The 66,799-nt window shown below is 40.0% G+C and overlaps 2 protein-coding genes across 2 annotated transcripts; both read right to left on the bottom strand.

Moving 5' to 3' along the window:
* Positions 1–2,896: 2,896 nt before the first annotated feature.
* On the bottom strand, positions 2,897–8,156 carry LOC311152204 (nuclear receptor subfamily 0 group B member 2-like; the record flags this gene model as incomplete). The annotated part of the gene is made up of 2 exons (XM_084203063.1): positions 2,897–3,150; positions 7,550–8,156. The coding sequence occupies 2 exons, from the start codon at positions 8,154–8,156 to the stop codon at positions 2,897–2,899; spliced, it is 861 nt and encodes a 286-aa protein (XP_084059189.1).
* Positions 8,157–35,850: 27,694 nt separating this feature from the next.
* TTK (TTK protein kinase) lies at positions 35,851–59,970 on the bottom strand. The gene is made up of 22 exons (XM_084203042.1): positions 59,959–59,970; positions 58,612–58,756; positions 58,117–58,342; positions 55,484–55,590; positions 51,969–52,112; positions 48,908–49,016; positions 48,717–48,792; positions 48,538–48,635; positions 47,904–48,003; positions 47,053–47,176; positions 45,546–45,727; positions 45,291–45,427; positions 43,721–43,847; positions 42,999–43,091; positions 41,137–41,294; positions 40,900–41,051; positions 39,595–39,719; positions 39,212–39,292; positions 37,796–37,972; positions 37,379–37,469; positions 37,047–37,144; positions 35,851–35,955 (listed from the first exon to the last, which is right to left on the bottom strand). The coding sequence occupies exons 2-22, from the start codon at positions 58,754–58,756 to the stop codon at positions 35,866–35,868; spliced, it is 2,640 nt and encodes an 879-aa protein (XP_084059168.1). The 5' UTR covers positions 59,959–59,970; the 3' UTR covers positions 35,851–35,865.
* Between the last annotated feature and the right edge of the window lie 6,829 nt (positions 59,971–66,799).

Genomic DNA, 66,799 nt, shown 5'->3' with positions numbered 1-66,799 from the left:
CTCCTGTTCCTGCCAGTTTCTTGTACCTGTAGCCTCCAACTTCATGTGACACTTAAACACTGTAAATGCAGGTTCTTACCCTGTCCTCAGCAAGACAAGTGGTATGTCAGCCCCTTTGAACAGGATGCCAAGATCAGATGTGTTGATCTTCTGAAGAATCTTGTGTTCGAGCACAGTGAGGTGAGATCCATGAGTATCAGATCTTGTGGGAGTTCCATTTGAAGTCTGGTATTTGCCCACATGGTAGAAGGCAAAGTCATCTTGAAAATCCAAGACCTTGACCACAATCTTCCCCGTGGAGCACTAGGCCCTCTTTTCAGACATGGCTACATAGACTCACACCAGGCTAAAAGAATCATCAGCAAGTACAGAATTGTCTTCCAGGCAAGCCAAGCCATGGGACTTGTTGGCATCATGCCCTCCAACTCAAGGAGATCTGATTGAAGCTGTTGTATATGTAGATGAAGTCAAAGACCTTGAACAGATTTTGATAATAAAGTTGTGAGCAGAGACTGCCTGGTGTGCTCTCATTAGCCTGAAATTCAGCCTACAGAACCATGAACCATGAACCATGTCCTGGGTTCAGGTTGTTGGTGAGTCATTAAGCAGGCCTTTGACTTATGAAGGTAAACTGGATTCTACATAGAAATGGGCTCTATTAATAAGCTGCTTCTGTCCCTCTCTTCCCCCTCCCCCTTTTTTTTTTTTTTGTTTGGCCTTTTTGCTCCTTTCTGTAAGCCCCCATGACTTTTTCATTATGCATATTTTCTGTACATTTTACCTCTTTCTAAAATTCCTCACTCTTCCCACTGAGCTGAGGTTATTCCCCTCTCTAACAGCAGTAGAAGCACTGAGATGAGAGCATAGCCCTTCTTCCCTTTTCCATTGCAGAAGCTGCTGCATGTGCAAGGCCAGCTGAGCCCTGCTTCTTCCAGCCCAGCCTGTGCTGCACGGTCTGGGTGCAAGTAGAGCATCTGTAGTAGAGGTAGAAGCTTATAGGACTTGGGAGGTGTTTGAGCTCATATGTCTTCTACCAAATGATGTTGTAGATCCCAAATGCACAAATGCCACTTTTGGATGTATTCTGCTTGCTTAAATCTTGAGAAGAACAGACAAAAAGCAAATGTCTGGAACTAATGTTTTCATTCAGCATTACAAACAACTCACCATGGAATGTCCTGTCACCCCGCACTGCAGCAGATCTGTGGCAGTGCTATTGAACCATTTTAATGAAAGAAAAGCTACTGAAAACTTCTACTCTGAGGGCTTTCCATGGAAAATATCAGTCCAAAAATCCACAGTTCTGAAAGGTTTAGTTAACTCAGGGACATAGGAAGGTGAGTTGTGTTTACTGTAGACAAAGTTACTTCTGTGATCACTACTACCTGGAGGCTTAATTGGTTTGTCTTGGTTGGGGTTTGCTTCTTCCCCTTCATTTTTGCAATTTACTCCTTGATTAACCAAGTGGGAGCAAAATGTGTGTTCTTTTGTCAAAACTGAGAGGTACTAAACTCTTGTTATTGTTTAAACTTCTTTTTTCTGTAGTTGTTTGACTTCTAGAAGTCCTTTCAACATCCATCTCTGTTGATGTGCATTTTTACATATATATTTACAAGTTCTCTTTCCTTTGACTTTAGCTTGACATTCTAAGGAATTCTAAGCTGTCATACTCTTTGTTGTGCTGTCTGTCTACGTGTCTGTCAGCCCCTATTTGGTGAGTAGGAGCCCTCTTGCCAAGCAAAACTAGGCTGGATCCGCTACTGAAAAAACTCAGGAATTAATTCCCTTAAGTTTCATGGAAACCATTGCGAAAGGAGTGGGGCAGGAAATGGACACAAATAGCTTCCCCTGTTGCAGCTGAAGTATAAGCTCAATGTTTTTTTCATCCTGACAGATGGGCAGTCAGCACACACATCTTTTGGCACCCACCCCAACACGTGCTGCCTCTTCTCCAACCAGATGGGTAGGAGACAGAGACATTTTTGGGGCATGCCATAGTGCATTTGGAGGTGGAAACATGGAACTCTTGCAGTGAGAGATGGAGGAACAGATTGTACACATCTGTAGGAAACCATATTTTAGTATTTCTGCTGTCCAAGGAATATCTGACATTTATTTGGAAGGAAGCGAGGGTAATTATAGAAGGGTGCAGGCAGGGCTAAAGGGAAAAGGTCTTAAATGTGTAGGAAACTGGGCTACATTAGTTCTGCTGCTTATGGCATGACACAGTAACTTTCAGCCTCTGTTATTCCCATTCTGGAAACAATCCTGAACAACGGCTTTTGTCCAGTCAACAAATTTTTGATTCATGTTGTTTGGTTCCTCAGTTAGGGAAGGACTTTGTAAATAATGGGAGAGGGATTTAATGCCCAAAGTTTGTTGCAAGACTTAGGAAAGAACCTATAAGAAAGCAGTTAGTAAGGGGGAGCCCCATCCAGCAATTACAGCCAAGGACTAGATTTCTCAGTGGAACACAAAAAGGACTGGGGTCAGGGACTGACAAGGAAAAGAAAGGATTTATACTGATTTTACCATTGACCAGCGTTTTATGTATCTATCTTCAACTGAATAAAATTTACCATTGCCCCTGTTGCTTAAAGCCAAAAGCATTAACAGCTGGAAAAATGCTCACTAGAAATAATACAGTTGAACCTAGCACAACTGGAAAGTATGCTGGTGCTCCTAGACAATCTTTAAATACTTAGACTAAGGTTTTTTTAAAGCACACAGTGTCATGAAATGCTTCATTTTCAAAATTACAAAATTACTCCATTGTTGAAATATATATGGCTTACAAATATGCATTAATTATTTGCCTGAAATGCATTTAATTAGCTCATAATATTCTCTTGTGTCTTCAAAATGAAATATTTTATTGCTCAGATGTAATTCGTTTTCAAAGCCAGTCTGGCTTGATATATAGGGTTTCTAGAAGTAGTACATTTAAAGTGGCCTCTCCTAGGATGGGCCTGAGGAAGAGCTCTTCAATAGCACCTGCATCAATATCTCGAAGAGACGCAATTAGCTGAAGAATCGAAGAAAACCTGCTGAGGCTTCCATGGAACATTGTTGAGATAAACTCCATCAGGGCTTTCTGAGCTTCCTGCTGCAGTAATTGTACATAAGGGAGACATTTCAGGGCACGACATTCTGTCAAAACAAAAAGTAAAATAACAAATCCTGAGTAAACATTTCTATTCTGTGCCTTTTGTAATGATGGGTTTCTGGATTTCTGGCTTATAACAGTACTTTCTCCATAGAAAAAAATTAACACTTCCTAAACATACTTTTTGGAAAAAGAAGCTATGTGTAGCTCAATAATTTGAATGAGCATTGGGCAGCGTTGTAATCACATTGGAACCTAGCCCATTACCTTAAAATCCAGCTTTGAAATGGTAACAGCAGGTAATTTTGACTCAGTACAGATGGAGAAGAAGTTTTGTAGTCGTGTCTACCCACCAAATGATGGTAGTCTGGGCAGGTTAAAATATTCCAGCTCTAATCCACCCTACCTAGGTAACACCAGGAGATGGAGATGATGGTTTGGAGCAGCAAGCAGGCTCACAGCCTGAAGATGTAGGTTTCCAGTACACCCCAGCCCCATCTCCATCCTATTGTTGCCTCTGATTACTAGACTAAGCTGGGGCACTGTGGTTTACCATGCTATCTAAGCATTTCCATTTACAGTCTAAACAGAGCACCAGGAGTGCCTCAGCAAGAGGAGTGCCTGAAGGAGAGGCCTTTGCCCTATGCAGTCATGGTCTTGAGCCTCAATCACATGCCTCCCATAGCATGTGACCTGCTGGCTCACTGAGGGTGTTTGTGGGTGCCACAGCTCAGTGCTAAGGACACCCTGCGTTCATCCTTTCCCTCTGGAGGGATTGCCTTGTCATGTAGCTCTCAGCAACCTGTCCTCAGTCTCTAAGGATATCTTTTCTCTCCTAGAATTGTTGCAGTCTGGGCAGAAGGCAGAACACACAATTTGGCAACTTTTACAGTGACTGACCCCGTACCTCCCTGGAATAGAATCTGAATAGCTCATACCAGGTGTGTTTCACACAGGATCATTCATTTCAGTGTGGGAAGTTCAGCATTCTTGCCTAGTGCTCTGTACCAGGGCAAAACCGACCTGGCTGAGTTTCCTTCAGTCTATAACAGGCTGACTGTTGTCAGCCTTCAGCACTCTCTTCTTCCTAGACATCACTGCCAGAGAAGAAGAAGCCTCAGCCAAACCTGCAACCAGGCTAGCCAGAAATTAAGTGTTTGCAAAAGTCATCATCTCCCCCAGGATTACCAGCAGCTGCAAGCTATGAGGATGATTCCAAATGTTAGATTTTTCATGGAAAGGAAATTGTCAGGATTTTGTGGATTCAGGATGAAGTTGCAATTGTTTATATCTCTTCAAATATACTTAATTTCCCCATTTGGTCTTCTTTTCTATGTAACCAAATACTGGTTTTAATTTACATATTATGAGACACTTCTTGTTCTGAGATATGTTGTACTAATATGCAGTCAAACACATGTTTCCAGCTGAACTGTAAACCTCTTAAGAGCATCCTTTTTTTTTTTTTTTTTTTTAACAGAAGCCCTGTCACAGCCTTGATGGAATTTTTGAATATATATGTGTACATAAATATGTATATGTATGGCACTGATATAATAACAGCACTGGTTTTCACTGTTCCCAGCTCTTCACTGTGCAGTCCCAATTGCTCTTCAGACAACTGTCAAAACCACAAAAATGTTTTCATCTCACTCTGTGCTGTTCCTGTGTGGCAGAACAGTCCTACCTGCTCCTTCCTTTGACCTATTGCCTGGGTCCAAGTAGAGAAGGCCTTGCAGCTGGACCCTTCACCCACAAATACTGAGACAGCTCCAGAGCTCCCCTGGGAAGAGTGGGGATGCCAGTATGTTCTGGAGAGTCTGGATTCTGTTGATGCAAGGTGCTGGTTTCCCCTCAGGGGCTGCTGCACAATTTCTTCTTTGCAGGTTCTTGCTGTCCCAGATGTGGTCAGTCAGTAACCCAGCCAGAGCCTCCCACACAGAGGTGCTGCACAGATTCTCTTGTTATTCCCAGCTCTGGGGCCCTCAGCATAGGAAGGACATGGATGTGCTGGAATGACTCCAGAGGTGGGCCCTGAAGATGATCACAGGGCTGGAGCACCTCTCCTATGAACGCAGGCTGACAGAGTTTGGGTTGTTCAGCCTGGAGAAGAAAAGGCTTTGGAAAGACCTTAGAGCAGCCTCCCAGTACCTAAAGGGGCTTTACAAGAACGCTGGACAGGGACTTTTCACAGGGGCCTGTAATGAGAGGAGAAGTGGAAATGGCCTTGAACTGAAAGAAGGCAGCTAGGCTTAGGTCAGATGTGTAGGCAGAAATCCCTTACTGTCAGAGTGGTGAGGTTTTGGAGCAGCTTGCCCAGAGATGTTGTGAATGCCATATCCCCAGAAGCTGGCCAGAAGGCCAGGCTGGATGGGCCTTGGAGGAACCTGGTCTAGTGGAAGGCTTCTCTCCCAATGGCAGGGGGGCTGGATTAGATGATCTTTAGGGTCCCTTCCAACCCAAAGCATTCTATGCTTCTTGTAGGAGAACCTACACTCCGTCGTGCTGCCTGCCACCCTCTTGCCAAAGGGATTTTTCTAATCATGGTAAGCACAATGTCTGTGCCACAAGAGATCACTCAGGGTACAAGAAAAAAGCTTTGCATAGTTGTCATGCTTCTTATCCAAGTGATGGCTGCTACAGCTGCATGCCCGGATGTCCTGTGGAACTCCAGCTCATCACCCAGCTCTGGACTGCTCTGGTCCTGGCCCTTCCCCATTGCTTCAGTCAGTTTTGGTGGTCCCAACAGAAGTAAAGCATTAAAGGTAGTAATGAGGTATTCCATAATCCAAAAGAGAGTTAGTTTACCATTGTCACTGCTGGTGACTTCCTGAAAGCCTTTTAGAACTGAGGCCTGCAAAAATAGTAGCATTTTGCCAAACATCAAGCCAAAACTTGAAAAGTCTGAAAATGTTTTGCAAATATGTAGAAAACATTTTCTGAGTTTGATGGAAAGTGTTCAAAAACTATTAAAAGTAGTAGTTGTGAAGCAACAGCTGTACAGATTTGTTTGCAGCAAAGGGTGGTTTGGGCTGTGTATGAGCCCTGAGTATCTGTTTCAGCCCAGACCTGGATGGTGACTCTGTTTCTTATAGAGCCTTAACTGAATCTAAGCTTAACTGATGTTCTCCAGGATGCCTTCTGCAGCTCTTGGAGAAATATTCCAGGGAATAGGGTCATCCCAGCTAAGAGCTGAGTGCCATTCCTGAAACTGTGGAATGTGTCTGCAGACAGCATTGAGGGCTGCTGGTTCTCTCATACTGCACCCTGGGGAAGCAGCAGGCCTTTAGGAGGCACAAATCCAGAACATAACCCTGCTACTGCTGTTTCTCCTTAAGTGAATATTGCATTTTACCCACAGAGACAATAAAAATGCCAGCTAGTTAAACTGTGTAAGCTGCTGCAGATGAGGTCTTTCTCCTGTTATCATCCCCCTGGATATAAACAGTGGTTTCTTTTAGCCTGATTTTATTGTGAAAAAAGCTTGCACTGAAATGAACTCTTCTGGTTTGATGCTGTGGCATAGACACTCAAGGCAATACCAAGCATCTGGATGACATTACACCTCAAGAATCAAAATTTGAATCCCATTGGAAACAAATATAAAGTCACACAGCCTTTGAGCAGCCTATAAACCATCCACCACAAGAAATAGAATGGAATAACTGAAGCATTCAAGTATCCTTTTGGTGCAGTCCCAAGTACAGCGCACTGCTGACAGTGCAGCCAGCAGCAGCGATTGCTGTGGAAGGAGCTGGGCATCTGAGCCAGAGCAGGCTGGAGTCAATAAGTCTTTCCATTTATTTAGTGGGCTTAGAGCTCAGCTTTTAGTTACTCATGCACTCCATGGTGCTGACTGAGGCAACCTTCCTTCCTAAGGAGACTGAACTTGGCATCAGAAGTGAGAGGATGCAATCAGAAGTCTTAGTTTGCTGTCCCAGGCTTTGAAAGTAGAGACACTAAATTAAATAAATATACATAAAAGCTGTGTGATCTCAACACAGCATCCTTTTGCCTCACTGATGAAAATCAGATGGTTATTTTCTCCAGTGTTCTTGTTACTGAAGAAGCCTTTGTAAAAATACTTCTAAAGCTCATATCATGTGCCCATGCACCCTCTCTCCCTTGCTGTGACATGAGGGTGAGGCTGCTGTATAACCTTTGAACTGGAAGTCAGTTTGAAGTTACACAATTCTTTATGACTTAAAATTTGTCAGATAGAGGTTGTTTTGGCTTACAGTGGGTGATGTACTGCACATATCCAAGGAACCAAAATAAACCACATCAGGCAGAAAAATGTTAAATCATGGAATACGGGTTTTTGAGAACATTTAACTATATTCATAGAATATAGTTAAAACAAAACATTTCTATTCGTAAATAAAAAATGTCAAATCTCTTTCTAGGCACATAATCATTTGTGTAATTTCTGGGAGGACTTACCAGAATTAAAAAGAATAATTCCTTTAAGATAGGCATATTCTTTTGCACTTATGTCCAGGTCCCAGAATTTCCACAATAAATTCTTCATCTTCTGAACTTCTGTGAAAGATGCTCCTGCTGTTGTGCTGCCCAGTTCATTCACAGCTGTTGAAGACTGATTGAGGAGGATTTTTTTCAATAAACTGGTGGCTGGAATCTCTCTCAGGTCAAAATCCACTCCTTCTTGTGCCATGCCCAGGACAAAAAGAGGGGCCCAGTTCTGTTGTATGAGGACAAACTGATCCTCCCAAGGCATGTGATAAAAAGAAGGTAGGTTTCTAATAAAAGTTGAAGTTTTCAACAGGACTTCAGAAGCTCTTCTGCATGTGGCTTCTGGTGTTCTCAGGACAACTCTTCTCCTGTCCAAACAAGGGCAGCCTTTGCTTCTTGCGGAGCAGTGGGGACTGCGGTGCTGCTGGTGCCACTTTGTCTCGCTTCCATGCTCTTTGTTAAGGATCTGGTACAGGATGCTTTTAGAATGGTGCGTCTCACACTGACATTTCCCAGATTTCTCAGCTGGGATCTTGGTGGCCATGGAGGCAGAGTTCCCTGCGGCAGGAAACAGCATGTCTGGAGCTGTGCGTCAGCAGCTGGGCAGGGCCTTTCTGCCACACAGGGAGGCATTGTGTGCTTATATGGACCTGGGCAGGTGTTGGAAAGTAATATGACCCTGGTCCATAAGGTTACCTTGAACTTTATTTGCCCCGGTGTGTTTTGAATGGGGTGTGGCTGCAGGCTGCCGGCGTCCCTGGGCTGCTGCAGCCCCAGGGGAGCGGGTGGCGTGGGCCAGTCCCAGGGACAGTCCTGGGGATGGAAATCCTGTGTTTCAGAATTACCTCATGTTTCTGTGAGATTTGAGAGAAACTTCAGAGAACGTCAGCTGTTGGAGTTCATGACAGTGTTCTCTCTTGCATTTCACAAATGATAATTTCAAACACAGAATGTGAAGGCTTAAGTCATAGAATTGATTAGAGTGGGAAAGACCTTTTAGATCAAGTCCAGCCATTAACCCAACACTGCCAAGTCCACCACTAATCCATGTCCTCATTTGTGCTACATTTGCATGCTTTTCTCAAGTGCCTCCAGGAATGGTGACTCTGCCACTTCCCTGAGCGGTCTGGGCACCTGGGCATTGATATAGAACAAGGCAACACAAAACATCCAGTACAGCTTCCTCCTTCAGAATATTTCTCCCAGACAGGCTGTGTAATTAAATTTTCCTCATAGAAATTGATGAAGAAAAAATGGCAATTCATACTAGTGTAGGTGGGAACTTTTGTAGCAGCTCAAGAGCTGAATGATTGAATTGTCAGGACTCTTCAGTCAACATCAGGGAACACTAGGTAACAGGAATGAAAGGAACTCAGCCTTAATAAGGAGACATTGATACTTCAAGTTTTTGTTACTTCACACTCTACTCTTGCTTGCTCTTATGCAAGGGAAAAGGTACTAAGTTTTTTTCGCCAAGCAAAATGTTTCTGCATGCCTATGGGCTCTTAGCATGTCTCAGCAAGAACTGGGTTTTAAAAACAACAGCTTGAAGGTCAGATCTCCAAGCCTTTGGTGTATAAAGGCTTCCCCCCCCCCCCCATCAGATGCATAAATTTGTGGTTTGCTACACCAGGTTTGAGGTTTTTTTTATGCTGGGCTATTTTAAGAAGTGCATTCTTTACCTCTTCATGATATTTATGCTGCAAAATTTTCCCCTTCTGAGGAGACCAAAAGTGGAGGAAGAGACGACTGCTCCAAAGTTGAGAACTTCAGGAGCGTAGAGCTGCTGAGGTGCAGTGACTACTAACTGCTGTGGAGGTTCAAGGCACACACAGCACTAAATACCAGGTGGCATTTGATTGTCCACCTCTCCATTCATTCAACAGGCCCCTGTTGCTGTCCATTGCTGGGTTATCAAAGAGCTTTGTAAGTCAAGTGGCACAGCAATAGAAAAATCGCCAGGATGTCCCCAGAAAGGCCCCTCCCTCTTATTCATGGTGTAAAATTCAAGCTGGGCTGAGGCTGAGTGGAATGAACTCCAGTAACAGGGCCATTGCCACCTGAGGTTCCCCATGAATTACATTGATTGGCTAATGACTGTACTAGAAAGACAGACTGGGCTTGCAAAAACCATTCTTGCAAAGTGTTTGCTTGTGAAGAGAAGTTCTGTCTCCTAACTGCTGGTGAGCGTGGTGGTGTTTCAGTAATCTAGGCAGCAGAGTTCTGAGCATCCCAGCTCCTCTGCTCCAAGAGCAACATCTTGTGGTTAACCATTTCACTCTCTTGGTTCATGTCATTATTTCACAGCTCCTATTAACTGTGCTTATGAAAACTCTCCTTCAGGTTAAATTGGTTCTTTTCCTACTTTTTTCCTTCTGAGGTCTCCATCAGTTGATATGCAGTCCTGATGCCAGCATTATATGGTATTGGGTACCATTTCTATTTGTCATCATTTATTTCCTTTGGTTGTGTATAGATCTAAGAGGCAGAAGCAAATTATATTTCTTTCTATCAGAAATTGCCAGTATTTTTATATATATATATATATAATTATACAATAACTTTATGACTATTTACCAAAAATAAGAGTAAAGGTCACTGCACCAGTATGACTGCCTAGGACACATTATGCATTATCAGCTGAGAAAATGATTACTTAGACTTATGCGTCAACACTGAATTGCAGGTAAAACTGATCCTGGTCATCCTGATTCAAAATTGACTCCCTGTGTGACCCAATTTTCTCAAAGGTAGAAGACCAGCAGCCAAATTTAGCTCTATACTCAATAAATTAGGCAACAGTTAATTTTTCTAAATCTTACCTATAGAATGGTTGCAGCCACATGCACCTAGATATAAAGCATCTGCCTCGATGCAATACTTTGTACTTTCAAATGTTAAGGAAGCACACAATACAAAACCCAATTTTGTGATATGAAAAATCCCCATGGATTTCTATCTATTTTATCTGTCTCTAGCACACTGGCTTGAGAACAATAAGACACAATCACATCAGTGTTATTTTTTCTGGTTTGCATTTATATATTTTTTCAACCCAGGAGACACCCACGCCCACAAATACTCACTGCCACGACATTCTCTCTGAAACCGTCAGAACTGCTTCTCCAGCACAAGTGTTGCCATTTGGACAACAGTACAATATGTCCTAAAAGTTCACACACAAAATAAAAGAACTGAGAGAGAGTTGGTTTAGGTTAGACATACAAAAGGAATTCTTTACACTGAGGAACTTGTGAGGCACTGGCGCAGGCTGCTCAGAGAAGCTGTGGATGCTCCATCACTGGGAGTCTTCAAGGACAGGTTAGAAAGTCTTTGAGCAACCTGGTCAGTGGAAGGTGTCCCCTGCACATGGCAGAGGAGTTGGAGCTAGATATCTTTAAGGTCCTTTCCAACCCAAGTGACTCTATGACTCTATGATTGGTGCAGACAGCTCTTTTATATTCTCACCATTGCTGGGAATTAAAATAATAAATATCTCATTGAGTCCAAACATATAAGACATGTACTATTTTTGGCTCATAGTACATGGCATGTAATCACTTAATGGAATACTTGGAAGTCTGAAGAGACTTGTCAGATAGTAGAGGAGCTTACATGCCAAACTTACCCTTACCTTGGCAGTAGCCAAACATGAATCTTTCAGGAAGAGTGCATGATATATACCACTCTTCTCATGATTATTTTTCTTGCCTTCAATAATTTGCATCTTTGGGAAATCCTGAACCAGAAGGATTTAACATTTAACAACTTTCAATTAATTTCTAACCTATGTTCTTATGCAGTCTGCTCCTAAAGCCACAAGGACATCCACGTCAGCCTATGCCAAGGAGCTCTCTGTGCATGCTTGTAAGCAAGACAAAACTCGATCAAACATTACATTTAGGGGACTGGGTGCCTTCCTGCTCTTTTGCTGTGGAGGAAAAAAGGAAATCAATCAATCAATCAATCAATCAATCAATCAATCCCTATTCATCCTATCTATTGCTTGGCCTACTTTATAAATCTCAGTAAGACTCCCTTTGTCCAAACTAAAGAGATGTATCTTCTTTCTTTAGAGTGACACAAGGCCTTTGTTCATCTTGTTAACCTTATTTGAATCTTTCCTAGCCCTACAGCTTTTCTAATATATTCTTTAGACGGATGTGCATGAAGTATCAGGATAGGACACAGTACCCAGGACTTAGGAAATCGTGGATTTATACAGAGACAGGATGAAGTTCTCTGTTTTGTCTTTTTCAGAAGTCACTTCTGAACAATCAGCTGTTGTTGCTGTGGAACGGTCACAGCCCCCAGGTTTTATTCCTGAATGATGGCCATCAGTTCAGAGGTTCTGAACTTCATCAGGAGTAGAGTCAGGAGTGGTTTATGTGCATCTTTTGCCATATATCCATACACACATATACTTAATCATCATTTGACACGTAGTTGATGATTTTCACAAAGCCTTTCTGCAATTCTTCTGACAGTCCTGTCTTCCTCCAAATAATTTTGTACCATCAGCACACATTGATATTCTCAAACTTTGAAGGCACTGCTCTTCAGAATAGTTCACTCAATGCTGTGAGTTGTTTAAAAGACTATAATAATTTAACTATGGGGCAGAAAATCTGACACTGTCCTTATAGGAGAGCGTCCATAAATACAAGGAAATAACTGTTGGACTGTGCATATGTACACCATGTATATAGTATATAGTAACTGTGTTATTACCAAGCATTGATGTGAGCTCTCCTACTTTCCTAAAAGGTGAGATTGGAGGCAGATGCATTTCTGGAGGAGAAGAATCTTCTGCTGTTATTTCATGCGGGCTTTAGGAAGGAAATGCCTTCCTAGGAAACTGACAGCAGCCTTTCTGGCGTCACACCAGCTTGATATATGCACATATTCCTTGATTCAGTGACCTCTTATCGCTCTGGTCTCACTTGCAAACATTTAATTGGCCTATAAACACCCATATGACTTCAGAACAGGAATCTCTAGGAGTTTTATACAATGTGTTTTCTGGGAGAGGTTGGGTGCATTCCGTGTCATTGGCACTTTTGAGGATAGCTGACCTCTCTAACAGCCTTAAGAAAAGGAAACAGTAATAAAACCATTATCTTTCTAGGAGAGTTCCATTTCCTCCATCTTTCTTGAGCTATAAAGGCATTCATTTCTCAGCTAGAGAAACTAAAAGCTACCATTCAGACTGCCAGCTTTGGCTAGGCAGATACTGGGAAATACCAGGTCCACGTCAAATCCTGCTCAGCTTTTAAACAAGTTCTGAAACAGTGTCTTCAGCTTATGAGAATGGCATGGTAAAGCAGGATTTGACCCTAATATCGGAAGCAAGTCTACATGGATAACGAATCCAGTCATTTTAAACATGCTAGGCCTACCTTGAAGTGATTGAGGGGTAAGCATGTGCTTAAAATGCTTTAGTTGGTTATGTCTGATAAACTCAGCATCTTTTTGATGATAACCATTTGAATAAATTAGCAAACTAATAGAGAGGCAGCTGCCCTGCCATGAAATGTTTCCTAACACTGAAACTGTTTTAAATTTGCCTCTGGTGACTGAGCTAGATAGAAGGCAAGTGTCTCTGAACTTCTGCCTCAAATCTTGATGCAAAACAGGACTTCTGAGAAGCCCCCTCCCTAAAACATATCCAAGGCATCATATTTAACCCTGTTCTTTGTTTCAAGAAACCTTGGAGTAGCATTTCAAGTGACTTTTTGGCAGGTGATGCTCACTAGCTGAAGTAGGGGCAGAGTTTATTTTCATTTTAAACCAAGGACATTTTGTTAGAGATATTATGCCGCCTGCCTATATCTCAGCTGTGGCAAATGTGAATGCAAACATGTGCCATCTGGAGCTATAACAAATATGAGACTAAAATATTAACACAGAAAGTAAATAACAGCTCAGCAGTTCTCCTCAGGCAGAAGATGGGATGACACAGGAACATATTTCTTAACTCTTCAGCTTCTTATAAATCTAAAGAAGCAATAGATTTCTTTGCATACATATGCATAAATAAACCCAAAAGGGCTCTTCATGTTGTTTAAGAAAGCAAAGAAACAAATAAACAAAACAACAAACAAATATTAAAAAAACAAACAAACCCAGCTGGAGAAGTAAGCTCTTTCCACGATTTTTTCATAGCTCTAACCTGCCTCACAATAACATGGGGTCAGAGCCTTCTTCACCACTTTGCCCACCATATCAGGTCTGCTGCTGCTGGCACAGGTGACAGGTAAGGGATTGGTTTAAGTCATATTTGGAAATGGACATGAATCTGGAAACATGAATAACTTTTAAGCTGCCCAACACCAATTGTTTGCTTTCTTCATACAAAAATTTTTACAAAGGTAAATTGTGAATTTTTTATAAGGGCACACCTTGGGATGTAGAGATGCTAAAATAAACCAGAAATGATCTTGTACAAGTTTGTGCCATTTTTCTCCAGCTCCCCCACTGAGGAGATGGTGTTTATACAGTCATCCCTATCAGCACTGGGACAGGCACCATCTGTCATTTTAAATACAGATAGATGTACCACTTATTATTGCTCAGCAAGTGAAAATGCTGCACAGCACAGTTAGAAACTGTTCCTGGCTAGAAATGCCATCTCCAGAGTGGCACTGAAAAGGAGCTCCTCCTTCAGCCCCCTTCCCTGCTGAGAAGAGTGGTTTAGATGATAAACTTTTTAATGTAATATGGAGCCCACTATCATATCAAAGTTTAGTCTGTCTTGTGTCATTGAAGATAAATGCCCAATTTAGTGATTAGCACTCTGTAAATACCATGGATTGGCAAGTGGAGGTTAGATGGCAGATTAGATATGTGGTTGTATCTTCAGACTTGGCTTTATACATTTCACATATGATCACATTAGCAAGGCCCAAGAAACTGAATGCCAAACTCTTTCATTTTATTTTGAAATATACAGGGGACAAAAAGATCAGAAGATGTCTTCTGGGAGAAACATAGGACTAATGTATTGAATTTGCCCTGTTAACGTGCCCAAGTTTCCCTTGCTGTTTGCCGTAGGATAACTTCTCTACTAATAATTCTTGATTTAAATATCTGTCTATTCAGCCTGGGGAGAAGGAATAAAGCAGTTCTATCTCAAAATCTGCATTTTCTAAGAGCTCAGAGTACTTAAAACCAGAAAATTCTCTGGTATTACATACAATGGAAACTCAATCTGTTAAGCCTTTACCTGACTGGCAGCACTGAGGGGCACAAGTCTGCTTGCCTTTAGGCAATTATTTCTTTAGGAACAGGTTGGTCTGACAAAACTGGGGAGAAAGAAAAGATGTTGAGTTGTACTGTAAATTGTAAATTTTTTTTTCTATCTCCATGTTAGAGGCTCAGTTGTCAAGTTACCTTGGGGAAAGAGACAGCTTTCTGAGAACCATGGAGCCCAGCAAGGGTGAAGAAGTAAGACTGAAAACTTTTCCAGAGAGCATGTATGGTTTTGAGCAAACAGGCATGTGAAATTAAGGCTAAGGAAATGGATTTCAAATGCTCAAACCCAGAGAAGGACAGCCACAGTATCTCTGTAGAAAGAACTAGGATGCTGAGAGAGTAGAAGATTCTGAAACCTGAAAATGTTAAATAATACAGGTTAAAAATAGAAGGGACAGAAAGGAGGGAAGGATCAATCTGAGCACATTTAATAGAAACAGTGTATGACAAGATAAATGCAAATAGCTGTATGGAGGTGTGAGTTGCTGAGTCAAAGGTGGCCACAAGACACAGGCACTTCCACGCTGTTCAGTGGCAGTTTGAAAGACACTCAGACCTTCTTCTGGACCTGTTTCTGTACACACTTAATGACTTAGTACTGAAACTTCAGTGTTTCAAGATCAATTGCTGCTTACTCTGGCATTTATGTTATTTCTGTCACTCTGAAAAACAGCTCTGAGATTTTTAGAACCATGCACATTTGCAAAAATCATATTTTTGAAAGAGAAGTCTGGCTCCATTTGTCTCATAAAAGTCTGCACTTTACCACTTCTTTAAAAAACACTATTATTCTAAGGTCAGTGGAAACTCCATTAAAAGGTTTCAGGAAATCATCAGATCATTAGAGCAATGGAAACTGAAATGTATGCAATGTACTGATTTCAAACACATTATAAAACTGGGCAAGAAATCAAGTGTGCAACATTCTCCTTTGGGACTCACACACTTCCAGTGTGATTTTATCATGCCAGTGACTGCTCCTAGCTCACAGTGGCTACTGGAAGGCATTTTTCCTTCAGAGGAGCATCCATTGTCACCTCTCAAACCAGCCTTTGAAACTAAGCAGACATACCTTTTTCTCCCTTAGCTACCTGGGGAAATATATGTAGGAGGAGTTTTGTCCTCAGGAGTGTGTCTGATACCTAAATCTCCCACCTTGAAGGTGGGACCTTAGAGTTTTGCCATTGTGCATTGAAATTGTGCTCAGAAAGGCAGAGTTTGAAAACCACAAATCAGATCAGTTTAACTGTGTGAACGCATTAAAAGAAACAAAAGACCAAGAGAAGCACGTGTCTGCAGTGTGCTCAACAGTGCTTTCACCCTCCCCAGTTCCTGTGACAGGATGGTGAGATCTCTGTGATAATCTTGTGAGAGGTCACATCCAAACTCAGATGGACTGAAGCATTTATACCCCCAGGACTTGTTTCCCTTTATAGCTCAGATCCAACAGCGCAGGTCCTTCTGAGCCAAACCTCTCCCCTTTTTCCTCTCTCCTCCTGCCTCATATGCTTCTGGTTCATTAGGTCAAGCAGGAAAGGCCCTAGAATTTCCTTCCACTAAGTCAGTACTTGATGCCATCTGTTGAGATGAAATTCTCTTTTGGACAGGGCAGAAGGATTTCTCCCTGCCCAGCTTACAGCTATTCCCATAGTGGGCCAGGATTTACCAAGTTCTCAGCTCAGCGTGAAGTAGAACTGATCTGGGAAATGCCCAAATCCCATTATATAAATGTTTCATGCTAGAACTCCCACACCAAGTACCCTGCCCATCATGTGTTATTGGATTTCCTAAGTGTGAACAAATGACACAGCTCATCATTGATCTCATTTGAGACTGGAGCTGGCAGCAACCACACATGTGGTGACAGGACTTAGGAGGGTACCTCAGCCCAGTTCCCAGCCCAGAGTTTAGAGAGGCTTTTGGGACAAGCTGTACTGAGCTGGCCCAAGGAGGCCACCCCTTCAGAGCCCTGTGCTCCTGCCCAGTGCCCCACACTTCTGCACACAGAGTTTGGAGAGGGCAGCACCCATCTTTGCCCTGCTGTCATGCTAACACCCACTAATAAACTATAAACTGTGACCAAGAAGAGATTTGTTTTTCAGAACAAATGTTGGAATGGAACACCCCGTAGAAAACAAACCTGTGAAAATTTTAATTTCACACTTTTTCTCTTGAGTAACTATCCACATGGGATGTCTGGTTTATTGTGACTACAACAGAATGACTACAAGTGCCACCTTTAAATCCCAAAAACCTGGGGCAAAAACGAAGTCAAAACACATAGAGGAAAAATTAATTCTGCTTTTATTTGTAATGTCAAAACATGACATCACTTGAAAATTTTCTAAAGTAAAAAAAGATAATATAGAATGTATTTAAAAACAGCATAGTGAACAGCTAAAAAGATTTAATTTTAACCACTCCCAGGCCCAGTTCACATGTCCACAGCAAGCAATATGGTTTAAAAAAAAAGCAAGCAGAGTTTTATTACCTGGCCTTCCTCACCTTGTATTTGACTTTGTGTTTCAGTGTGACCAGAGGATTAGCAGATTGTTAATACAGCCTCAGAAAACACATATCTGACCCAAAATGTCATTTCAGGCAGGAAGAGAACAGAGAAAAAAATCAGTAGGTGATAGAAAGTCCCATTAGATAATTATAGCAGGAGAGGAAGAGGTCTCTGGAATATCAAACCTTCTGAAATATGAACATTTTGATAAGGATAAGGGTGAGAATAAGTGTGAGGTCTTGGTGCATTTTGTTACATATTAAATCATGACACAGAAATCTCAACAGATGAAGGCATTTAGAAGAAGTGAACAACTAAGGAAGAAAACTGTCAAGCAAATAAAATTGTCAGGAAAAATTATTACTACTGGTTGTTTTCACCAGTTATTGATTATTAATAAAATAGCACTTCACTGCCTGAACCAAGAGCTTACTATGGAAGTGTTAATCTCAAATAAGAAAAAAATAGAGGAAGGTGGGAAGATTTTTTCCCCCTTTAATTTTCTTTTCCAACACCAAAATAATTTCTTTGCTTCAAATAAGCATTGCTATCACTGATGTCCACACGAAACCACACAAGTGAGTGGGTTGGGATGTGCCTTAGCTGCACACAGCTGATACTGTGGTCCAAAACTGCTAAAAGAAACAATGATATATGAAGATACATCAATATGGGCATTCATTTACTTAATAAACAAATGTTTTCTTCTAACTCTTTTTTTCCTGCCTTCTGTTTTGTTTGCTTGTTTGTCACCGGATGTTTGAGCAGGTAAAACAACTGGACCTTAACCTTCTTTGGATTTATCACAAAACAAATCAAGACAAGAAGTAAACAAGCTCCAGCAAATTATAGGTGCATCCTTGCTTATTGCTCTCAAAGCCCAGAAGATTCCTAAATGTGAAAGCAAAGAAGGAAGGCAGATTAACCTTGACACACAAATATCATTATTTCTAAGACAGATGCTGGGATATGCCCTCGTGTATCTGTATCACGTAGCAGGAGCTATTCATGATATTAGACATAACAAGAGCAGTGCTGATAGGAAAATACTTCCCTGTTTGTAGAGGATCGTGAAGCTTTGCTCTGCCACCCTATTTCCAACTCCCTATTTCCTATTTTCTCATTCCATTGTTGTACAAATCCAGGTAGACGTTTGAGTCCTTAAATGCACAGCTAGATTAGGTACAAACAGGATGATGACCACACACCTGGTAATTCTCTGTAAGAACCCAGTGACTTTTGATCTAACAATCACCTTCATGAGTATGTTATTTATTTTCACTCTAACCATCTTAAAGGTAAACCAAACTACCCAGATGTAATTGCAAAATCCAAGGACAGAGAATCATATTCAGGTTGACTTCACAGATAGAAAACAACTGATAAGCCACCAATATAACAGCTGACTGCAGTTAACCTTTAGTTGGGATCCAGCAGCAGCATATGCTTGTTAATATGCTGCTTTAAAAGCAAAAAATGACACAGTCCTGTCTTGTTTGTGGAAAAAGTAAAATTAATGGAAAACGTTAACCTCCTGTCTAACATGACCATATTTACCCTGTGATGCCACAGTGCAGTGAGTATTATTCAACACTGACTCTCAAGCTGGACTGCTTTGGCTTTGCCTTTACTTCACACTGTGAAACCGGTGTTTTAGTGTCCACTCAGCAGACATAAAAGTTGTTTTTTTAAAAAAAAGTCATTTGCACATACACATATTTAAACACAAACATGCACTTCTCTCCACTGTTACATAACTCTAACACTAATTTCCCCATTTATCTTCACAGGAGATATAGGGTAGGAAAAAGGAAAGGTAAACGTGTAACCTCACTTACATTTATTAACAGTCCTTTGCACCTTCATCCCTGTGTTCCACTGCATGCAGATATTCCAGGCAGTTTGAAACATTAGTATAGAATTAGAACTAGAAACACAGAACAGGTTTGCAATGGCCTCTCCTTGGACACAGAGGTGAAATCTGTATCTCACTGCAGCAGAGACCAGGGGGACCACCTGTGGTTAAGCAAGAACTTGAATGAAAAACATGCACTGGGGAAGATGAGGAGTTGTGCTAGTTTTGGCTGGGGTGGAGTTAGCTTTTCCCAAGTGGCTTGTAGGGGGCAGTGTTTTGGACTTGTGCTGAACACAGGGTTGATGATACAGAGATGTTTCTGTTATTGCTGAGCAGGGCTTACACAGAGCCAAGCCCTTTTTACTCTTTGTACTGCCATGCTGGGGGGAGACTGGGGGTGCCCAGCAGGTTTGGAGGAGCTGGGACAGGTGGCCCCAATGGATCAAAGGGATACTCAGGACCATATGAGTTCATGCCCAGTGTATAAGATGGGGAGGAGAAAGCAGGGGGGGACCTTTGTAGTGATGGTGTTTGTCTTCCTGAGGCACCACCAGGTGTGATGGGGCCCTGCTCTCCTGGAGACTGCTGAACACCTGCCTGCCCATGGAAACATTGAATTCATTCCCTGTTTTGCTTTGATTGTGTGAGTAGCTTTTACTTTCCCTATCAAACTGTCTTCATCTCAACCCATGAGTTTTCTACCTTTTACCCTTCCAATTCTCTCCCTTATCCTGCAGGTGGGGGAGTGAGCAAGTGGCTGCATGGGGCTTGGCCTCTGGCTGGGGTTGAACCATGGCAGGTGTAAAGGTACTAGGAGCTGCCAAGCTAATGGATTTATTTGAAAGAACACCAGGAGCCAGAGGGATTTGCATGCAGATACTCCTTGTGGCATGGATGGAGCAATTGGGCAGGAAGAGAATGGAACTGAAGACTTGAAAATAGAACTGAACTACCCAGCACCTCAGAGTAGAGCTCATAGACAACTGGAGAAGAGCCAGGACCTCCAAAGGTAGTAGAAATACACCACAAAAGTGTAGGCAAACCTAATTCTCAGTGCCCTTTTGAACTGTGCAGAGGCACAGTTAAATCACTGAGACCAATCTAAGAGATCACAGTTAAATAGTGATCTCTTCGATGCCAGTGAACGGGAGCCATTCTCTTCTGACACCTACACCAAACTGCTTAAAAAGGGTGATGGAAACATTGCTGGAGTCAATGCTCACAGCACAGAGCTCTGTTTTCTTTCCAGAAGATTGGTTGGTTAGCTGGTCTGACAGAGGAAAGAGATAAAACAACTTGTGGAGTTGATCCTTGGGCTTTCAGGCCACACTTTGATTCAAGAAGCAAGAGACAGTGCCAGTGCATGGGCTGGCTGGGACAGTGGGAGACCTTCACACAGCTCACCCAGGGCAACAGCTCTGCAACTTCTGGGTGGAGGGGAGACTTCTGGGTTCTCACTGTAGAAACCCAGGCATATCAATGTTTTTTCTTCAAAGAGCTCATTAAAAACAGCAGTTGTTTGATTTGCAGCCTCTGTGGGGAGTGCAGGCTGCACCTCACTCCCAGCTGGCACAAGCTCAGCAGATCGACTGGCAGTCCCAAATCTCACAGCCTGATCACCAACCTCATTCAACAAAGCTAAAAGAGAGATAATAGTTGGCAAGAAAGCAGCTGACCCAGGAGCAAGAGGCATTCATTTTTCCCACCCTTTAGACCAATACCAGCCTGCCCAAAGTCTTTTTATCGGGTGAAATTGCATCTGTTGCAGAGGAGTTCTGAAGGAGATGACTCAGTGAGAAAGATAAGGTTCTCAATGAGGCCATAAATAACAAATCTAGACAGCAATGTCACCCCTACATTTTAGGCCATTGAATGTGAACATAATGAAGTGCAGTGTGCAGTCACTGAAGCTCAGAGAAGTTTTTCACACAGCCTGGTGGTAGATTTGAGACTCAAACCCATTTTTCCTGTTATTTGCCTGGCACCCTTCCAGCCAGGGCCCTTTGGAATTCCGGGCTGAGCCCCAAATGAAATCAATTCTTATTCTTTCTTGCATTGTAGGACAGATCTCTCCTACTGAAGCTTTATGCATTTGGGAGCCCATTCGTGTGCTGACAAGCCTGCAGTGGCCCAGCCTCTGAAATGCAAACAGAAACACTTTTGGGGCACAACTCCAAGGTCTGCAACACTTGCCAGAGCAGCACATACCTCCTCCTTTTTATTCCTCTCAGGTAATAAGCTTAAATTCAAAGTACCCCTCAGGAGGTTCCACCAGGCAGCTCTTTACAGTGCTTTGAAGGACTCCTGTTCTGTTAGCAATTGGCCCTAGCAGGAACAGACCACTTTCTGGTTTAGTCAGATCCTCAGTCAGCCCTCTCTGCCAAAAGGGCTCTGCAGAGGGATCTGGACAGGCTGGATCAATGGGTCAAGGCCAGCTCTAAGATTCAACAAGGCCAAGTGCCAGGTCCTGCACTTGGGTAACAACAGCCCCCTGCAGCACTACAGGCTGGAGGAAGAGCACTTGGAAAGATGCCCAGAGGAAAAGGACCTGGTGGTGCTGGTTGACAGCAGCTGAACATGAGCCAGAGTGTGTCCAGGTGGCCAAGAAGGCCAATGGCATCCTGGAATGTACCAGGAATGGTGTGGCCAGCAGGACCAGGGCAGTGACTTCCCCTATGCGCGGCCCTGGTGAGGACACACCTCGAGTGCTGTGTCCAGTTCTGGGCCCCTCACCACAAGAAAGACACTGGGGGGCTGGCACATGTCCACAGCAACAAACTGGTGAAGGGTCTGAAGCACCAGTCTGATGATGAGCAGCTGAGGGAGCTGGGGGCATTTAGCCTGGAGACCAGGAGGCTTGGAAGACAGCTTTTATCAGCCTACAACTCTACAGGTTCCTGAAAGGAGGCTGTAGCCAGGTGGGGATCAGTCTCTTGTCCTGTGTAACAAGTGACAGAATGAAAGGAAATGCATTTGAGTTGTCTAGTTTAGGGGAAAATTGCTTCACTGAAAACATGGTCAGACATTGTTCAGCCTGTTGAACAGTGTTCAACCTGTTGAACACTTCCAGGGATAGTGATTCCATCACTTGCCTAGGCATCCCTGGAAGTGTTCCACAGGCCTTCAGAGGTGGCATTCAGGGATATGGCTTAGTGGTGGACCTTGTATTGCTAGGTTACTGGCTGGAAGTCTGATCATCTTATACGTCTTTTCCAACTTTAATTCTATGAAAATTCAGAAACCTCCCTCTAAAACCAGCAAGTAACCATCCCTCAGCCAGCACCAGCATTGCTCTTCTTCAAGCAGCCCAGCCAAGGGGCCGCACCTCTGAGAGGATGCAGGGTGAACCACGGCCATTCTTGTTCTGGGGCCTCTCTAGGAGCTGTGCCACACTGGGGGGGACTCCTCAGCCACACAAGGGTGACCTTATTGTCACAAGAGCTCACTTGGCTGAGGGAATGCAGCTGCACCAAGCCTGGACTGTGCCGTGCCTGCCGGGGATGCTGCAGAGGGCAGTAACAAACATGCCTGCATTAGGCTGGTTGTGTATGCAAAGGACAGAGCCTGAGAGCAAAGCTATGCTTGAAGGGAGAGAAAGCATGGGATGCAGATATGGAATGGAAAAAGCAAGGAAGAAGAGATTCAGCATCTCACTGGTAGCAGTGGCTTTGCCTGCTGGAGGGACAGTGCATGCCCAGCCCACTCCCCACACTGAGCACAGTATCTGCCTTTGGCTCACAGGCCCTTCTCAAATAAACAAGTTGTCACTGTCCTGGCTCTCCCAGAAAAGCTGGGAGTTATTTTCTCAAAGTATCTCACCAGAGCTAAGAACTAAATTCTTGTTTTTTCTCCATTTGAGTCAGTTCACCCTCAAGCACATGTCTCTCTTGGCAAGGAAAGGGCTGGTGTAACTGTGCACCACAAGAGGGTCTCCTGTGCTGGGGCAAAGCACCCACAATCCGGGGGAAGGTCAAACAGAGCAGAAATCCACATTCTTACAATGTGGTGGTGTTTTAAATAAACTTTACAGTTGGTTTGTTGTTTTTTTATTTTTTTTCCCCCCAAAGGATTCCTTTAAAGTGCAGGGTACAGTCCCCCCCGCAGTTAACAAAATCCCTGCTACCGGCAATACTGTGGTGCCCTCAAGTGGATGCAGAACACCGAGAAATGTGCTACACTGCTCCCTCCCTCGCAAAGCCAGCCTGCAAGCAAAGCTCCTGCCCACCACAAGAGCTCTTTGCAATGCCAGAGGAATAAACGTGCTTCAACATTAGGACTGCCAGACCAAAATTTTCTCACTTAAGAAAAATTTATTTTTCAAGACATTATTTGATTTATGAAAAAAACCCAAAACTTCGCAGCACTACCCTCCTAATTTCCAAGGAATAAGCTGGAAATAGAGATGTTTTTGGGTCCAACCACAGACCAAATGCCCTTGAGCTTGATTCCCCTCACCAGATGCAGTATTGCTGGCCTTCCTCTGGAAATAGGCAGTAGATACCAAATTGCCTGACATCAGTCCCTACCAATGTGCCATCCAACCACTTCTCAGTGCCAGCAGATGTGAAATGCCCCATTTCCCACCTGCTGCTTCACTGGGGACAAGTTACCCATGAAGGGCTTCCTCCTCCTCCTGATAGTCCTTCCCATATACTGTGTTCTTTTTCACATCACGAAGATGTAGGGGCAGCACAGGCTCCAACAGCCAGCCTTAAAGAAGACAGGGAAGACCTTGAGAGGCTGGAAAGGTAATAAAAACATCCTGATGCCCTGGTCACATAATTTTTAAAAATCCCTAACTTTTAAGAGTACATAGTGAGCATGGCTGTACTTAATGCTCTGAGGTCACAAGGTAAATCATGCTACTGCTAGAGAGAACTTGAACCATGGGGGAATGACATAGAACTTAACAGCAGTGTTTGGCTAATTTACCTCAGCTAAACACTCCACAGGCAGAGGCTCTGTTGGAAGAGCACTGCAGGTGCTGAGCTGGGCACACACATGCCCAGCTCAGTGCCTACCATGGCCCTTTCCACAGAGCTATTCCCCAACCATCCCAGCTTATCCTGGTGCCCAGGGCAGGGCTTGGCATTTGCCCCTGCTGAATTTTATAGAGTTCCTGTTTATCCATTCCAGCAGCCTACTGGGAAAAGCATCCCTGACCTCAAGCATTAATCATCTGCAAGTTTGATGAGGCTGCATTGCGTTGCCTCCTCCAGGCCATCGATGATGTAGAATAGGACACACCCCAGCAACGAGTAGAGAACTGCAGGGGTCTGAAAGTGCAACTCATTAACCACTGTCCTCTGATCCCAGTCATCCAGCCAGCATTTCACCCATCTTCTAGCTCTCCATCCACCCTTCCACCCAATCCCTAATATCCTGCCATGGTTACAAGAGTTTTATGGGAGGCAGTGCCAAAAGTCTTGCTAAAGTCAAAGGAAATATCATCTGTTGCTCACCCCTCATTCCCAGATCCAGTCATTTCACCATAGAAGGCCATCAGATTAGTCAAGGATGACTTAATCTTGTGAGCAGCTGTGGGAAGAACTGGCAATACAAGACTAAAGCTACCTCAAACCATATTGATCAGAAAAAACATTCCTAGGTGCATAGAGGAATCATGGCCAACCAGAGTCAAACAGAAGCAGCTGTCCAGCTGAGCAGGAATGAACACAAAACTTCCTAAAGCAGTGAACTAAGTTCAGAAATGGCTTACCTAATTTAGTTCTCTGAATCAGCTGCTTTAGAGTATTCCTATGCAAAAGTATCTAAGCCACTGTTAAAAACCCAGTAAACATTTAACTCTCAAAGTAGTTAATTAAAGAACCTGATTACAATACCTGTGAATCACTGAAGGAGTGCATGGGCAATGCACTCCTAAAACACCAGCAGGACAGGGGGCTTCCAGCATGTGGGCCAGGCACATGTGGGTCTGACCCCAGCAAGCAGCATGTTTGAGCAGAAACAGCAGGTTTGACCACAGCCTACAGTCACAGCAAATTTTAGACTCACTACTGGAAGACCAGTGTTTGACTCTGGACAAAAAACATTTGCCATTCCTGTCCTCAAAAAACATGCCTTTCAGACATAGTTAAAAAGCTCTGTGTGCTTCAAGTCAATGAAGGAAACACACAAATCAAATGCTAACCTGGGAGATATTTGGTGACTGCAGAAATTTTTCCCTGAGGATCCCCCAGAAGTGAGTTAAAGTACAGTGCAGAGCCAGCGGCACAGCAGTATTGTACAGCTCAGCCAACCACTACAAGAGCTATAACTAAACACAAAACCTTACCAAAAGAAGGCAGAGCTATGAAAACAAAAGATCGTTCATAATCTCTTAGTGACAGATGAGGAAGCTGTCAGTACAGGTAGAAACATGTTTAAAGGCACCTAGACTCTGAGTCATAAAATTATTTTTTATACAGAGGGATTTAAGAAAGCTAAATAGCATTTCATATTGCTTGAAGGTGGTCTGAGGACACTGTCAACACGTGCCAGTTCTATGCCAAAAATACAGGCCCATGCAGAGAACAGGAGGGACTGCTGACATTGCCATAGCAGCTCTTACACCAATGCCACAATCAATTTGGCATTGACTGGACAATGACATATCGCTCTGTAGCATCATCACTGATAACAAACCCCAGGACAGCACAAAAAGAAACCCTGCCCACTCCTGGCACTTTGTTCTGACTGTGACACTGGGACAGCTGAAGGAAGGAAACCTGCACTCTGGCTGCCACTGGTACACACCTGGTTTGGATACAGTCACAGCTCACATTAAAAGCTCACACTCTTTAATACAAGGGCAACAAGTAAGCAGCAGTTACTTGCAACAGAAATATAATATTAAGATACTTGCAGAAATGAAACATGAAGCAATTACAATGTGATGTTTTGATCAAGGCAAATAGTTGAGTTCAGGATGTAGAAGATGCAGCAGAATATCCTTCTGCTGAGGAAATCTCTTCTGGCCCTCAGTGCTCACCGAGCACCAGTCCCGGCCCAACCTGAAATACACTTCCCAGGGCAGGCTTGTGGCCACACCAAACCAGAAGCATGAGGAGAGCACTCGTTTATGGCTTGCCTCAGACCAAGCTCCTCAGGCTTCTGATTCCTTTCTGATCATTCTGGCCAGTAGGTGACATCACCTCTGCCACCCTGGGCAGCCACACTGCCTACAGGAAAGAGCTGCTCTCCAGAGACATAGAGGCTAAAAAAACAGATTAATATCACCATATGCCATACCCTTTGGGAGGCTGACAACCTCAAAAATAAGAAGTTCAAGACACAAACTGGAGAGAGACATTTCTCCTTACCAAATAGCTCCTAAATCTGTACATCCAAAAGCCAGGCAGTTTCATTTTGTTAAGCAAAACAGGTAGAAGGATTGTAAGATAGTCTGTTAGAAACAAGTGATCACAGAGTCAAAGTGGCAGGACAAATAAATGCAGATCAAGGAATACAGCTTCTAACGTCTAAAAAACTCAAAAAGCAGTAATTCCTGATACATTTCAAAACTTTATTTCAAGAAAAAAGGGGGGGAGGGAGTATTAGAACTTCTCAAATTTTATTTTTTTTTTTTAATCTAAAGGGTAACCAAAATGAACAGCGTGTTCTCCTACATAAAAAGAAACAGGGATAACGAGGACAATAGACACATAACTAAATTTACATATAACCCCAAAAGAAATCTATTCTCTGCCTCTGTTTTCAGTGAGGACCATAGTGTCTCCTTGGGGCAAAGGCATGGTAGCCATTGAAACTGAGCATGCTCTTGCACAACTCCATTGTCCTGGAACTGGAAGAGCAGCTGTATTTGCACCCAAGGGAAGGTACTGATCACCATCTCAGAAGCTGCACACCTGCCCCAGGCCACGCTTTCCTTAGCATCCCATACTGGCCAGAGATGAGCTCTGAGGCAGTATGAACTTCAATTCTAACCCCAACAAGCTGCCTTTCAGCAACTTTGGAAGGATTAACATATGAAACTGCAGCTTAGGTAGACTCATTTTGAAGTGAGTGTAACATGGCTGAAAATCAGCAAGACTACAAAAAGGCAATAAATGTGCTGATCCATGCAAGACTAACTAGCCTGACCTCAAAAGTATGTCTCAATTTAAAAACATGGAACAATCATGTAGAAATTGACACAAAATACAGCTTGGGTATTAATAATAAATGAGACCCTACTGAATAGTTTCTTTCCTTATGTCAGAAGACCAAGAGGCATTACATATATCTTCCCACACATCTTCTGCCACAACTTTTTACTGGTTGAAATGGGGGAAAAGTGACCCATTAAGACAGATGACAACATACAGTACCAACATTCATGTTCATCATGTGACTTTGGATGTTATCCTGCTGGTCAGAAAGAAATCAGAAGCCCAAGTTGCTCAGTGCAAAGCAAGACCAGTTCCAGTACACAGAAAAGAGGGTCTTGGAGCACCTTCAAAGTTTAAGGTTCACAGATAATTAAATTTTATTAGACTACTGATGGTGTCACTATTCTTACCTCTACCTTTATCATCCTCAATTCAGGATCAGTCATTCAGGTCTAGGTGGTAAGGAAAAAAGTCACTGTAACCTCAATCAGACATGGAGCAGGTTAAGTACCTAGTGCCAAAGCTTTCACTGTGTGCTGTAAGCTGACTGCTGGAAGTGAAAAAAGGGGGGCAAAAGTGTTCTGCATTAGTCTTTTTACTAGTTATGAAGCATAACTGCTTAAGCCAAGAAAAAAAAAAGTTGCCTAGGGATTGTACTTAGACAGTATTCTCTGAAAAGCTAAATATTTCCCTCTAAAAGGGCACCTGGTGAAACTTCTGAAATTTTTTCATTTTCAATGTATCATGTTTGAATGTGGCCAATCAGGATGCACAGAAGGGCAAAGACAGTTCAGTAGGTGGATCAGGAAAACACTCTACAGAAAATTCTGACTCACTCATCCAGGAAGAAGGAAGTCTGGGAGAGAGGAGAGCAGACACCATCCCAGAGAGCCTCATAAAAACTCATAAAGCAGAACAGTGGGGATGTAGCACCTCCCTGTCTCTGGTTGGACTTTTTTGCTTTGTTGCGTGTTTCGGTTTTTTTAACTGGTTCCATTCACACCAGCAACTACAATAAGGTTTTCCTTTAGATAAATCAGATGCTTCATCTAGTCCTAGATTTATATCTTCATCTTTCCTTTATGCTTGGCCTGTCTTCGGGAAATTCTTCATTATTAGACTATGATGTTCTAAGAGATGTTCTGAAGATGAAAATCAACTAACCCCTGTGATACCATCTGTCAATATAGACTTCACGTTATTATAATTGCAAAATTGAGAGAAAGATACAATATTTCAGTAAATAGAATGAATAAGCCTCCACTTGCAGTGACTCCTGTTTACTGTAATCAGACACAACGAATAAGCTTTTATGGAAAATGTGCTTGGATGTAGCTTTGGCTGCACAACTCATGCATTAGCAATGTTTATGGACTGACCCATTATACAGCCAGTCCTTCTGCATATTCCTTTTGAAAATATATAGGTTTTCAGACATAAAAAACTGGATGTCCAATATGTAGGAATTTTTTTTTACTTGTCTTCCATGAAGAAGAATCTCCCTGAACTCAAAAAGATCCTAGGCCAGAGTTTGAATGGACAAGATTTAATACTCCAATATAGTGACAGATGACAAAGTGATCAGCAAATGCCTCAGGGTCCTTATTCAGCACTTATTCCAGATCCTGGGAGAACCTAAACTCCAGGCCATGGAGGTCTTTATGTTCAGAATTATGGCAGGAGTCTACCAAATTATACCAGGCCCTTGTCTCAAGTGAAACCGAGAAGAATTTGAAAGGACCACTGTGAACTCCTTGAACTAGTGTTTCCCCATGAAACCACCACTGGAAAGGTTCCAGCTATTGCCTTGAAACAGGGTGTAAGGACATGCATATAGCAAAGTGTGAGGCAAGGTGCTGTGGGAAGACTGAGCACACAGGGAACTCTGAAAAAGAAGAGCTAGCTAAACAAGTTTTGCAGGACCCACCCATGTACAAAAACCCACCAGTGTGCCAAAGTGGTTATTGAAACATCACGACCTGCACCGACCTAAGCTGCCAGCAGGAATTGCTGCTGGTGTTATCAGCAGGCAGCGTGTGAAGTGGGACCTAGTGCCAACTAGGTCAGGACATGGTTACAAGCAGAGTCAAGAAAGCCACAGCATGTGTACAGAACCTCAGACTGGATCTGTACACACCTCTGACAAGCAGATCTGAACCCTGCTTCTACCACTGCTGTAGTTGCCTATTCTAGCTACTTGCTTTCTTGTAGCCTTACTCCAAAGCTGACACCCAGGCAACAGCCTGCCATGATCCCAGCTTCCAGGTGCCCTTCTGAGGTACAGCTATGATCTCAGCAGGGAAGTTACAGCACAGCTACAAAACCTGCCTGACTCCTTGAGGCAGTGGCTCAGGTGGTAGGTGGGAAGCAAGATAAGGCAGCACAGCTCTGGCCAAGCTGCTGCTGGTACACAATGCCTGCTAAAACATGATCGCCTTCCATTGACACTGATGGAGCAAATACATTCGAACGCTGCTTGCAAAAGGTGCCACACTGACAGCTATGGAGATGGAAATCAAGTACCTAGGACCCAAAGAAACCCAACCAATTAAGGAATCTATTGTCACTGGGTCAGAGCACAAGGTAGTGCAGTCTGCTAAATTTTTTATCATGAACACTTTGAGTAAGGTAAGCAATTTCATTTCTGGCAAAACAACCCAGGCACTTAGAATCAGAGATATATATAGGGGGAATTCCCAAGCCAGAGATTACATCTCACCACTTACATATAGTGCCAAGGATCATCCTGACCTCCTTGAATATATCCAATCTCTTTTTGAATACACTACTATCTTTGACTTCCACAGTACTTTAGATGTACTAACATGTTGCATGCTAAACCCTAGGATCTTCCTTTCATCCATTTCTAACAATCTGACTGATCATTTCATCAGCTCCTAGCCCTGCACAATGCTCATTCCTCCTATCCAGCAGCCAGCCAGAGTGAGAGTTTCCTAAGGAAGTCATACAGCTTTTAGTCTTGTATGGAAGTCATTTCCACCTCCTTGAAGACCTGCATTGGGTCTCTCCATATTCTCTAGCCTTATTAAACCTTTTCAAGGACTGCAGACAGTATTCAAACCAAACGTATTTACATAGCAGCATACCAAAATTTTCTTGCATTCTCATCTTTTCCCAATAATTAATATTCTAATTGGTTCCTTTGGTATAAGATTTGGGCAGACATTTTCAGAAAACTATGCATAATGCAAAAGAACTACCCCCAAATACCCCTCCACAGCCCCTTGTGTTGTATGTACGTTAGGATACTGTTTTCCCATGTGAATTCTTTTGTGTTCTGTCAACATGGGCTTTATTTACTATGGAACACTTATTTGGTAGTCTCATTTACAAGCTTCAACATGCATGAAGACAAGTATCATATGCACTACCTTACCTTTCTGTGTTCCTAAGGCTCATTTAAAAATCACACCGGGCAACACCTCACACAGCTCTTACAAACTCCTTCAGACTCCAACAGTCAAAGCCACCTGGGTCTGGAGAGCTTTATCAACTGCCCTAAAAAGCTGCTACGGCACATCAGTTTCAAGTAGTTCCTCAGACTAATATCTTACAGAGCATGGCTTGACATGAAAATTTTCAACTTTCTCAGCTCCGAACATTGATGCATGTGATTTGGCTTTTCTTTCCAGATGAGAAGCTAGAGCAGCAACAGGAGCATTCTCTAACCCATGGCAAACAGCAAGCCAAAAGCCAGGGTTTCCTTGAAGTGTCATCTGCTGTCCCAAAAACCAACACTTTGTTCATATTTGCATTGCTCAGCATCCATCACTGCAGTTAGGAGTGTCTTCACCTTTGCAGTGCTGGACATCTGTTAAGTCCAAAGATCAGACTGAAAGAGATTTAGGCAGACACTCATCTTTCACTCAGGTACCCAAGACCTCGTGAAGACCCAGAACTTCTCATTACTGAGGTACCTTCCTGCAATGTTGGTGAATGCTTCCTGCTGGATGGTTCAGGAGTCCCTCCACCACACAGACACTGCTGCAGAACCCAGCATTTCCCCACCACAGTGGGGGGGACTTCACTGTCTTCTGCTGCACAGAACTGTGTGTCCCATTGCATGAACATCCAAACACACATTTTATGGCTGATAAGATTATTTCAAAGTACAATGCCACTCTGCAATAGCAGTGAAAAGCTTTAGGCCCCAATGAGTCACTGAACACAAGCAGCACTGTACAGATCTGTGGTACTGAACAGCTTTCTGCCAGACTCTTAAGCAAACAAGACAACGAATGTAAGGACCTAAGACTCACAAATATTTTATCCGGGACTTAGCCGTGCTAGGCTAACAATCATTTAGGACCTCTAAGATATAGTCTATTCAAGACTACAAAGGAAGCAAGTGCAAATCCAATTGATATTTCCTTAAATATAGCTAATTAAAAATTCAATTAACAGTGCCATAAAATAGGGGAAACCCAGAGACACAGAGCATGTTACAAAGAGGAACTCAAAGCATGCCTGCATTTACCACATAACATACACATTAAGTGGGTACAGAGCCTTACAACATATAATGGTTAAGACCAATGGACAGATATTGTCTAAAATGGACCCATTCCTTGTGTTTATTCAGGGTTCAGAACAGTGGTACCACTATTCCATGTCAAATTAGTCATATCTTTCATTGCAAAATCTGCCTGGATTTTAGCAATTCATCTGATTAGAGCCAGAATCTTCAAATTGCATCATTGTTTAGCTGTGAATATTCTACCTGCCAAGAGAAGGAATTGAGGTGAGGAGTCAGATTTTTATCTCAGGTTTCATTTCAGCAACTCCCATGAAAGTGTATGGACAGGCTGTATAAAGACTTCTTCTGTGTCCACACAGGTGTACACCTCTATATCCTACAAGTAAATCATGCTGCAGTGCCTGCTCCATTCTTTATAGCCTTTATCTCGCAAGATTAATCTCCTAATTGCTTTATGTGAAGCAGTAAGCAAACAAGGGCACACTGTACCAGCTCCCTGACAGACTGACAAGCCTTGTGCCCTAGGCAAGTGGGACACATAACCAAGTTGGGAAGAGATATATACATCAAGCAGGAAGGGAATACTCTCATATTAGCAGTTTACCTTAGCTGAAACAGGACATGCCTCAGCAATAAAAGTGTTAAAGAGAGAAATACAATAAGAAGTGGTATTTATTTGTTGCTGCTGAGAACTCTTTTGTGTGAGCAGCAAGGCAATAAGAGTGTAAACAACTGGAAGAGAGAAGCAAGGAGTTGTCATAACTGGCACCTGCAAGGAATAGCCAGAGATGCTTGGTGAGGAGTTCAGGGAGCAAGCTAGACTTCACACTCGGGCTAGAACTCAAGTTTCTTCAACAGTTGAATTTTTAACTCGATACTTACTACCACTCCCAGAATTAGTTAAAACTGTTTAGCATGCAACCATTACCAGGTACTTAAAGGAAGAACAGAATTCTACTGGAGGGACCAAAATAGCGACAATTTGACAACTTACCTTCAGACTAACTCACACCCTCTGCTCTGCACTCTGCTGTTGGGGATTTTACCATTTCCCTCCTGCACAGCTACATGTACAGCAGTAGCACCTTAAGAGTGCCTTCTACAAGACTAGATGAGAAGCACAAGTTTGACTCCTCCAGCATCATAGTCATGGATTTGTGAATAGATTTTTCTTGTTCCTTGGTCAAGTGTCCTTAGAGCAGACATATATGGAAGCAAACAGCCTCCTTTTCTTGTATTTGTCAAGGACTCAATTCTAGGTGTTGTCACAACAAGAATGAATGACTACATGAGCAGAGCCTTCAAAACTTAAACTCTATTTAGTGTTTGAATTCCAGCTAACCTTACAGAGCAGAGTTCAGGCAGAGTCATAGAATCGTGGAATCAAAATATGTCCTGAGGTGGAAGCTACAAGTCCAGCTCCTGGCCCCACATAGAACACCCCAAGAGTCACACCACATGCCTGAGAGCATTGTCCAAACACTTCTTGGACTCTATCAGGCTTGGTGCTATGACCACTTCCCTGGAGAGCCTATTCCAGGGCCCAACTAGCCTCTGAGTGAAAAACTTCTGATATTCAACCTAAACCTCCCCTGACACAGCTTCCTGCCATTTTCCCAGTTCCCACCACCACAGAGGAGAGGTCAGTTCCTGCCCCTCCACTTACCCTCATGAGGAATCTGGAGACTCAGTCATGCTATACCCATTCATAGATGAAAAGGGAAGTTACCCTTCTGCAGTTAGGTTTCTTTTATGTGCCGAGCAGATCTTTTGGACCACAGTTTTAGATTTACAGGCTCTAAGTTCCCAAACCCATTTTTCCAACAAGAACTGCAACAGGAACTTAGTGAAGTGTTCTCATTTACCTTTGTACACTTCACATAGCTGTGGAATCTCACTATTAGCTGATAAAATATTATACTGAACATTTACCTCTTTAAAGAGACATCCTCTGCTTTACCAGTCATCTCTTCTCTCCATTATATACAATGTCCTGAAATGCAGCCTTGAGGATGACAGTAATGCAGGATAGACATTTTGCAACCTTGAAAATGCTTCTAGCAGTTACCTGTTACCCAACATTTAAGATTCTTATTTTTGTCCTTTAAGCTAATCACACATTTCTGTAATTCAACTTGTGCTTTTAAGACTCCAGCAGAACCTGAGAAAGAAGATGGTTGTCTATAAGGCAGAAGAGAACCTGGAATAGATTGAAGAGTTGTAAGTGGCAGCTACCAAGGTAGACAGACATCCTACAGCATGTCTTTGAGGTGGGGAAGGAGTATAAATCAACTGCCCATCTGCAATGGAAAAAAATTATTTAAAAGGGATGACTGATAACAACCCACTGCCTCTTATCAGTCCCAAGGCTCTTTCATAAGCTCCCTCTCCTGCCAGTTATATTTCCTGTAGGTTCTTCAACAGCCATGGAATAAGAGAAAGGTTTGATAAATCATATGCTACAACAGAAAAATAGCTGTAGCTATTGTAGCACTGCTGGGCAGTAATGTAGCACTGCTTCTCAATATTCAACACAAACTAGGGAAGCAAAACAGCAAAAATTAACAATTGTAACATTAGAATAATTAAAAATAATTTTTTTTCAAGCTCTGTAATCTAGACAAGGACTTGGGAAACTTCTCACTTTATGAAAATACATGTCTGCAGAATAAAGATTTTCTTCACAGGTTTTTTCTCTGAAGAGGCTGATACTTCTTCCCCACTTCCAGAGAAAGACGAAGTGTTTCAGTTCCCATACCTTAGCAGTCTCTCAAACTGTTTAGAATATGAAATGTGCAGAATAAAATTTTTTCTTCGTTGGCTTCAACTTTGAAAATTTTCATATCTATAGAGCAAACTATAAACAGAAGGTGGAGTACAATTAGCATAGGTACTCCTTATGCCTGAAATACCTCTGCACTTCTGCAGCAGCAGCACTAAGTCTTTTAAAAAAATGAGCAAGAACAAGACCACTAAGAAGAACAAGCCTTTTTCACTAGAAATACGGGACAACTACCCCCATCCTGACAGATGACTAATTGAGATTCCACACCCTGTTTCACATAATGACAATGAGACCAACACCTCAAGTTTATCACTCCAGGTTTACTCTTAGAAAAGAGATGTGCTATTCTTTGTGTGCTCCAACACTGCAGTGAAGCACACGTTCTCTGCCCCTGCTTCAGCCCTCCTCCTTATCAAGAATGTGGAGAAACACAGCTAACCCAAAACAAGGGAGGGCAGGGATGAATATACACTCGCACCAGAAATGTAATTCAGTTAAACCGGACCAACCCAATAACAACCATGTAAAATCCACTTCTCTTACATTCAGTTCATTTCAGAGAAGCTGAAAAGCTTAGCATTAATGCTTTTCAAAATCCAAATTACTAATTTATTACCATTGTGAATACTGAAGGATTTTCTATTTTGAAATTTGAAAAGCAGACTAAACTTGTAATAGCATTTTTAATACAACAAGAGCCATTTTATTCATGTAAGTTCAACACAGTACTGATGATTCCATCATAACACTTAACCACAGGAACAGCTCAAAAACTGGGTGACATTTACATGCATCTACCAATATTGTAACTGGTGGTTTATACAGAGTGTTCATTTCCAAGATATTTGTTAGCAAAAGACAGACTAGCACAACACTGTTCATGACTCAGATGTTTCAAAAGGCTTTTCATGTTTTTCATGTACATCAATTGTCATTTTTTGGGAACTTTTTTATATTAGCTTCTCATAAGATCTCATCTTAAAAGATTCTCATACAAGTTTTTGTACTCCAGACACTGTAGTGCTTTGTAAGTAACACAGACCATAATCACCACGTAGCCATTGTTGTTGCTCAACCCAAGCAGCATGCAAGGAGTGAAGGAGCCCACAGTAAAAAGCATTCAATTAAGCTCTTTTTAATGACCTGCAATCATTATCAAAAGAACACAAAGAACACATAAAAATGCAAACTTTATGCTGAGTGTCCTTTTAAAAGCTAGCAGCACAAAATACTTTTTGAACAGACCAGACACCTGTTGCCTCCTGAACAGTAGTTCATTTTGTTGTCCATGTTTTTTGACTCCCAGGTTTTGCAAATGCTGATACATCAAGAGTTTTACCACTGTTGCACTGTTCATATAAAGTCTGAAAGTTAACAAACACACAGGGTATTCAGGTGAACACAGTTGTACTGCACATGGATTCAAACTATATAACAAGTATTACCACTTGAAATAAATCATAACATACTGAAATATTCCATACTAAAATTCCTCTGTCAAATCAAAAATAAAAACACTTAAGACAGCTTAGTTGTACCAGCTGTAATGCAGTGCAGTGCCCAGGGTAAAATACAGATGCTGACTTAGCAGTGTGGGCAAAGTTATAGAGCTTCACAAGCCAGGAGAGAACAAATCAGCTGGAGAGATCTAAAAATCAAGTTTACTCTATTAAATGTCTTCACCATGGAAACCCCAGCATGGAAGGAGAGTTATTTGTGTACTGGGGGCATACAAGCTTTACATGACATACTCGATGTCCACAAACGGCCACATCACCATTTTGTTAGAAGAATAACTACTTCTTCACCCTCATATTTAAAACACATCAAGTGCAACTAGAACAGTAAGCATGAACTCCTTTGGATTTAAGATACATTGAATTTGCTTTCTTCCCTAAGAAAGCAGCTTTGCATTCTCTAGGTCTTATGTATACTTTACCACCATCACTTCTGAGACACAGGTGGAAGGAACAGAGTTGAAGATTTATCAAACTTCTCTTTCAGGCAATAAACAGAGAGTGTGCAATACTTCAACACACAGGAACTAATTTACACATAGCACTGTATTAACAGCTCAGCAACTTCCAGGAAGCAGCAACAGTTGCAGTTCAAAAGTGTGCACACTTAACAGATCAACTGAGATAATTTTTCCATAGTGAGGGTTCTTAAATTAGAAGATCTCCACATAGGGGCAGTTTAAAAGCAAAGCAGATCTATCAGAAGGTGGAAAGGAAAGAAAAAACTACAAGTAAAGATTATTGGCATCATTTTCAACCCTTCCAATTCAGAAGAATGTAGAGATTCTGCATCCTTACAAATAAAAGCACTAAGATATGCAATGTTTTCCCAGCTATGGCTAAAGATTTCATATGCATATTTAATCTTTTACTATCAAACATTCTAACCTTTGCATGAGCATGTACTGCTACACAAAATAGAAAAGACAATTACTTACCCTCGCAGCTCTAGAAATAGAATTGGGAGAATTCAAGCCAACAAGCTGGCCAAGGATACGTTTCATTTCCTCTGTTGTTCCTTTTGCATTTGGGACACCTGCAGTTAATTTATAGTTATGCTGAAATGGTATACATTATCAGTGTAAAAATTGCCAGAACTCTTTGTAAGAGGTTTAAGAATTAAAATATTGAAGTCTTTTCTGAAGGAGATGTAGGCACCAAACAAAATTGAGTCATGCCAACAAGCTCATAGTACCTCTAAGAGTAAAGTGTTTTTTAATGCATAGTTACAAATACTATTTAATAAAAATGTATTTTAAAATAAATGTACCTGTTTGACAATGACTTTGAATTTGAACATAGGGATGTACCAGCAACTCCGAAACAGAAATTCTCTCTTTAGGATTCCTTATTAAACAGCGCTGCAAATGAAAAAAGAGGAACAATGTCTTGCCTATAAATTATAAATTGTCCTAGGAATTAACAGTATTTACTTTGGTTGTTGAACCAAAGGACTTAAGTCAGACTGCTTTCAGTACTTACTTAGCTGGTATTGAGCTGAAAAGAGACTTTAATATGGAAACTAGATAAAGTAGCTCTAGCTTCGTTCTTCTAGAATAAGGCCTGTTACTACAAGTAGCAGTGAGCATCTCTTTGTGGAAAAAGTCTCAAGCTCAACTCATTCAGTTTCATGAAATATGCTTTAAATAAAGAAATTACCATTATTTAAAACAAAAAGAACAGCTACCTTCAGCACATCTTGAAGATCCTTCTCAGCAATATCTGGGAATCCTATTTCATAACTTGGATCAACAATAGCATGCATTTTATTGATGTGACTTGTTATATGCTGAAACGGAGTCCTTCCATATGTCATACAGTACAAAATGCAGCCCAGTGACCACACATCGCTTTTGGGACTTATCTAATATTAAAAAAAAAAAATTAAGATTACTCTCTACGTAAGGAACTAGCCCTCCAATCAATTTATTATGCATTTGAACAGTTTCCATTGTGTAACAATTTTTTGTTACTATTACACAAAATCACCAAGGCAGCATGCCATTATCCACTAAGACAGTAATGTGGCTTCCTTCACTGATATTACAGAAGAAAACTATTTTTCTAAACTATTTTTGAAAATCAACTTACTTGAAGAACTAACTTAAAAATAAAGTTAGTCCTTAACAAGTCAAACTGCAGGATTCTAATTTCAGATTTAAAAATAAATACAACTAAAAGCATACTAAATTATTTAAATCCAGGAAATGGTGAGAGATCACCACTATGTCTCCTAAACTATAGTAAAGCCACAATTCAATTCCCCTGGGTTTAAAGGATGCAGATCCATATTTTAACCATGACACTCAGGCTGTTCCTTGCAGGACAACTTTGCACTTCTCCTGTTGAAGCTGAAGTACTCTAAGAGAAGCACAGTGCGGGGGAGAGGACAGAAGTGGAGAAAGATGCATACAGAGAACCTGACTCCTAGCACAGTGGTTAGATTTTTGCTTAGATAAGCTGAACAAATCTGCACCTGGCATGCAGTTTTAATTTAAGAGTACAAAAGGTAAAAAAAGTACCATCGTCAAAAAAAATCCACTTATAAAATACTTTATTCTCTATTTAAAAAGACAAGATAGTATTTCATTACATAATACTTCCATTCAACTGTTAAAAGGTTAATCTTCACGTACATGTGAGTACATAGGGATTTTAAATACTTTTTCACCAAACCATGTAGCCCTCAGTTAAAGTTTGACTGCCAATATGAAAAATGCTTTCCCTTCAGTACTTCTCATCATTCACATTCCATTGCCCTGGTGATGTTATAAAATTTTTTACAATACACAACACTCTGTAGCAGAAAAAAATTAATAGGATAATGGCCCTAAATATGCCCAAGCCTGTGCCTCTGTTTTACTTTCAATTTTACTCAGTAATTGAGCACTTGCATTTTTCTAAACACCATCTGCTAAATGCTTTTAGGTAGTTAGAGAGATTAAGCTTAACCTTCCAACTCTGCACACCATCATCAAGGCACAATAAATTCTCTTATGTTCAAGTTTCAGTGAAGATTTTGAAAAAAAAAAAATCTGCAGACACATGATTGAATTACTTCCTCCTTAGCAAGAAGGGAATAGGAGGAAAAAGCTCATATTACCTTAGAACGAGGCTTGCCATTTTCTCCATAGGAAGACCTATCTTCTATTGCTTCAGGTGGCATATAATTCATTGTGCCAGCCTAACCATAAAAATGAAGATATTTTAAGTAAAGCATGCATTAAATTACCTTAATAAAAACTTAGATTTCTGTCCCAAAACACTGAAAAGCATCTTAAAAGTTTGTTTCTATTAAGACTGAATGTGATTATTATTTTCTTCATAAAAACATGTTAAAAAATATACATGAATATTCATGTACACATAACAAAGCCATTCAGCATAAGATTTCAATAGCAATTGAGGTTATTACAATCAAAATTATCAGCAGGTACTATTGCACTTCACAGAAAAATGGACATGAATTTTCCAGAAGTATTTCACCTGAGAATCTTTAATGATACTTGTCACATCTGGCTGCATTTGGTTTGCAATGCCAAAGTCAATTAGTTTTAACATTCCATCAACTATCAGAAAGTTTGCTGGTTTCAGATCACTGTGAATAATGCCTGTAAAAAAAGAGTTTAAAGTAAATCCAAATTACTACCTTAAGGGTTAGCATTATTCAATTCCCATAACCCTTGCACAGAGAGTATGTGCAGATTGGCTTTGAGTCTCTGCAGATTTCATAAAAGCGCTTCTATTCCTTCCTAAAGAGTTCTTAACTTGCATGAATTTACAGTTGGAATTACTACTTATTCAAACCTGCAGGTACCCCAGAACAGCTCCAAGCAAGTTGAGTTGCAGAGCTTGCCTCAGTTTGGGACAGACACTCCAGCTCTCTGTGCACTGGATTGCTGCTTTGGAGCAGTTCAGTGGCCTGTCCATGCTTGTAGTTCTCTCTTTAATTAGCTAAGTAGTTAAAATAAAATTATTATATCGCTTAGTCTAATTAAAGGTACTGTTCACTGAGAAATATACACAAATGACTTCTCACAAACTCTACTTGCACAATTTAAAATAAATTTTGGTTACTCACCCATATAATCAACCAATCTATCTATTTTTTTACAAAAATCTGTCTTTTTTCAAAACATCACATGTATGTATGCACACTGAATTTCAGTAGGTTTTGCTGTTTGCTATATTATTGAATGCTCCAGCCCTGAAAATAGACGTTGCTTTCTGCTACATGTATGTACTAGTCCTCACTTCATCATTATATAGAAAAAGTTCCAAGTCTGCCTCTCCTGTATACTATACAGACATACAGAATATAGATGCATACACAACTATATAGGTAAAGATGAGAGGAAGGCCTGAAGAACTCTAGGAGAAAGCTGAAACACTGTCAAAGTAAAGATGGCAGAGCTTTAATGTCAAAGTTAAGTATGGACAGACTGAGCAGCTAAAATTTGAGTCTAACAGAGAACAAGTGGAATTAACAAGTGGGAGTATAAGAGGTACTCTAAAACAGAACATATTTTCTAGCTGTTGAAAGAAAGCAGATAGACTTAGCTAACTCAAGAAGGATCTCACAAATATCATTGTTTATGTAATTCTATCTCTGGATCAGGATTTACCTTGGTTTTTGTGTCACTGCTTTTTTTTTAAATGCAGAAAATACCCATCTTTGAAGATCACTAAGATTACACCAACACTAAAAACAATACCACCTCCAAAATTAGAAAAATATCCATATTATCTGCCATATATCCTATACAAATACCTAGAATTATTTAAGAATACCATATTCATGGATTGTGTGAACAGCTTCCAGCATGTTTTTCCAATAGCTCTTTCGTTCCAATGGATCCATCTTTTTTTTCTTTTTAAGCCAGCTATTGAGATCAATATTTCCACACTCCATTACCATGTAGATATGTTGATCAGTAATTTCACTAAAAATAAAACATGTATGTTAAAAGTGAAGGAAATATCATTTTATAGAGAAATAGTGATTAAATAAAGTTAGTATTTACTCACTAGCCATAAAGGCGGATGATCTTATCACTATGTTGCTGCAGTTTACTCAAATGAGCAATTTCATTCTTATAACTCTCAACAGTCTGTTGATCAGCTTCCTCTAGGTTCACATATTTGACAGCATACAGCTGCTTCTTGTCATTCAGTACTTGAAACACCTACAGAACAGTATCAGTTAATAACTTCATTCATCCCTAATTCCAATGTACTATGGTCCTTCATCTCAACTCAGCCAGAACACCAAAGTCTACCTTTTCAAAAGGAAGAAAAAAAATTCATACAAGTCAGCATGAAAAAAATCAACGACACCAGTTACAACAGAAACAACCCTCTATCAGAAGCTATCTTGGTGCTACATTATATTTCACCAGGCGTAGTACATCATGAGTCTGCAGTGCTCATTAGATAAAGATTATGAAATAACACTCCCAGAGATACAGGTTTGATCTGCCCTCACACATTCACTTTGTCACACCAAAATCATTTAGAAGCTAGAACACATGACAAATTAGAAGTGGTTGAGAGCATAAAGTCTCATTTAGTCTAAAGATGAGAAGGCTGCAGGAAATCCTATTGCTGTCTTCAGCTATTTAAAGGGAAGATATGACAGACTCCTCTTGAACCATCAAAGTTATGAGATGCAACAGACATAGCTAACAAGGAAAATTACAATTGGATGTTTTGATTTTTTTCACTGCCACATAGTCCAACAGAAAAACTGCTTGTCCAGATAGACTATGAAATCTCCATCCTTGGCAATAGTTAAACACAAAACCCCCTGCATACCCTGCTCTATTTAAGTCGTGTTTTAAGCACACTATAAGAAAGTGACACACAAGTCCCTGCCATCCTACCTTATTCTACAACCATACACTGGCAACACAGAGATCCTCTTTCTGGAGCTGCCTGCTGACTGGAAGCTGGCTAATATTAGCCCAACTGACAAGGATGGGAGGGAAGACCCAGGAAACTACAAACTTGTTAGCCTAACCTCAGCTGCTGGAAAAACTACAGAGAATATTCTACTAGGTGCTACTAAAATGCAATAATCAGACAGTCAGCATGGATTCACAAAGGGAAAAACCTCTAAGTAATTAGTTAAATTAGCTGTCCTTAGGACACATCCTCCTAGAAGCTATGCTAAAACAAATGGAGAAGAGGGAGGTGATTTGAGAGAGCCAGCACTGCTTCGCCATGTGCAAGTCTGTCTGACCTACCCAGTGACTTTTTGTGAGGGAGGGACTACATCAGTGGACAAGGGAAGAGATAGAGATGTCATCTCTCTGGACTTCTGTAAGGCCTTTGACATAGTCCCCCACAACATCCAGCTAAACTGCTTATGCTGTTAAGAAAGTAAGGAACAGTAACAAACCAAAGAGATTTTGCCAATACTTTTTTTCCCAAGCACTTATGACCCCAAATTTCCATGTTAAAAGCAGCTCACTCACCACTTCAGTCATAGCTACAACTCCATTTCTCACACAAGTTACAGAAGTAGTTAAGAGATGGTCTGTCTCCTTCAGGCTCTCAATCAACTTTACAAGTCACCCATTTCTCAACAGTGTAATCACACTGCTCTAAACAACAGCCTCTCACATTAGGATGTACACAATGCAGCACATCTCTTACAACAGAAGAGCTGATTCTACCAGGAATTTTAATGCTTACTCTACCATAGAAATTATCTTCAAAAGGAAAAAGTCTAAGCATAGCACTAAACCAGCAAAGTCTAGATTCCTTGGGTCAAACATCATGTACATGTTAACACTCGGCACTCAGTAGGTGACTTCAATGTGTATTTATAATAGATTGTACTACTGTGTAAATGAGTGACTGCCTAAAAGGATAAAGAAGCACCTTACCTTACTTGAGCCTCCACTACCTATTTGCTTTAACACTGTATAAACTCTTCCATTGATAACAAGGCATTCATGTGAAGGTATAGAAGCTGGAACCTGTGTACACATAGAAAAGGTTAAGAAATAAATATTGGTACATGCAACTTAAGAGAGCTCTACTTTTTATTACGATAAATGCTTTGTCTTGCTCTTTTTGAAGATGATAAAGTTGTTTAGAAGCAGTAAAGAAACTTCAAATGAAAGCTAGATCCCCATACACTGATCATCATTTGGCATGTGACATCACTGTACTCTTGTAAAAGGTTCCAATGCTCCTCACACTGGAAATCAAGGAAAGGATCTTCTTTAATAAGGCTTCCCAGATCATTAGAGACACCTCCCTCTTTACATATAACGTCAGAAACTACATTATCCAAGAGACTTTCAGTCTCAGCATGAAACTTAAGAGCTGTACTGAAATCACCTACCATTCTACTTGAAGCTAATTACCAGATAAAAGACTGCAGTAGTGTGAAGCTGAAACAGCCTGCATTGCCCATATCTGCTACACCAAGCCACAGAAAGGCATCAAGCTTGATTTATTAATTTATCAATACTTATCCTCTGGTTGGAAGCTTAAACCTACCCCCCAGTTTTACCTACAATTAGGAAGGTTTACACATTTGTTTTACCTAAAGTAGTTCCCAATGAAAATATATGCTAAAAAAATGACAGAAAATTGTTACCTGCAAGCCAACTTGATTTTGAAATGGAGTCGCTGGAGTATGTGGTAAATAATAAGGGAACTGGCTGTAGGGAGTAGAAATTTGACATCCTGGTAGAAACTTGTCCTTTACAACTGGTGTGCTGAAACTAACAAAAAAAATGAAGACTATCTGCATTAGTTGTATTTTCTTAATATTATTATAACAAAGTTGAAATCTTCAATGTTTCTTGAAAGTTAAACCCTATTGACTAGCAAGAACTCAAGCCTCCACTTCATTCAAAAATTATCATTAAGACCACTTCAACTTCTTCATTTAGAAGTCCTTTTAGAAACAGACTGAAACTATAACACACTTAGCAAATACTTTTTAAAAAACAAACTCTATCTTCAGACAATTGCTGGCACTTCTCAGCAACTGAAAAGTGAAGGAATTATAAGGCTAGAAGAGCTGACTATAAGAGAGTTTGAGCCAGTTATTCTTCTCCAGCTTACTGTTATTTTTTCAAAAACTTTTTAGATTACCTATTTTTTAAAGTAAGCATATTAAGACAGACAACTTCAAAAACTCTCACTATTGTCTTGAGAGCTTTAGCTATCCTGTCTACGAGCAGAAAGATCAGATTTAAGAAAACTAAAGAGTGCAAAAAATCCTATGTTATTATTTGTTCTCCTGATGTATCTACCATCTCTTTAGTTATATTTCTGAACATACTTTATTTTTCCTCCATTGTATTTTCAGAAACTAATGCCAAGATTAGAACTGGAAAAAATGTATACAATTAGGATTTATTTGGTAGAGTAAAATCACAGAAGAAAAAAAAAAAGACAAAACCAGTCCAAAGCAGGCTTTCTTTGAATACAGAAAAACTCAGCAATTCTGCATACTTAGCATGTACAAACTAAGTAAAGAGAATTTATTCAAGGACTGTTATCACATTTCTTCATGAAATTATGTGTTTCATGTCCTACCTTTAGTCTGAATTCTACAGAATTCTATTCTATTCAGCTACAGAGACAGAGGTCCTACCAACAGGAGCAATGCTTACTCAGCATACAACCTTGACCTATATGATTCATCCTAGAGACTTATGAAAACAATAAGCAATCATATCATTAGAAAGATTTGCCAACACAGGCATAGGGGTTTATGCCTTATTTAAGGTAACATGGATAAACAAATGCTATCATTTCCTAATATAAGTGCTTAATTCTGCAAGCTTCTGGATTTCTCAAAGTGTTTTTAAAAAAACCTCAGACACTTGCATCATGGGAAATAAACTGATATATAGTTATCAATCTAAAAAGCCTGTCAGCTACATAAAAGTTACCCAAAAGAAAGTGTATTGTAGCAGGGATCAGTGAAAAAGGTAAAAACTCTACTACAGATTAATTGATTTGATGGTAAATATTCAAATGCTGAAAAGCTGCCCAAAAAGGCAAAAGGTCCCTAAAGGCAATCTGAATCTCAGAGCCAGGTACCTCACAGAGGCACTTGGGATGTTCACTATCAAACAGAAAAATTTAATAAACCCTGTAAAAATCTGCTTAAACCTTTCCAGAGATCAACTACCATCTTATAGTAGGCTTACCAGGCCATATAATCATTAGATGTGGTGCTTGGTGTTCCATAAACGTGTGATGGATCACTTTTCTTAGAAACAGCATCTGATGGTGATAATCGTCTTGAAACAGGATGATCAGACTGTTCAGTGTTCATTTGTTTTACCTACAAAGGGCAAAGCAAGATATTATATCACACAAGGAGCCGCAATTAAGAACACAATTTCTCCAACATGAGAAGGCTGCTGTTAGCACATGTGTAATATGTATTTTTGTTACTTTACCTCTCCACAGCAGCTTTTTTGGGACACTTCTTGAGTTGGAATTTTTTTTCTGGCATTAACACAGTTTTGTTTAATCTGCTCCAACTGCTTTCTATAGCTTTCACCAAAACTAGATTGTTGCTGTTGACTTTCCAGACGCCTGGGCTCTGGTGTCTTCAGCTCCAGATGCTGAACTTTATTTTCTGGGAAAAAAAACCCAAAAAACAGATTATTAAAACAATTCATTATTCAACACTTGAAAAGTTTCTAGAATAATTTTATCTCATTTTCTAGATCAGACTAAAACACAGACAAATTATTGGAATTAGGCATTAAAAGACACTAACGAAGTCCTCAGGCTTCACATTCAATTCAGTGTAGTAAAATGGCAACTTTCTTCAAAGTCTTAGGATAACACTGTAACACTAACAGAGATGCAACTGTTTCCTACACCAACAGGTGCAGTAAGAGTAGGTTCCTAAATTGTACTACAACATCCTAGGATACCGAGCAGGTTTAAAAAGCACTGAAGATAAGCTTCCTACCATACTCCAAATTAGAAGTCTGTTGTCTGCAACAATAGGCAACCTATAATCCAAGAGCAATGACTGAAGCCAGAGGCCTAAAGGGACTTGGCACTCTCTCCTAGCTCCTTTTGCACAGGTAGTACAAGAGTGAAATGGTGGGATATGACAGTGCAAGCTGCAAACAGCACAGCTTAAGAGTATTCCTTCACAAGCCTGAAAAGTTTTCTTTTCAAATTACTAGAAAGCAGCATCCCATGCTGAGCAGCTTAGTGCAAGTCAACTGCTGAAGGACTGAACTACCTCGCCTGAAAACATGAATGAAGCACAAACAGGGCAAGTATGACCTGAAACCCAAACTGTTCCCAATGCAAGTCAGTGGGAAAAGTTCACTGAGGAGCTGAGGGGACAGTGAAGTTAAAAAAAAAAAATCACAATTTTTCAACTGAAATGTTTCTTTCCTACAATACATATGTACTTATACAATCCTAAATCTAACTCTTGCAATATTAGACATTTTCACCTAATTTTTTCAGCAGCTTGAGAAAGCCACTTAGGGAACCCAGCTTTCTGATGAAACGCTGAAGTAGTTAGCAACTAACCATAGGAAGTTAGTACATGTATTCCATATTCCATGAAGTGGTAAATAATTAGCAGCAACCTTCTAGATTTTACTAGCCCTGAAATCCTTGCTATAAAACCAAGCTGGTTACAATATTTTCCAGAAAGACAACATAATGTAACCTAATACCATCCCTTATTTCTAGCTGACTTCACACAACAGTCAAAATCCATGCAATATCTAGTGAAGTATTTCTGAAATACACCAAAACTGTTTTTTAAAAGAACTTTAAGACTCATTCTCCAAAAGTATGTTAATAATGCAGTAACTTCCACTTTTTGAAAAATATTTTATTTAGCAATGCATTTTTCAAAAATACAGAACAGCATGTTTTCAATGCTTATTCTATTTCAAGCTACTCAGATATGACTTTAATAGTTACCTGCTCTTGTCATCACAAGACCTGCATCCACTTTGGTTTTGATAGTTACAGTTGAATTGGTAGCTGTTTCTGAGCTGCCCTCATCCAACATCTGCAACTGTAAAGCTGTTTTTTCTTCTAAGGACTAAAGGACATAAAAAGCATCTTAAAAAAAGAATCAAAGGAAAACTCAGGAGTAGTATACAAAAGGCATTCCTTCAAGTGATTAAGTGGCAGGTGCACTGCAAAGCAAACATGCCTCAGGGAACTGTGCAGGTTACACAGACAAGTATTACTGATGCTATTTTTAAATATATCAATATTCTGAATTTTCATAATCTAGTTGCTATAATAAAGGTCTGAATGCTTTCTATTCTGAAATTTTCTTTTAGGGGATGGGGACATGGGACATGACAATGTCTTATATTACTATGTCTTACATTTGTTTTTTGATGAAAAAAATCTCTACCAAAAGCTGCAATTTACGGCTCCATAGAGCACTAACTTAGTTGAATTGACTTCCTTAAATAGGGTACTTCCCATGGTAAAATTCATGAGTATAGCTGAAAAAGGTCCTGTAGTCAAGTTGAAACCTGTTCATCCCCTCTTCATAAATAATATTCTAAACACCACTCCCATTGCTCCCATCAGATGTTCAGAGAAAGCTCTTTTTTAATGCCCTATAATCCATAACTATTTTCAAGTTTAAAAGCCATAACGAATGTTTCTATCCACAAATGATTACTTAAAGGGAAATCTACATTATTTCTTTCTTGAATTGAAAAAGGTGTTATTATCTTTCTTACTAACATCATAGGATATCAAGATGTAGATAGCTAGCTTTATGTATTAAAAAAAAACATTTAAGTTACCTGCAAATCTCCCAGTTTGCACGAATCACGCCCACAAGGTTTCGTTTCTGATGGTGGAAAAGGTGCAACAAAGGCTGCTTGTTTGGAGCTGGACATTTGCCTGTTGAAGTAACATTCTTAATTATATCACAGGCCAACACAGTGGACAAATCGTCTTTTTGGGGAATGAGATGAAGTAGTTGTGTGAAGACTTTTGGCTACAAGCTTCAAATATACAGAAAAGCAGGTCCACTCAGACAGCAAAGTGAGAAACAATACAAAGAAGTCCTACAAAATGAGGATTTAAAAATATCTTGAATTACAAGACTGCCTTATCTCTTATTTTAAAAAGTGGACTACAAAAACATGAAGGTACTTTAAATTTATTTCCACTTTAATTTCCATTTCTTTTGAGCTTACTGATTTAGCCAGAACATGCTTTCTCTTCATCTTTACATGCTTTCATACAAAGAATTTGCATAGTAAGATTGGAAGTAGGTTACTGCAGTACCTGTTGCAACTATAATGACTATTTGTTTCTATCCTTCAGGACAAATTTGACATTGACATCTGACATTTTCCACTATCCAATAAAACAACCATTGAAAATGAGTATGAAAATCTGTTGTGCTGTAGGTAAACCCAATAACCATACCTCTTTGTAACACTAGCCGTGAGTGGGACATCTGAATCCTCCATGTCATCACCATCATCAGATACTAGGGTAACAGGAATCCTCCCAAATGGGCAAATCTTAGAACAAATTCAAAGTTACCAGGTGTGTACAGCAAAATAAAGAGTTTAAGATTTTGAAGAAAATGTTATATGTTTTACCTGGTTAGATTTGTTTAGCGGCCTCAATGGATTGTGGAAATTACCTAGAGCACCTAGCTCCTGTGACTTCTCTTCCCTAAAAGAAAAAACAAACTCAAACAAAAAAACCCACAAAACAAAACACAACACTGTAGTGTATGTGTTTGGTTTAATGATATTATAATACATAAAATAAGAAATTAAGACATTACCTAAATAAAGATCTGGTAATAGTAGAAGAATTTTCACTAGAATCATTCTTTTTTAAGCTTCTGTGATTTCCACCTATATTCTGAAGTCCAGACTCCTGTGTACTTGATACTGTAGGGAAAGTAGTTAGAATCATCCAGATCATATCAGACAAATGCAACTAAATTATTCTAAGCAAATAATTAGTTAAATTGAACCAGCTGATCTCACTGATAGCAAATTTGAGAGTGGTCATATAAGCTGTGCCAGGTCAGGGAGTATCAAGGCAGACAAGAGCAAAAAGCTCATTCACCAGCCCCATCTTAATCCAGAAGAGATTCTTGCTTCATTATTGAATATTTAGCAGTAGTTTTATGAAGTTGTACATTAATCTTAAAATAAACTTTGTGAAAGTATATATTTCAGATATACTTTATGGTAAACACAACCAAAATTCAAGTTATTTGTAAAGTCATTCTGGAAATTCAAACCCACAAATAAACAGTTCAGAACAACACTCTTCCGCATAATTTTTCCCTATGGGTGAAATGAAAGTCATTTCTCAGACAAAGAAACCACAAGAACTGAATACGCTAATGAAAATATATCAACACCTTAATGAACACACATTGACATTACAACACAGTTTAATTCTTCATTTAGGGAACAATGTGGAGTACAAGCTATTTTAAGCACCTTCAGATAAACAACAATCACTTGAACTCCGCTATTTTCCTGACAAACCCTTTTTTAAAAATGTAAATTAATATTTGGTTATTTTGATTAAGATCTCTTCAATGCTACAAGTTTTTTTTCTTAAAGATAGACACCAAAGAGCATATCAAAAAGAAAAAGAAAAATCAAAGGCAACTGGAAGTGTTCAAAGCCAGGTTGAAAGCTTTGAGCAACCTGGTCTAGTGGAAGGTATTCTTGCCCCATAGCAGAGGGCTGGAACTAGATGATGTCCCTTCCAATGTCCCTTCAACGTCCCTTCCAACCCAAACCATTCAAAGATTCTAACTAAGATACTATATAACATGATCTTTTACATCACATAGGCCTTGTGTTCCACCAGTATAGGAAATTATCTGCTTGACCAACAAGATCCACGGCTATCCACAGCCTTCTGATAAATCACAATTTAAGGACTTCTATATAGTACTTAACATTTTTTTATTTGTATCAGCTCATTAAAATGGATTCTGCTTTTCTTTTGAACTCTCCCATATCCCTCTTTACTTTCAGCCAGAAGTCAGACTTCTGGTAGATGAACAGTGCAGTGGTGGCTATTTCTAATACTTAATGTTTTATGTACTACTTATGCCAATAGACCAAAATACTCATTTAAATAAAACAAGTGCCTCAACGTACAGTGTAGCTTTATCACCAAGCCAGGGCCATCGCCATCTTACAAATGCAACCCACACTTTTTTTCCCCAAAAATTTTTTTTCAACTTTTCTCAACTAAACATGTTTGATTGCACCTGTTATGTCAAATACTTTAGATTGCCGTGCATGAATGAAAGAGGAAAAAAGGAATTAAACCAAAGGTTTCTAGACTTTGTTTGCATGGTTTGTATTTGGATCACAACACTAACAGCACATAACTGTCAAAAGCATTCTGTACAATCTTTTGAAGCTGTGAACAAATGCATTTCCATATACAGCTTTCATATTTTCAAATAATAAACTTTCAAAAACAGCTCTTCAAATGATAATACAAAACAGAAAATACCTAAATGCCAATATACTAAAATAGCCTCTGCTGCTCCAAAGGACCATACAAATTCATTTAAAGCCAAATTCAGTTATTTAGCCCATGTATGTCCCAGAGTTTGAGATATTTCAAGTCTAGTGTTATTTACATTTTCAAGTTTAATCTTTAAATCACTGAATTACAAGTTTGCATTTTTCAAATACCTAATTACAAACCCATATATATGAAAAAATAATTGAGCCTACTCTTGCCCCACAGTTCACTGCTTCCTAACTGGCAGGCAGGCAGGGTTTTGCCATTCATTCTCACAGGTATTTCCTTAGCCCTGCAGCAGCAAATCAATACTGTCAGCGAAAAATTATACAATCCACGAAGGATATTGGTATCCTTCAACAAGATATTCTCCTGTGGCACAGTACATCAGCAGTGGCATTTATGAATTCTATATCCAATTAATGATAAACAGAGTAAGACAGAAAATAGTTTATTAGAAATGAATGCCATAGCTGAATACTATTCAAAGGGTTCACCCCCACTAGTGTTTCAGTCAAAGGTTGATTCAATAGGTGCCAAGCAAATCTCAAACGCCACTCCTGAAAATATATCCCTAAGGAAATTAAATCAGACCTATTTTTACATTAATTCTGCAATTACATAATGCAAAAATATGGAAGTGTTAGACATCACTCTTGGAAAAACTTAGCTACGCACACTTCAATGCTGAAGTCAAAACATTTTTTGCTCAATTCCACTCCATACAAATTTATCTCTTGAAAACTTCAAGAAATAACTGTTTCCTTTTTGAAGGTATATACCCATCAATAAGGATCACTTTGGATTTATGATACAGCCAAGCACTTCAGTTTTGTACTGACAAACATATGGGTTTTCTCCAAAATAAAGTTGAAATGGATTACTTTTCCTAGATTTAACTTCACTGAAATGACTGTCAAATCTTTCCCAGTCTGTCACAAGATACACCTCCAAGCAACCTATACATGTGTAGCTTAGTCTGTATATTATATTTCAGTCCTAATTCTTCTCTACCAACAGCTCTTACTCTTGGCTCTTCCTTCACACTTAGAGCTGCAAGTCTCTATTACAAACTACAAATCCCTGATGACAGGCCAAAGGAACACCCTCTGCAGAATTACAGAACTGACCATTCCATAGCTCCTGCAAACTACAGTCACTGCGCTGAAGATGGAAACAAGCACTGAAGGAATGAGATTTATAATACAGACAAACATATCTGTTTATTGGGCAATAGAGAGTCTGAGTTTATATCTAGGGACAAACACTAATGATTTTTTCCAATCTAGAATCACAGCATGCATAAGCAACCAGTAAGAAGAAACTGCAATTACCTGCAAAGTTCTCCTTCTCTTCATCTGAAAGTAACTGCTTTTTTTTCAAATGTAAGTTTTGCAGAGCGGTTTCCAACAATTCCAGAGGAACAGCAGAGCACTCCACAGCTTTCTGAAGGATCTGCTTACACTTCTTCTCGTTTTCTAAGTGTAAGAAGCACAGCGTTAGAAATCACAGAAGTAAAAAAAACTACACCGGGGCAAGATATTTTAACGAGATGGTAACATTCATGTTGTCTTATATTCACTTTGCATAGTACTATGAAGCCTTTGTTCATTAGGGATACCTCCCCTTACATTGCCATTTTAAGGAAACTGCCTGGAAATAGTTACAAGCAAATCACACAAGTCAATTTTTTACATTAAATTGAACACCAAATTATGCACTTAATAGAAATCACATTTAAAACCAGCTGTTGTTAAATAAAACAACACCTCTGGACAGCACTACAGTTAAGAAAAGAGGAGAGAAAAGCGAGGACATTTTTTTGTTACAGTTTTAGACATTACTAAATGGCATAAACAGAGAACTTTGAAGAGAGCTGGAGTGGGAAAGGGAATGTGTTATCAAAACATATTGAAGCAGTCAATTTACATATGTATACATGTACACAGCATCTATTAGAAAAAGTCAAAAAAGGAAAAAAGTACTGTAACCACAATACTTTACTTGGTTTGAAGAACATCTGGGCAAAATGATGCCATGTTTTGCGACAGCTGTCAATGCCCCTGAAACCCCAAATGCCCTTTTTCCTCCATTCCAAAGCAGGAAAACAAACCATTTTGTTCTTACATTCATGCCACATATATATTATAAGAAATACTCAAGTATATGCATAATAGCATATCTAAGAGTGCCATGACCCCTGCACTCAAAACTCCACTCATAAATGAAGCTAGACGTCACTGTAGTTCAGGCTGGTGGAAGTGCAGTACCAGGAACTTCTGCTTTAAGTAATCTATTTTAAGAATATTAAATGGATGATGCCAAACACTGAAGCAAGGAAGCACCAAAATTAGATGAGCTATAATTTCATTTAAATCAATTTTGTGCTAATTTGTTAGAATTTGGTTTTTAACCATATAGTCAAATACTGTTTTCTTTCCTAAATCATTAGCAAAGTGGACAGGCTCTAAGGATCCTTAACCAGCATTCTGATTCTACCTTTTGCTTTATTTAGTAACCACACATTGCTTCAACAATGTAATTCCTTCAACAAAGTAATTCCTCCTAATATTGTGTGCCCCATTGAGTAAGAAAGAGCATGACATCAAAACATTTATGTGAAAAACTAACTGCTTCATTCCCCTTAACACATGAGGAACTAAGTCACAAAATCAAGCCTGAAGTACTTCTGAATTCCAACCAGTCCACTTCATCACATGCTAAAAGCCTGAATCAAGCACCCTGGCATAAGATTTGAAATAGTCAAGAGTAGAGTTTTATCTATGGTCATAAGTTCTGACCAATTCACAGCAAATCATCCTCAAGCACACCACCCAAGTAATGACAAGACAACTCCTTATCTAGGGGTTTTAAATTTTAGTCAGTATTTAAGTAAAAAAAGAGCTACAAAACACAGAATGGCACCTTTATTGTGTCACTCCATTTCCAGGCCACTAATATTCAATTATTAAGAAATCAACATCAATTTAACAAGTCTAATTTCACAACTTGAGCTTTTATCTTGAGCAAAACTGTGAGCTAAGGAAGAGAACGTGCAATTAAATTTTTCTTCTTAGTGCAAAAGAAAACACTGACAGGTGTGCCAAGCACTGCTGAAATCACTGGGATGAAGAAGCAACAAAGCACTACCCTCCTTTCCCTCTGGCCTAAGTGGACACAGTGAAAAAGGAAGAGCACTCTTAAGTAACAATTTACAACTCACATGTTCTACTAATCCTCTTTGAAGCAAGCAGCAGGGACACTGTAGCTCCATACACATTACTAAAGGACACCTAGATCAGCTCAAGGGTAACAGATACAAATCAGAGAGCACACTGCAGATAAAACAAAGCCGATCATAACTGGCTTATTTCCTTTGGGATTAGGACTTCATTCTAGGTTGATTACTTACTGTCAAAGTAAGGTATACTACTGCATGAGCACATCCCATAACTACAGGATGCATTTAGTCACTGGTAACCTATAGCAACATTTCCACACTTTATTAAATTACACAATAGGTTTTATTACACTTATTTAACAATATCTTTGTTATTGCAGTATTAATGTTTAATTATCTGTTTAAATAAACATCCAGTGCACACAAAATAAATTATCTTTTTACTACTGTTTAGAAGCTCAGTATTACAAGTTTATATTAGAACAAGACCGGTCAGATAACTGACTTATGCATAACACAGAAACTGTGTCATTTCAAGACACAAACATGCAGATTTTTGTCCTTTTTTCCCCATCCTGTACAGGAGTCATTCACAAAACATAACATGTACTCCTGGTAGGGGGAGTTGATTGATAGCCTTTCCTGCTCTAATGCCAATCAACTTATCAGCAAAGAAAAACTGGAAAATCTGAGATGACAAATGAGTATCTACTTACAGATTTTAACAAAATGGCTCTGCCTCATGGGCCATACTTTGAGCATCTAAACAATATCCTAAAATACAGTTAAAAAGTAGTACTGGAGCAAAAATTTAAAGACAAAACCACTATCAGTGAAAAAAAAAATCAGAAGTAAAGAAAGAGAAATAACCAGTAAAATGTATTTAGAATCTAGAGTGTAGAACGGACAGATTCATTTATTTAGTGTAGCTAAGTTTGGGAAGAACTTCTCATACTAGGCAGTATGACAAATATATACAACATACAACAATATACAACAACTTGCATGATACCAAAAAGAACACGAAGGGAAACAAATCACAAAAAAATTAATATATCAATCAAGTCTTTTCCATTTAAATAAGAGCACGTGCTCATCTTTCTGTACAGAGCAAACTGTCAAAGGAAGAAATACCCAGGGTGACATATGTCACTGTTCAAATCATCCATGGTAACAAAAGAGACTCTCAAAAATACCAGCCTGTGGGCAGCTAACAGGGCCTTGCCAGCAAGTACCAGGGCAACCAAACTGCATATTGACAGTGTATTTTACATTGTGTATTAATAAAAAATCAATCTACAGATGCTTTTTGGAAGAAGATAGAATTTGTTCCACAAACAAGCAAAGTATTTGAGCCTCACTTTTCAATGCAGGAAGAGCCTTACTCAAAAGCCTTCCACTGCAAGATCTAAATTAGAAAAGTAGAAACTACTAACAGTTTTCACCTGGATTAAAAGTTATTTCTATAACAAAAAAAATCTGTGTGCATATTTTCACTTTAAAAGTGAACACACACTCTTAGTAAATTTCAATTTTAAAATTCCCGACTTTTTTCTGATTCAATCTATCAGTTTCCTTACAAATTACATAAGGGAGCAGAAGTTTAAAACAATAAAACTGAGAACACAGAACAGCAACACCAAACAAGTTTGTTTGTTTTTTACATACCTTGTGATAGCTCAAACTGTGCAAAAGCCACATGCACAAAAGCAAATTTCTTGCAGTTCAGTCTGGCCAGATGAAATTGGTCCCGTGCCTCCTCTGGATCTTGCAGGCTGTAAAGACAGCACATTCATAGTTATACAAGGTGAAGAGCCTGAGAAGGATAAGGTTCCATGTACTGGAGAAGCTTTTAAATAACTTTGAAAAAGCAACCCACCTATAAGATAAAGATTTTCCTCTTTCTTAGAGCAATCAGTGAACTACAAATAAGCAAAGAATTTTAAACTCTAATTATTGAAAGATATCAAGCTGAACCTTCCCAAAACTCAAAGGACTCAATCCTTAAGCTCTTTCACATTTAATAGTTCATTTACTTTTGCCAAATTTTAATCCTAGTGTTACATTCAGCCATAGATTGCTGAGCAGGTTCACACTTACAGCACACCAACTTTTAAATATTTGAGTGCAACTACAGCCTATGCAAATACCAGTCAAGACACAAAAGGCCTAAATCTACATCACTATGAAACACACTAATGTTATGTTTCAACTGACATAAAAAAAAAGGAGCTTAACACTTTTACCAGCAACATCTATAATCAGGAGATAAAGGAATTATTTCCTAAGTTCCCTCTTGACTCAACAGGTACACAAAGGTACCACTTAGAAGTGGGAAGAGCAAAAACTTTATGACCATGGTTGAAAATAAAAGTACAGAAAAATACAACATGGAAAGGTAAGGAACATTTTCAGTGGAATTCTATAGAATTTTGAGTGAAAGAAGTTTTGCACGTTACTTAGGCATGTAACTAGAGTCACATAGGTTTACTGAACTCAGGTCTGATCATCCAAAACAATAGGACAGGCACAGAATAACCCATCTGCAAGCAAAGTCTGAGCCAGAGAAATTAAGCTGTAATGTATTACAGACACTTTCAAAGAGCTTGTTAAAATTTAAGTTCCTGTAGAAAGCAGCAACAGTTTGGATAGCAATACACACAAGACCTAACACTAGCAATAGGCACCAACTGTCACACGCTTGGTGGCACTGTGCTACAGCCAGAAGCATACCACGAGAGCAGGTCTGGCATTGCAAATGTACAGTACAGAAAATCATAGAAGCATTTGCTGTCTTCAGCTATTTCAGAGCACACTCAAGGATTCTTCAGACAAACTTGGTATAATAATAGGTCAAAAGGTATTGGCACGGCCAGACTGCAGCTAAAGCAGATACCAGGACAAAAAAGGTCTGGTGCCAAGAACAGAATAATCCAGTTTCTCACCTAAAGGTTGGGCAGAGATGTGATTGCAAGCAGGCTTAAGGAGAAAGACTTGGGGGTGATGGCTGATGAAAAAGTTCACATAAGCCAGCTGTGTGCACTTGGAGCCCAGAAAGCCAAACGGAATCCTGGGCTGTACCAAAAGGAGCATGGCCAGCAGGTCACAGGAGGTGATTCTGCCCCTCTACTCTTGGGAAATCCACCTGAGACACTGCATTCAGCTCTCAGCATAAAAAGGACAGGGACTATTCAAGTGAAAATAGGTCCAAGTAATTAGGGAGGTAGGAAATTATCTTCCTTATTTTAAACACTCCTACAATGAGATAAGAGATGTGACTTGATCACTATTCTGGAAAACTATTTCCATAAACTAGGATCCAGTTTGTTATACAGTTTCTGCTCTGAAGAAAAGCAAGTGATCTTTGAATGAGAATGCCATCTTGCATTGTATCTTTAAACTTTCCTGGAAGAGATTCTTTACCCCACTTACACAAAAACACCTTCCTTCTTCAAGATACTAAAGACTCACAAGGTCATTATTCACTCCCGTTTCTCAACAGGTGATTCAACAGATTACTTCCACTGTGTGCTTTTAGTAATATTGATGCAGCAAGGTCCATGCAAAGGACAGCGCAGACAACTACACATTTATCATACTGGAAGATGAAACTATATGCCAAAAAGTCAAATAGGGAAAGAACATAAAAGAAAAAGATTAGCTATGTTCACTGGAAAATCACTTGCTCAGCTCTGATTTTTAGATTGCTGCATTGTTCAATTACAGCTCTTCATCAAAATATTTGCTGTACTATTTCAAGTGACAAAAGAACCCCTTACAAAAAAAATTCTAATTATAACCCTGTCCCAAATTATCTCTGAATACATCTGTACAACCACACTGCTTGAATTTGCACTGAATAATGCAATAAATGACTACAAGCAAAACGAATTTTCAAAGTGTGGAACTAGAGAATGATGTTCTGAGACATTCTTCCTATCCTAAGGCAGCTAATTTAATCAAACTGTGATGATCTTGTCCAGATCTTTCTCCAAGAGGGAAAGCATACTAAAAAAATAAAGCTCAAAAAAGGATTTCATGCTATTGCCTCTTGCACCTTACATAGAGAACCAAGGAAAAAAACAGTGTGTTAACGCCTCTAAATCAAATAGCTCTAAACAATCCTGCATATACAAAAAATGCAAGTACTGTGGCGACAACAAATAAGCAGACTAACCAAAGCTACTTACCTTCCACACTCAAAATGATAATTTGTTGCAAAAAACACTGATGAAAAAAGGTATTCTTATCTTAATTCAAAAATAGAATTATGAGTTCTCATATTGAAAATTTATACTTACGCTTTTAACTCAGCAAATCTCACAAGGATGCGAGCATAGCTCTCATCTTGACTGTACTTTTCTGCAGGCAATGCAGACACTGCTTGACTGTAACGGCCAATGAGTCTATTGAGTAAGCTAACATCCATCTGAGGAACACCCTTTTTCTCTAGCTTAAGTAAAAAACATAGCCAATCTTCTGGATTGTTTGTTGTCATCATTATTTGATTGACAGTTCCAGAGTTATCTGACAGAAAAACAAAGGAGATTGATTAAAACAGCAGCAAATATGTACAGAAGAAAACACTTTTTATAAGCTTTTGTGCAAGACAGTTACTATTTTTTAAGCAAGATTAAAGCAATAGAGCTAAGAAATAAGGAGAGATGAAATTAACTTTGTGGTCATTAATAGTAAAGAAACACTAAACTTGGAAATCATTTCAGTTAATGGTTCTTTCACTCAGTCTATGTTAAGATCTTTTGCATAAGTGACAGTAGAATAACAAAACCAAATACCTGTTGTATCAGCTGAGATTTTAGTGCAGTTAAATTCATCTGTGATATTCTCTTCATTTCTGTATTTGTTTTTCAAGTTTCTAACTCTATTCATGATTGATGTAATCTGTGGCAATCCTCTTTCACTTAGGTCTGTCTCCTCCATCTGCAGACACAAGGTTAAAAAACAATGGAGTTATGAAGAACCCTGTTGCAGCTCACTTTGATTGGAATTACCATGGGAAAGCCTCTCATGTATCATTTGGAGCTTGAGACTCAACCACATTATGTAACAAATACTCTATTTAAGCCTTTGTCAGTGTAGTTACACAAGTAAACTACTTCACAGAAGACAACTTGGAGAAATAAAGAATTGGACCTTAATTGATCCATCCAAATCCTAATCCATGCTTCACAGTAGCCCTTTCCAAAAAGGTATATTCAGCATTTGAATAAAATGGGGAGTATGATGTGTTGCCTGAAATAGCTTCCAGTCCATCACATTAAATCACATTCTGTACTCATAATTAGGCTGGCTTTAGTTTAGCACACAGTGCTAATCCACACTCTTTCCCACAGGTTACAGCAATTAGTTCTCACAGTGGGTTAAGCAGAAAAGAATTCACGTTCTCCTCTGTTCAAAGGACAAAGACAAGTGACACCTATTTTTAAGTTTCTGAAATGAGGTTTAGAGATTCAAACACTTCTTAAAAGAAGCTTATGCCAAGTCATCAGCATTCTGACAGTTTATCATCAGCTGAGATAATACATGTATATAGCTGAGAGGTAAGAATTTAGGCAATCTGAGCAGAGCTAGACTGCTTAAGCAAACTAAAAAAACCCTAATGATTTCTTTCTTTTCTGCCTACATTAAAAAGCTTTTCCCACATCAATGTTCCATGCATCTAATGAACATAAGAATTCTAGTAAAAACTGTGGTGAATTTAGTACATGTTCAGCGGGTTTGACATTCTAATTACTGTCAAGTTGGGCCCAGAAACAAAGAAAGTAACCCACTTCAGACAGATTAAATAGGTTCAAATAAACACTAAGTTTAGTTCTACAGTGAAATGCTGGTTTTTACCCTCTTGTACTCATGTATAACAAATCAACAAGAAGTTGCTAGAGGGTTACAAACTTTAGATCTACTTTTAGGTGAATTATTGCTAGAAAGAGAACTGGATGGAATGAAGTTCATCCAGTTCATTTAACCCCACCACCTAAAAAATACACAAGGCACTGCTCTCAGGAAGTCTCACAAATAATTTTTAGAGCATTAATCACTAGAACCTGGCATGACTTTAAAAGCACCAGGTTCCCAGCTTTCCCCAAGCCAAGACCATAAATCAGAAAGATTATCATGCTTACAAGAGCTTGCTTATAAGGCAAAAATAGGCATATTTCATGTTCATCCTGACCCAGATATGGCCCACCAAGAATTCCAAGCCTGCTTTTGTCTATATATGTGTTGTTTTGTAGGTTCAAAACACAGTTTCACTGTGTAAATTCCAAGACTTAGTCCAGCAAAAGCACCATCTACATTACCACTATGAAGAGGCCTTAGCACTTTAAGGGTCTGGAGAGACACTCAAATGGCCTCAAGCAAGACCTCAAAATCCTATGAAAGCTAAAGACTGTATGCTAAATCAGTAGTATCTGAAATACTATTTTTATTTCACTGAATAGAAACAAATTAAGGAACCCCCCCACCCCCTTATTTATATTTAAAAATGGACACAATAGATTTTCATTTCAATGCTTGTTTGGAACTTGCTTTAATATCTATTTCTCCCCCAGAGCCAATTTAAGCTGTTCTAAGAGTGGGTCTGTAAACTGTCCCATCTTTTGGGGATCACACTGTTAAAAATTACATAGATGATTACTACAACTAATACTGTTCATGTGCCATTCTACAGATGATACTTATTTACTTCATAAGGAAAATTTTAGTACATATCACAGTTTTGGCTTTTAAAAATACTGTAGAAGGGGCTACAGGAAATCAGATACTCCAAAAGACCTCTTTATGGGTGAGAGCATCCATAGAGAGCTGATTTGCAACTGTACCCACTCCCTCAAAGCATGGATGAAGTCAACTTCTGCAGAACCTGAAGCACCAAGACAACCAAAAGAAATTTACCTCATGTTAAGAAATACCACAATATCTCATTTCCATCATAACTGCTAAAAATTCCCAGGTGGATTCTAGATTTCTTAAACACAGTCTTTATATTTTCCTCATCTATGTCGAAGGTTCGTTACTCTTCCTGCAGTGATAGCTTCCCAAATGCAGCAGACCAAAAGAAAAAGTAAATAAATTTCTGTATAAATTTGATCTTAAGTTGCAACAATACACATCAAACTTACATTTCTGGTGTGCTGTTTAACTGCCCTAGGTTCAACGTGTTACGGAGAAAAACTCTCCCGAAGAATGGATATGTCTTGTCAAAAAGGTAAGATGGATGAGGGCCAGAATACTTCAGATGATCCCAAGAACCCAAAGGTAAGAAATGAAGTTCTCCATCCTGCAGAAGTTCCTGTGCATCAAAAATTGATGGATGAAATAGCGAAAGGTTATTGCGTTAGTTTTCCTAATCTTCATATCCCAGAAATACAGTTTTCATCAAAATCAATTAAACTATTCCTAATTAGTAATAAAAACAGAATAAAAAAAAGCTTAAAGATAACATTTTGAATGAGGAAAAACCCTTTCAGATGTGCCAGCTTGCTGTGACCTTCAGAGACTAAAAAGTACAGCAAGGGCATATTCATCTACATATTGTCATGATTTGCCAGCAATCTTTCTACTCATGCCAATGTTCAAACATAAGCAAGTATTCACAGGTTCTTCGTCTCTTAATCTGCTGCATAATTACTCTTAAAGAAATAATTTGTCATTCATTTCAGTGGTAGATAAATATTTTATATATATTTATAAATATATATATTTAAAATCTGACAGTAGTAAAGATCTAAACCAGCCACACGCTGTTACAAAGGCACTGAATGGGAACTGAGGCAGCAACTGCAGCAGTTCCACAGCGGCATACATGAGATGCAGAAATGCCTACAGGAGAGAAGGTTAGGGAGAACCAGGGACAGGGAGAACACACAGTGCAAAGAACTACCTCTAAATAAAGTGTAGTAGTTAAAGTTACTTCAACCCCGCATACAGGCCCACTACAGGAGGAGCCAAAGGACAGAGACTTGAGAGCAGTAAATGGATAAAGCAGCACTACAGGTTAGTGGTAAGATTCGACATCTAGCACACTCAGAAATACTCATGGATAATAAAAAGAAGTAACAGCACCCATTCTTGAAATACTGTAATACACCACTTGATCTGTTTATGTCTTCTATAGTGGAGAGGTAAAATAAGACCGGTTTCTGAAGCACCTACCCAGCCTTTAAAAAACACTATCTATCAAATTGCATAATCTTCCTTCTGTTTTATTTACAAGTTCTAAAGCAGGACTTTTTTTTAAAAAAAACCAAAAACTCCCAACACTAAGTAAAATCATCGTCGATTAAAAAAAATTAGCAACAATAGGAAAGATATAAAATAGAAAAATATTTAAATCTAACGTAAGACGCAGAAAGGACAAGACACCAAGATGCAAAATTGGGCTAAGCAAGAGAGAGACTGAGCAGCAGCGGAGCAGGCGAGGCAATGCGGCATAAACAAAGGCCGTGAGGCGGAAGACGCAACCAGGTTTCCGAGCCCTCGGGGGCGGAAGCCCAGCGAAGCCGCAGCCCCGGGGCTGCCGAGGAGCCTGGCCCAGCACCCCCGCGGCCTCACCGCAGACCAGCACCTCTGCCGCCCCCCAGCCCCGGCACCCACCTTCCCTCACTCCGCTGCTCCCCAGCCCGGTCCCTTCCCCCTCGCTGTCCTTCCCGGCCGCCCCGACCCCCGCCCGGCCGCCCTCACCGAGGCCGCTGCGGGGCCGGGACGCGGCTCCAACCGAGCGCGTTCGCGCGCTGCCCCCGGTTTGAATGTGACCGACGCCCCTAGAGCGCCCTTCCCATTGGCCGGGAGGCGGGAGGAAGCGAGCGCTGATTGGCTGCAGGAGGGAAACGCGGCCGGCCGGCCCGCTTATTGGCCGGTGGCTGCGCCGTGCGCGGCGGCCGTGGGTCCCAGCGCCTTGTGGGGCCGAGCAGGGGGACGGGTGCGCAGGCGCGCTGGGGCGGCCGCGGCCCCGGCCCGCTGCTGGTTGGGGATGAGGGCCGCGGCGATGGCGCAGCGCCGGACGACTTAAATTGTTTATCTGGAAATGCTTTCCCCGTTTAGCCATGGCCGGTTACAGTTTGAGGCTCCATTTAGTTGTAAGGGAGTAGCCGGGCTGTGTGTCCTTAGCATTACGTCTCCGTGTGCCTTTTCCTGCCGGGGAGCGTTCCTAAGGCGGTCCCGTGCCCGCAGTGCGCCCGGGGCCGCTGAAAGCGCCTCCTGCTCCGCGCTGCCCCGTTCCTGGACTATAGCAATGCAAACGCGCTGAGCAGAACAGTTCGGCCTCTCGGTTTGCATTCTGGCTATGCACAATAATTTGTGTTCTTTGCAGCTGTGGGGTTCTTCTGATGCTTCTAATGAATTCAGTATTATGCTTTTTATAGTCTGTTTTCAAGATTGATGGTGCATTATAAAAATCATATGTGCATTTATTATTAATTTGGTAAGCTGCTAATCATTCACTTGCCATAGACATCACACATGATGTCTGATAATAAGATACCTATTCTGGCCTTTCATTGAAATTTATCTCATTCTTCTTTATTCATTTACATCTTAAATATCTCATCCCAGCTCATCTAGTGATACAGGCTCATTACACTCAACAAAAAGATTTCAACAAGGAAATTTTGGCCAAACACCTTTTTTAGAATGTAATGGATGATCCTATGCAGGTCCCTGTGTTTCTCTACTAAATAAGAGCAATTCTAATTCTCAGCTAAGGCTAAGTGAGATGATCTGTTTCAGCATTGTCTTCCTCCTCCTTCTGTATTTTTGGTGGGTTTGTTGTGTTGGTGATTTTGCATTCCACCAGAATCCAAATCCAGTGAAAATGTAAAGAAACAGTACAAGTTGCGTGAATCTGCTCTGCATTTGGCTTCACTCGAGGGACATAGAGGTAGATTATTTTATTAGCAGGAATTTTGATGGGTGTTAAAGGAAGGTGGTGTTGTTCTAGTAAGTGAAAAATGCCATAAGGAGCTGTCATTTGATTTCTGTAGCTATGGCAAGAAATCTTGATACCATATAGATGCCTGGGAAAACCAAAATAAATAAGAGAAAGAAAATGGGGTAAATCCTAGGGGGAAAAAAACCCAAACAAACAAGAGAAAAAGAGTCAGAGAAAGAAAGCCTGTAATACTCATAGAAAAAAAAAATAAAAGAACCTCAAATTAGCATTCTTCAACAAAACATAAAATATGCATGGGTTTTGGATGGTTGGTAGAACCATTCTTTATTTGCTTATAAATGTTTATGCTTCTCATTTTATTTAATATCAAGTCATAGATACATCGAGAATACATACGTGAACTGAAGTCTCCTCCTCAAAGTAATTCCACTTTGAATGGCAGAAGTGAATTGTGAGTTGCACAAACAAGTTCTGGACTGGGTAACAACCAAAAGGAGAGAGAGGTCAGTCTTTTGTAATGAGTCACTATCAGGGGAGTCTTGTTTGACTTTTAAATACCTCATGCTCTGGTAGGATTTGGTATTATTTTGGATAATGGTATTGTAAATCTAAATGTAGCAAATGTACAGGTCAGTCACAAAGGATTTTTCAAATGTTGGTAAAATCTTTGTACCATACTATGGTGTCTTCTGTGGTAGATATAAGAGAGAGGCCTTCCTCCTCTTGAAAATTTGGCAGCCACTAGCCCATCCTCTTAATTTGGTACTTGAGGTTTAATGTCTGAAGCCTATGAAGGGCTTATCTAAAAGAACAAAAATGATAGGTCTTTGATTGCAACTGCTGACAGACATTCTGTGTAGCTGGTTTGGTGGAAAGTGCATTTGGAGAAAGCTTTGCTGAGTATTTCATGGACACCATTTACTGAGAGTATCTGGACTATTCCTGACTCCCAATGCATGGCCACAACCTATGGATGTCCGTGAGAAGAAGCAAACAAACATTCAAGATGGCAGAGTTACCCCAACAACTGAGAAGTTGTTCTGAAAGCAGTGAGTAAATAACAACTAATAAGATTCTGAGCAGCAAAAATAATCACTGGATGTCTGGTATTCCCAGTTCTCCTACTTATGTTTCCTTGACATACTACTATTTGTCACTGCTGACTTCTTTGAGATTTATGTGTAAATTTTTTGTTGGTTTTGTGTATCAGTGGATCTTATCCCATGGTGTTTCTTAATTTACAGAATGGATGCATGCTTTGTGACTGGACTTGGAAAGTAAACTTTTTTTCTCTATTGATGGTCACAATCAATAAAATAATGAGAACCATTTCTCTTTCAGGCTTCTTTGTGTTGTCTGATTCAGTTTCTGCTGGAGGTCTGTAAAATGCACAGTTTTTCATGCACACAAAATACTGATGTAGAAATTGGCTAATGAACAGACTTCAAAAAGCAAGTGTCAATAAGAAGTGTTCAAGCTGTCCATGTCAGGAAGGATACCTCAGAGATTTCCTGTAACAGTGATGTGCATATTATAGTGGTGATTTTAAATTTTTGCTGATTAACTTGATACAAAGATGGTGTTAAAGCTGCAGGCAAATGATCAGGCTCTTGACTAGGGCCTGCATGGAGTTTAGGCTGACTGAAGGGAGGTGGAAATATAGAGAATGTAATGAGAAGTCACTGCGCACAATATGAGCAGGTGATGAAAGCTGCAGATCAAACAGTGAAAGTTGGCTGGATCTCACATGTCATTATGGAGGAGTTGTGTGAGGGACAGCCAAACTTCACAGGTATTTGAAGTGGAATATTTTGGAAAGGTCATCTTTCGTGTAGCAGGGTCATACACCACGAAGAGCACCTACATAAGCACATGGAGAATGCCAGCACCAGAGAAGTATGAGAACACTTGGATGATGGTGTCAGCCATACCAGATGTGATCGTAGGTTTATCAAAACTAGGACCAATGGAGAAAAAGGAATTAGAAGGAATTAGAGGTGGTTTCTGTAACGGGGAGACTGACACAGAGCAAAGCAGGTGCAATACTCAGTCATGTCCCTAAGTGCCACGTTGTCCTCGTTTTGGCTGGGATAGAGTTGATTCTTTTCCTTAGAGCTGGTAAAGTGCTGTAGTTTTGATTTAGTAGGAGAATCGTGTAGATAGCACCCTGATGTTTTGTTTGTTGCTTAGTAGTGCTTACCCTAAGTAAAGGACTTTTCAGTTTCTCGTACTCCACCAGTGAGGAGCAGCACAAAAAGCTGGGAGGGAGCATGAGCAGGATGGCTGAGCTGAACTGACCAAAGGGATATCCCATATCTGAGAACATCGTGCCCTGTACTTAAACTGGGATGAGTTGGCTGGAAGGACTTGATCTCTGCTCAGGGACAGGATGAGCATTGGTCAGCAGGTGGTGAGCAATTGTATTATGCATCACTTTGTTCTCTTAGGTTTTATTTCTCTCTGGTTTATTTTTGTCTCCTGTTTTGCATTAAAATGATATTGTTATTTTATTTTACTTAAATTATTAAACTGTACATATCTCAATCCATGTGTTTTACCATTTTTTTTTCCTGATTCTCCTCCTCATTCCTGTGGTTGAACCATAGCAGTTCTTTTTGACTCCCAACATGGGGCATAATGTCTTGAGACAATGACAAGTCTGACTAGAATGTGTTAGAACAATTTTATTATAAACATTTGTTATATCAGTTTAATAGTCCCTAGTCACAATGTTGATTTATTTGCTCTCAAACTTGGTGTGCTGGTTCTTTCAGATGTGCTATGTCATACCTTACTTGCAGTATCTCACTCATGGCAACTGAGCTAAAGTTATCACATTGCTGTACTTTGTAGCACTGGTTTATGGTATGACAGAATTGGTCATGAAACAAATGTAGTATTTGTACTCAACATCACTGTCACCACTGTCACCAGTTTGGGAGCCATCTATTGGAAAGTATTAATAGTGATAACTTTTTTACCCACCAAGTTCATCACTATTCAGTCTTTTGCAGGGAAGAAATAGTCTCTGGATGAGAAAGCAAAACAACAGGCACTGTGTTTACCCCAACCCT

Source organism: Fringilla coelebs (assembly GCF_963513975.1).
Source record: "Fringilla coelebs genome assembly, chromosome: 3".
Classification (NCBI taxonomy): Eukaryota; Metazoa; Chordata; class Aves; order Passeriformes; family Fringillidae; genus Fringilla; species Fringilla coelebs.
Note: the sequence above shows the minus strand (reverse complement) of the source record. Positions and strands in the feature narration are given on the sequence as shown.

Bases quoted from the DNA above. Each gene is read 5' to 3' on its own strand.
- TTK (XM_084203042.1), bottom strand. From the start codon at position 58,756: ATGGAGGAGACAGACCTAAGTGAAAGAGGATTGCCACAGATTACATCA. The intron at 45,728-47,052 runs GTAACTATTAAA...TTTTTTTCCCAG, and splicing joins TCTTGTGATGACAAGAGCAG to AAAATAAAGTTCAGCATCTG. The intron at 43,848-45,290 runs GTAAGCCTACTA...TTTTTTTGTTAG, and splicing joins TCTAATGATTATATGGCCTG to TTTCAGCACACCAGTTGTAA.